Source organism: Lontra canadensis, unplaced genomic scaffold, assembly GCF_010015895.1.
Source record: "Lontra canadensis isolate GAN:19392208 unplaced genomic scaffold, GSC_riverotter_1.0 scaffold1, whole genome shotgun sequence".
Lineage (NCBI taxonomy): Eukaryota > Metazoa > Chordata > Mammalia > Carnivora > Mustelidae > Lontra > Lontra canadensis.
In genome coordinates, this window is record NW_022630995.1 from 82689895 (window position 1) to 82761983 (window position 72089).

The following is a 72089-nucleotide window of genomic DNA, read 5'->3' on the forward strand; positions in this document are numbered from 1 at the left end:
CCCCTTTCTCCGCATCCTCGCCAGCATCTGTCATTTCCTGACTTGTTAATTTTAGCCATTCTGACTGGTGTGAAGTGGTATCTCATTGAGGTTTTGATTTGTATTTCCCTGATGCCGAGTGATGTGAGCACTTTTTCATGTGTCTGTTGGCCATCTGGAAGTCTTCTTTGCAGAAATGTCTGTTCATGTCCTCTGCCCATTTCTTGATTGGGTTATTTGTTCTTTGGGTCTTGAGTTTGCTAAGCTCTTTATAGATTTTGGATATTAGCCCTTTATCTGATATGTCATTTGCAAATATCTTCCCTCATTCTGTCAGTTGTCTTTTGGTTTTGTTAACTGTTTCCTTTGCTGTGCAAAAGCTTTTGATCTCGATGAAATCCCAATAGTTCACTTTTTCCCTTGCTTCCCTTGTCTTTGGCAATGTTCCCAGGAAGAAGTTGCTACAGCCGAGGTCGAAGAGGTTGCTGCCTGTGTTCAACTCAAGGATTTTGATGGATTCTTTTCTCACATTGAGGTCCTTCATCCATTTTGAGTCTATTTTTGTGTGTGGTGTAAGGAAATGGTCTAATTTCATTTTTCTGCTTGTGGCTGTTCAATTTTCCCAACACCATTTTTGAAGAGGCTGTCTTTTTCCATTGGACATTCTTTCCTGCTTTGTCAAAGACTAGTTGACCATAGAGTTGAGGGTCTATTTCTGGGCTCTCTTCGGTTCCATTGATCTATGTGTCTGTTTTTGTGCCAATAAAATACTGTCTTGATGATGACAGCTTTGTAATAGAACATGAAGTCCAGAATTGTGATGCCACCAACTTTGGCTTTCTTATTCAATATTCCTTTGGCTATTCGAGGTCTTTTCTGGTTCTATAGGAATTTTAAGATTATTTGTTACATTTCTTTGAAAAAAAAAATGGATGGGATTTTGATAGGGATTGCATTAAATGTGTAGATTGCTTTAGGTAGCATAGACATTTTCACAATATTTGTTCTTCCAATCCAGGAGCATGGAACATTTTTCCATTTCTTTGTGTCTTCCTTAATTTCTTTCATGAGTACTTTATAATTTTCTGAGTATAGAGTCTTTGCTTCTTTGGTTAGGTTTATTCCTAGGCATCTTATTGTTTTGGGCACAACTGTAAATGGGATTGACTCCTTAATTTCTCTTTCTTCTGTCTTGTTGTTGGTGTAGAGAAATGCAGTTGATTTCTGTTCATTGATTTTATATCCTGACACTTTACTGAATTCCTGTACAAGTTTTAGCAGTTTTGGAGTGGAGCCTTTTGGGTTATCCAAATATAGTATCATATCATCTGCAAAGAATGATAGTTTGATTTCTTTGCCAATTTGCATGTCTTTAATTTCTTTTTGTTGTCTTATTGCTGAGGCTAGGAATTCTAGTACTATGTTGAATAGCAGTGGTGATAATGGACATCCCTGCCATGTTCCTGACCTTACCAGAAAAGCTCTGACTTTTTCTCCATTGAGAATATTCATGGTTGGTTTTTCATAGATGGCTTGGATGATATTGAGGTATATACCCTCTATCGCTACACTTTGAAGAGTTTTGATCAGGAAAGGATGCTGTACTTTGTCTAATGTTTTTTCAGCATCTATTGAGAGGACCATATGGTTCTTGTTCTTTCTTTTATTAATGTATTGTATCAAATTGATTGATTTGAGGATGTTGAACCAACCTTGCAGCCCTGGAATAAATCCCACTTGGTCGTGGTGAATAATCCTTTTAAAGTACTGTTGGATCCTATTGACTAGTATTTTGGTGAGAATTTTCGCATCTGTATTCATCAAGGATATTGGTCTGTAATTCTCTTTTTTGATGGGATCCTTGTCTGGTTTTGGGATCAAGGTGATGCTGGCCTCATAAAATGAGTTTGGAAGTTTTCCTTCCATTTCTATTTTTTGGAACAGTTTCAGGAGAATAGGAATTAGTTATCCTTAAATGTTTGGTAGAATTCCCCCAGGAAGCCTTCTGGCCCTGGGCTTTTGTTTGTTTGGAGATTTTTGATGACTGTTTCAATCTCCTTACTGGTTATGGGTCTGTTCAGGCTTTCTATTTCTTCCTGGTTCAGTTGTGGTAGTTTATATGTCTCTAGGAATGCATCCATTTCTTCCAGATTGTCAAATTTGTTGGCATAGAGTTGCTCATAATATGTGCTTATGATTGTCTGTATTTCTTTGGTGTTCGTTGTGATCTCTCCTCTTTCATTCATGATTTTATTTATTTGGGTCCTTTCTCTTTTCTTTTTGATAAGTCTGGCCAGGGGTTTATCAATCTTATTAATTCTTTCAAAGAACCAGCTCCTAGTTTCATTGATTTGTTCTATTGTTTCTTTGGTTTCTATTTCATTGATTTCTGCTCTGATCTTTATGATTTCTCTTCTCCTGCTGGGTTTAGGGTTTCTTTCTTGTTCTTTCTCCAGCTCCTTTAGGTGTAGGGTTAGGTTGTGTACCTGAGACCTTTCTTGTTTCTTGAGAAAGGCTTGTACCGCTATATATTTTCCTCTCAGGACTGCCTTTGTTGTGTCCCACAGATTTTGAACCATTGTGTTTTCATTATCATTTGTTTCCATGAATTTTTTCAATTCGTCTTTAATTTCCTGGTTGACCCATTCATTCTTTAGGAGTTTAGTCGCCATGTATTTGGGTTCTTTCCAAATTTCCTCTTGTGATTGAGTTCTAGCTTCAGAGCATTGTGGTCTGAAAATATGCATGGAATGATCCCAATCTTTTGATACCGGTTGAGACCTGATTTAGGATCAAGGATGTGATCTATTCTGGAGAATGTTCCATGTGCACTAGAGAAAAATGTGTATTCTGTTGCTTTGGGATGAAATGTTCTGAATAGATCTGTGATGTCCATCTGGTCCAGTGTGTCATTTAAGGCCTTTATTTCCTTGTTGATCTTTTGCTTGGATGATCTGTCCATTTCAGGTAGGGGAGTGTTAAAGTCCCCTATGATTGTTGTATTATTGTTGATGTGTTTTTTTTTTTTTATTTTGTTATTAATTGGTTTATATAGTTGGCTGCTCCCATGATAGGGGCATAGATATTTACCATTGTTAGATCTTCTTGTTGGACAGATCCTTTGAGTATGATATAGTGTCCTTCCTCATCTCTTATTATAGTCTTTGGCTTAAAATCTAATTGATCTGATATAAGGATTGCCACTCCTGCTTTCTTCTGATGTCCAGTAGCATGGTAAATTCTTATCCACCCCCTCACTTTAAATCTGAAGGTGTCTTCGGGTTTCAAATGAGTTTCTTGTAGGGAACATATAGATGGGTTTTGGTTTTTTTTTTTTTTTTATCCATTCTGATACCCTGTGTCTTTTGATTGGGGCATTTAGCCCATTAACATTCAGGGTAACTATTGAGAGATAAGAATTTAGTACCATTGTATTGCCTTTAAGGTGACTGTTACTGTGTATTGTCTCTGTTCCTTTCTGATCTACTACTTTAAGGGTCTCTCTTTGCTTAGAGTACCCCTTTCAATATTTCCTGTAGAGCTGGTTTGGTGTTTGCAAATTCTTTCAGTTTTTGCTTGTCCTGGAAGCTTTTTATCTCTTCTGCTATTTTCAGTGATAGTCTAGCTGGATATCGTATTCTTGGCTGCATGTTTTTCTCCTTTAGTGTTCTGAATATATCATGCCAGCTCTTTCTGGCCTGCCAGGTCTCTGTGGATAAGTCCACTGCCAATCTAATATTTTTACCATTGTATCTTACAGATTTCTTTTCCCAGGCTGCTTTCAGGATTTTCTTTTTGTCGCAAAGACCTGTAAATTTTATTATTAGGTGACGGGATGTGGTCCTATTCTTATCGATTTTGAGGGGGGTTCTCTGCACCTCCTGGATTTTGATGCTTGTTCCCTTTTCCATATTAGGGAAATTCTCTCCAATGATTCTCTCCAATATACCTTCTGCTCCCCTCTCTCTTTTTTCTTCTTCTGGAATCCCAATTATTCTAATGTTGTGTTGTCTTGTGGTGTCACTCATCTCTCGAATTCTCCCCTCGTGGTGCAGTATTTGTTTGTCTCTCTTTTGCTCAGCTTCTTTATTCTCTGTCATTTGGTCTTCTATATCACTAATTCTTTCTTCTGCCTCATTTATCCTAGAAGTAAGAGCCTCCATTTTTTATTGTACCTCATTAATAGCTTTTTTGATTTCAACTTGGTTAGATTTTAGTTCTTTTATTTCTCCAGAAAGTGCTTTTATATCCCCCGAGAGGGTTTCTCTTGTATCTTCCATGCCTTTTTCGAGCCCGGTTAGAACCTTGAGAATCATCATTCTGAACTCTAGATCTGATATATTACTAATGTCCGTATTGATTAGGTTCCTAGCCTTTGGTATTGCCTCATTCTTTTTTTTGTGGTAAGTTTTTCTGCCTTGTCATTTTGTCCAGATAAGAATATATGAAGGAGCAAATAAAATACTAAAAGGGTGGTAAAGACCTCAGGAAAATGCACTTTAACCAAATCAGAAGAGACTCCAAATCATGGGGGGGGGGGGACAAAGGGGATAAAAATAAGTTCAGAAAAAAAAATTAAAAAAAGAAAACAAATAAAGAAAAAATATAAAAAAGAAATATATATATATATTAGACTGGTGTCTAGAACAGGGTCACCCACTTAATTTTGGGAGTATTTTGGTCTCTTAGAAGAAACTACCTCCCAAAATTTTAAAGAATGAAAAAAATATATAAGGGTAAAAACAGTGAAGGGATGGAATATGCCTATAAAGATGAAAAAAAAATTACTAAAAAAGCAGTTGATAAAGTAAGTTGGTTGGGAGAATAAAGAAAAAGAAAGTGGAGAGATTTTGCTCAGGCTGGAGACTAGAACAAGCCCAGAGCTAGATTTATGGTATATTTTGATCTATTAGAAGAAGTTGTACCCCAATTTTTTTAGAAGGAAAATCCCCATGTATATACAAAAAAAATAAAGTTAGATACAATGAAAGATAAAATATGACTATAATAATGACAGTTCAAAAAAGATTATTTTTTTAAATGAAATTTATTTTTAAGCTAAACTAGTTAACAAACATTAAAAAAAGAAAGGGTAAAAGTTAAAAAAAATTAGAAGAAGTAAAAAAATAAAATTAGAAAAAAAATAAATTAACTGCAAGACTAAAGTATCATAAGGAGAAAGCCATGAATTCCATGCTTTGCTCTCTCCTCCCCTGGAATTCCACTGTTTTCCTTGGTAAGTGAACTTGGTCTTGGCTGGATTTCTTGTTGATCTTGGGGGAGGGGCCTGTTGTAGTGATTCTCAAGTGTCTATCCCACGTGGAATTGCACCACACTTACTAGGGCCGGACTAAGTAATCTGCTCGGGTTCGCTTTTGGGAGCTTTTGTTCCCTGAACGCTTTCCATAGAGTTCCAGAGGATGGGAATGATAATGGCAGCCTCCCAATCTCTGGCCTGGAAGAGCCAAGAGTTGGGGGCCCCACTCTTCAGTGCTCCCTCAGAGAAAAGCGCTCAATCACTCCTGTCTCCCTGGCTTCTGGCTGCGCTCCCACTTCACCAGCCTGTGACCAGTTCAAGGTAACACAGAGCTGAGAGCTCACTCCTTGGCTCTGTCTTTGTAGCTGGTTTCCCAGCTCTAATACCTGCAAGCTCTGTGACACTCAGACACCCCTGATCCTTCTGTTACCCTGCGGGACCTGGGGCCATGCTGTCCCCACGTGGGCTTCACCCTGGTTTAGCCTCTGGAGCAATGTCCCTCAGTGGAGCAGACTTTTAACAGTCTTGATTTTGTGCTCCGTTGCTCCGCCACTTGCCAGGAGCCAGCCCCTCCTCACCACAGTCTATTTTCCTGTCACTTTAGATTCACTTCTCCACCATCCTACCTTTCAGAAAGTGGTCGATTTTCTGTTTCTAGAATTGTTGCTTTTCTTCTCTTTGGTCTCCTGTTGGATTTGTAGGTGTTTGCAATGGATCGATAAGCTATCTAGCTAATCTCCTGCTACTTGATGTAGTCTCAGTCTGCTACTTCTCTGCCATCTTGACTCCTCCTCCTATCTTTATATATCTTTATTGTGAATTCTAGTTCCAATATCTTATGTCAATACTGATTGGGTCCCTAGCAGTCAGTACTGCATCTTGTTATCTTTTTTGAGGTGAGTTTTTCTGTCTTGCCATTCTGTCCAAAAAGAATAGGAGAAAAAGAGTCAAAATACTAAGATGTCAACAACAACACAAGCAAATCAGAAGAGACCCAAAACTGAAAAAAAAATTTTTTTTGAAAAAAAAAAAGAAAGGGAATATAATCAGACAGATGAACAGAATATAACAATACACAAGATCTTATGTGTATTTTGGTCTGTTTGTTAGGAAACTAGATCACAAAATTGTAAAGAAAAACATATACATATATGAAAATTAAACTAAACACCTTGAAAGGATAGAATGTAAGTGTAAAAATGAAAATTAAAAGACAAAGAGAAAAAAAAAATAAAGAAGGAGTATAAACAGACAGGAACAGAAGAAAGCAATACACTATGTCCTGAGTCCATTTTGGTCTGCTTGTTAGAAGACAGTATATCCCAAAATTGTAATGAAAGAAAAACTTATGTATATATGCAAAAATAAAATTAATTACATTGAAGGATAGAATGAAACTGTAAAGATGCAAATTTAAAAATACTTTAACCAAAAAAAAAAAAAAAGAGAGAGAGAGAATATGGTCAGACAGGTGTAGAGAACAGAGCAATACACTTGATTCTGGGAGTATTTTGGTTTGTTTGTTTGAAGAAACTGCATCCTAAAATTGTATAGAAAGAAAAACTTTATTTGAAAGGGTAGAATGTAAGTATAAAAAGAAAATTTAAAAACACTTAAAAAAAAGATTTGATAAAATAAGAAATTGATTTAAAAAGGAAAGAGAAAAAAATTAAAATTGAAATACTAAGGAATCGTGGGGGGAAAAACACACAAATACACACACACCATGAATTCTATATACTATTTTCCCCCAGAGGAGTTTTGCAGTTCTGTGTGATCTGTAAATTTGGTCTTTGGTCAGATGTTTTCACTGATCTATAGGAGAGGCCTGTTGTGCTGATTCTCTGGTGTCTTTGCCCTGGGCAGAATTGTTACACCCTTGCCAGGGGACCAGGCTAAATAATCTGCTCCAGTTTTCTCTACTAGGCTTTTGTTCCTTGAAGGCTTTCCATGCAACATTAGAGGATAAGAATGAAGATGATGGCCTCCCAATTCCCAGTCCTGGAGCCAAAAGCTTAGGGTCCCAGTCCTTGATGAGCCCTCAGAGAAAAACAGTCAATCACTCCTATCTCCCTGGTCTCTGGCCACACTCCATGTTCAACCAGGCTCTGACTGAGCATTTCTATCTCAGGCACATGACCCCATTTTAAGTCTTTAAATCCTGCAGACATCTTGGGCTCACACCCACACTGCTTCTTGGTGTAGGGGGTGGTTCTTGTGGTTCTGCCACTTGCTGGGCCCCTGCTTGGAGAATGGTCACTGGACCATGGCACAGTTCACAGTTTATGGCAACACCACATTGATAGCCAACTTCTAGACTTGCTGATTGAAACTGGCCTCCTTGGTCAGATGCCTGGAACTCTGCTGCATTCAAGCACCCCTGGTATTCTATGACCCTGGGCATCCTGAAACCACACTGTCTCACTTAGGATTCTATCCTGCTTTGTCACCTGAGCATCTTTTTGGCAAGGATATGCCTCAGCAGAGCAGACTTTTAAAAGTTCCAGTTTTGGGGACACCTGGGTGGCTCAGTTGGTTAAGCGGCTGCCTTCGGCTCAGGTCATGATCCCAGCGTCCTGGGATCGAGTCCCACATTGGGCTCCCTGCTCAGCAGGGAGCCTGCTTCTCCCTCTGCCTCTGCCTGCCACTCTGTCTGCCTGTGCTCACTCTCTCTGACAAATAAATAAATAAAATCTTTAAAAAAAATAAATAAATGTTCCAGTTTTGTAATCCACTGCTATATCACTTCCCAGTACTGACTAATGGTGGATCCCCTCCCCCCCCCACGCCAATGGTCTATCTTCCCATATATCTCCTTAGATTCACTTATACAGATGCCCTACTTTGCAGAAAGTGTTTTTTTCCTAAAGTTGTTTCCTTTTTTTTTTATTTTTTTTTTTTGTAGAGTTGCAGCTATTCTTTTTTAGATCTCAAGTTGAGTTCACAGATGTTCAGAATGATTTAATAGCTATCTCGCTGAATTCCTGGGACCAGATGAAACAAAGGTTCTTACTCCTCTGCCATCTTGGACTCAGATAATTTTTTTTTTTAATGTGCTTCATGAAAGTCCCCATAGCTCTAGGTTCTTAGCTTTGCTTCTTTACCTTCAAATCTGCCTCACTTCATAAAATATTTTCTACCATTTTAATTTTTTCCACTTTTTGAGACATCTTTCATCCTACTCACATGGATGGAAATCTCTGGAGGATCCCTACTTTTCTCAGTAACACATTTTACCAATCTTGGGTAGTTCAGTCCAGAATAACAGTAACTGCAGCCTGTATAATCTCAAACCTCTCATGCCAAATATCTCCTGCCTTTCACACCAAGTGTTTCCTGCATAAATTTTATTTTATGCTGTGTAGGTTTTGTCTGCACAGCATAAAAGGAAGCAAACAAGAATACACAACTAAAATTTTATTTTAAAACATTATAAAAGTAATTGAGAGCAGAGATTCTTAATATGAATTTTATGGGATTTTATAAGAATATATTAGAAACAGTGTAATCTAAACTTAGTTAGTTTGGAGGACTAACATTGTCATTTGTCTTAATTTCTGCAATTTCAGTTGTGATGACACATTGAATGGTTTGTGGCTATTATAGAACCATTTTATTTAGAACTTCTGCATCTTGACTGTGAGAAAATAGTGTTTGTCTTTACCCAAAACCAAGAGAAATTTTTAGAAAAATGTTATTCTTTCACTAAAATATGGTAGTGGAAGTTAGGTTTATGATTCTTGGCTTTAAGCAGTCTTTAGGGTTGAGGAGGAAGATGTTATTTTATAGTAAAAGTTAAAATGAAATTTCTCTATAGAACAATACCTTGACACTTCAGAATTCTCCTTGTTCAGAAGTATCTTATTTTATTTTCCTCAACCTTCCAAAATAATTTGAGAGAAAAGAAAAAGAAAAAATTTGACTCAGAGTTTTTGATGCATTGGGACATTCTTCATTAACTCTTTTCCACTCACTGATGAGCATTGCAATCCCTGGAAGATATTGTATCAAATTATCTTTGAAACAGTTATGAAGTATTCACTTTGCCAATAGATGGGGAATACAGAAGGTGGGGAAAGACTATCTTTGTGGGCTTCTCCACAAAGGACAACATGGTGTCATCCTTATACCAGCATTGGCTGAACATGTGGTTCTTGACATTTTGCTCAGGGATTTGCCTATATGGTGCAAAATGAAGCAGACAGGAATAAACAACAAAAATTTATTTTAAAAATTATAAAGATGATTTAGTACAGAAGTTCTCAATCTGATGTTTATGGAATTCTGACTATGTGTGGGACTTCCTGATAAACCCCTTACATTTTTCTTTGTAGAGGGTCTATATATTTTATTAGATATTCAAGTGCAATTCAAGAGTCTTAAAGTGTTAATATGTATTGATGATATGTATCACAATTTATTCATACAAAATTAAGTGGATTATTATGAAATATACATTTTACCTGCTCTGAGTAGCATATTTTCTCTCTGGTAACTGTCTTCATTTGGGATTCACAAATGGAGAACCTATGAAGATGACTTGAGTAAATGTGTATTGTCTTGAAAGGTGATCAGAGAAGTAGGTGAGGGAATTGGGAGAGTGAGACAGGAAGGACGAAAAGCCAAATGAAAAGTTTATTGTCAAGGGCACTTTATGGGTAACACATAAGTGCTTGACTCTGTAAGAACTTATAGAGAAATATAAAAAATCTTTTTCTGCATTGTTCATCTTAAGAATAGAGACTGGAACATTTGACTACTGACTTCCATCATCCCTAAAAATTGAAAATTGTCCTCAGAGGTGTTAAATTCATCTACCATACTGCCTTTCCAGGTTGTAGCCACTGGAAGGATGAAGGCTTATCGTCAGAGAAAGCCTCAACGCAGAAAAGCAGTGAGCCACAGAGCATGCTAGTGATGAGGTATTGTTCACATGTTCAGAATTGTCTGCTACCCCTGTAGTTGAAGTACAACGTGGACCAAAGAGCATGTGACATGGGAACAAAAAACATCACCTCAATAATCAAATGGATATATCTGATTATTAAAAAATATTAAATATATTAATAAAATGTGTAATAAAACATAGAAATACTGGAGATTACATATTAGAAACATCTATGGTGTGGATATGTGCACTTCAAATTAACTTTCTCCATTCATTGGAGACCACTTATGTGAGATGACCAGTTAGTCTTACAACCAACAAATTTTTTTATGAAGATTGTGGATGATAGTGCTGAAAGGTATAGGTAGGTACGTTCAACAATGGAATGAAAAATTAGAATAAAATATTTCAGTTTGCCATATTCCCAGATTTATAATATATGTTATTTATCTAATCTATCTGTATCAATATCTATCTGTCTATCTATCTATCTATCTATTGAGAGAGAGAGAGAGAGAGATAATAGATATATCCTACAAAGACAGGTGGAATTTTTTCCTGTCCAATTCAATTTGCTTATTCTTTCATCCCAAATGGAATGATGTTAGAAAAACATAAAGCAGTCTTGATTGTAAGCAGGCTCTTGGTTTAATATTGGTGAATTAAAACAATAAACTTTGGTGACTGTATCTATGATGAATGAGAGAGAATATAATCCTATAGAAATATGTGGCAGTTGTCCACATAACACAGAGGCATAAGCACATTGTTCTTTAGGCCTTTCTTCTGGCAGATGAAATGTGCTATGTACAGCATAGGAAATATGTTTTTCAGTATCTGTGCCTATTCTAACAGGAAGAAAGTCAGATTTTGTTTACCATCTTGTCTGTATGTAACGCCAGTGCAGCTGCATGTCTTGAATTTGTTTATTCTAAAGTTTGGGAGGAAGAGAGTGTCTAGACAAAAGAATGGTGTGTTAACTTCTTGCCATTGTCAGTCAAAAGCAGCATGTGCTTTGTGCCATGGTGCTGCTGTTAGCTACATCCCCCTCAGATTATAGTGACATTGTTAAAGTTGTAGATACACCTAGTTCACTCAATGAGAAAAATAGACATTCTGCCCTGTAACAAGAAAGCAAAGAACAAGAACAGTTATAGCTTTAAACATTTAAGAATGTGGATCAAATTATTTTTTTCCCCTTTCTCTTACTGGCATGGACACAAATGTGTAGATAAGTCCAAGAAAAATACAAAACATCCAAATATTATGAACATAAGTCATGTTAGTCTCAAAATCCCTATAAGATACATCATACATAACAGTTGGCTCACGTGTCCTTGAGATGAAAACTAAAATGTTGAACAGCTTTTCATATTCTATGAAAAAGATTATCCAAAGGTGTTGAGTATTATTTTAAAAAAAATAATTTAGGGGTTTTGTTCTGTTAGAATTCAATTGGAAGTTTTCCTGTACCTCCCTTCCCAGCTTTTTGATGGCTCAGGTTTTTGTTTTTATTTTTTTAAATAAATTTCAGATTATAGTTTTATATTCAGATACTCTTTTTAAGAATAACATGTGAAAACAAAACTGCTTTATAAATTCTGGGCAACAACTTTCTTCAAAAATAACTTTGTTCCATGTAACATGTACCATAGCAAATGATGAAGATTACCTGTTTTTACATTTTATCCATTTGTAAGTTTCTCCATATGATAGTGAATGTAGGCAATGTATATATAGGAGAGATATAATTTTTAATTCCACTGTTCATTGTTGTATCTATGAACTTACTTCCTTAAATGTTAGGAAACTGTTTCTCAAAATAATCTAAAAGTTAACTTGGTATATTATTGTTTGAATGTATGGTAAGAAATTCATATTCAAGAATCACTTTGGGAAAGGGGTGTGACCAAGGTATTAGGATCCAAAGGAATTAATGTATAATAGAATGGTAAATAGGCAATTCCTCTTTATGTTAATATGACTGAAAAAATATGAAAAACAGGATGGATGGTTAGAATGTCTCCCTAAGGGAAATTGTGCCACAGATGGTGAGACAGACTGCTACAAAGTCTCTGTACCTAGAGATCTTTTGGGAGCCACCTCAGAAATATACACTGAATTTATTTACTTCCTTCAATCTTGGCCTGCCTTCTTTAAAGTTCAAACTACTCTGGTTACTTCCATGAACTACTTGAAATTGTCTCATAGCTTTTACTGATGCAACCCTACAGTCCAAGCAGTCAACATGTGCTTTTAAAAATTAGATTACTTACGTGTTGAAAGAGCAGAAGTCCATAGGGTGCTGGTGAATAAAACAAATAAACAGTTTTTTTTCCCTATTCCAAACATATGTGTACGTAAGACACCTCCCGACACACACAGCACACTCCAAGATACCTGGTTCTTTTTTTTTTTTTTTAAGATTTTATTTGTTGATTTGACAGACAGAGATCACAAGTAGGCAGAGAGGTAGGCAGAGAGAGAGGAAGGGAAGCAGGCTCCTCGCCGAGCAGAGAGCCCAATGCGGGGCTCAATGTGGGGCTCCATCCCAGGACTCTGGGATCATGACCTGAGCTGAAGGCAGAGGCTTTAACCCACTGAGCCACCCAGGCACCCTGATACCTGGTTCTTCAAATTCTTATTCAACTGGATCTGTTCTATATCTTGAATCAAGTTTAGATTAGGTTTCATATTTTTTGGTCACAATTAGATGAGAGAATGTCAATTTTAATCATAAGAATTATTAAGTGTGGTTATCAAAATGGCCAGTAAAAAGTAAAAACTGTATTTTTAAATAGACTCTTTTCTCGCTCATCTTTGGTTTGCTTCATGCAACAAGCAGCAGCATAGGACATGGAAGGGATATTCTCTGTCTTGCCTTCTGTGGCTCTACTTCCTCTCCTCTCCCCACCCGGAGCTAGACTATCTTTGGATCCTCTAGGTTTATATCAAGGTAAGGAAGAAAAGCATTAAGTAGGAGAGACCTGACTTCACTGACAACATTGTAACTTATTCTAGCTACTTTCGTTGTAGGATTTAGATCTTATTCTTTAGTAGAGCACTTTGGAAGTTTCTCAGAAATGTCCTTACTGAAAAAAATCTGATTATAATTCTTCTGACATGAGTAATTATATGTTTCCTTCCATTTGTTCCTTAAGAATCATAACCTTAAGATCTGGGCAAACTGGCACTGATTTACTTTATTGGGTTCTCATCACGCCTCCAGCTTAATACTTTTTAAAACAATAGTAGACTGGCTATTCTCCCAAGAAACAGTCACACATATTTTGCTCCCCTGTCTGTGGAAGGACAGAACAATTTTCATCCACCAGGAAGCATTAGTCACTAAGCAGCAAGAACAATTACTGACAACAGAATCTAAAGAAATTATTTCTCTTTCTTATCTTTTCAACATCAATCCATTTGTTTCCCTAAATGTGTGTTGGCTTTGAGAGGTAAAACTGTTTTCTATCATTTCTTCCAAGTCCCAAAAAAGTGGAAAAACATCTAACTTTCAAAGAAAGAGTTCTCGGAGATATATCATTCTTGACTTATGGCTTCATTCAAACTATGGCATTTTACTATACTGGTAGACATAGAAATCATACACTTGAAAGAAAAATCATTTAAGAATAGGTCTGCAGGGTGCCTGGGTGGCTCCCAGTGTCCTGGGATCAGGCCCCACATCAGGCTCTCTGCTGAGCAGGGAGCCTGCTTCCCTTCCTCTCTGCCTGCCTCTCTGCCTAGTTGTGATCTGTCTGTCAAATAAATAATAAATAAAATCTTAAAAAAAAAAAAAAAGATTAGGTCTGCATTTGAGTAAAAAAGGCTCATGATATCTGTAGCCTAAATAAGAAAGAATTTTGTTTTTATCTCAGGTAATAGTAGAAAGGTAAGGTCCAAGCTAATTATGACTCTGCTCTCACAAAAACGTCTTCACCTTCCTTTGTTCTGTCTCATTATAAAGTGGATGACTTCCAAATCTCAGATCACTGTGATGAAGTTCTAGAACATAGGTGAGGTTCAGTGGGGTGAGGTCCAGAGCCAATGACCAAGATAGAATGCTTGAGACATTTTTGGTGCAAAATGGTGGTTTATTAAAGCACGGGGACAGGACCCATGGGCAGGGAGAGCTGCTGCCCCAGGTTGTGAGGGATGGCAAGTTATGTACCATGTGGTTGGGGGAAGGTAAAGGAAAGGGAGGTTTCAACAGAACTTTCAGATGCTAAAGAGGGCCTACAAGGTACTGGATACTGGAGGTCTTGGGGCATTGATCAAGGTTGTCTTTCCCTTTTAGCAAGCCATTAACATCAAAATAGTTGGGAAATTCCTAAAGAATGTCACATTTGTCCCACCCAGGAGTGGTTGGGTGAGGGGGAGATTGCGAGGTGTCAGCCTTTTGCTTTGTCCTCAGCCAGCCTTCTGCTCCCACATCAACTGCATGGTGAAAGATGGCTTCTACAGCTCTAGTTATTACATTCATGTTCCAGGAAGCAGGAGAGAAAATGAAACTGAAAAATCAAAAGGCGCAGCAGACATGAAACACTTATTTTTTTAAGGAAGTTACTTGAATGACCAGTTGATGCAGCAGTTTATAATCCCATTGGTGCAAACTTCTTTGCCAAATACAGCCAATCCCATTGGCTGTATTTAGCTGCCAGAGAGACTGATAAATCTATCCCCTTAACCTTTGGGTGGTTATGTATTCTCTCACTATGAAGTATATAAGTACACAGGTGGCATTTAGGGAGTCTCTTCCCAACTTCCTGTAGCTTCTAGAACCTGCCAACCTTTTCAAACTCGTTGGATTTTTCCCCTTTTTACTGTGCTTCAGTCATGTAGTAATTTTTTCTTTTAATGTAGCAATATTTTTGTTTCTTGAATATTCCAGGCTCATCTCTAACTCCCATTTTGGCACTTGTGCTTCTTTCAACCCAGAACTTTCTTTTCTCAGAATTTCTCTTTGATAACTATTCACTTACATCCTCAATAATGCTTTCTCCAACGAGTTTACTTTTCTCCCTACCCAATCATTCCTTTTTAATATGTCTTCTTATATGCAGAGTAGGTATGTCATTGTCTGAAATTATTTATTTGCTTATTTCTTACCTGTCTCCACATAATAGCTGCAGAGGGTGGTGTCTTCTTATCATTTAATCTTCAGTCCCTACAACTCTGCCAGGCATATAGTAGGTGCTCGATCTTTATTGAATAAATGCATGCATATGCTAATGTTTTTAATGTTTCTTTTTTCTCAAATGTAAAGCAGCTGCAAATGCAGGTGATTGTGTCTGAATGCTTTATAAAAAGGTTTCTTGGTGGTGCTTATGATTGTTTTTATTTATCCATTACCTCAAAAAGCCCTTCCTTGGGGTGCCTGGGTGGCACAGTCTGTTAAGCTCCCAACTCTTGTTTTAGGCTCAGGTCATAATCTCAGGGTCATGAGATGGAACCCCACATTGTGCTCTGCATGCATGGGGTGTGGAGTCTGCTTAAGTTTCTCTCTCCCTCTTACTCTGCCCATCCTTGCTGCACTCCCTCTCTCTAAAATAAACAAATCCTTAAAAAAAAGCCCCCTTCCTTACCAGCTTATTTTTTAACTAAGGCAATCCTAGCATTTGTTAAAATAATTCTTGAAACTAAAATAGTTTTCAAGGAATAAAAGCTACTATAGTTTACTTTCTTTAAGAAAAGGGCTATATCACCCTGGGAACATTCAGTAATTCTAATTTCCTGCCTTTTTTTTTTTTAACAGTATCTGAACCATAGAATTAATATTCCCACTTAGATAAACCACAGAGAATTGAAATGTCCTAATTTTTGTCCTTATTCAATTAAACTATAATATTTCAAACATTGGTTTAGTTTTATCCTTGTATTACCTAATAGGTAAAAATAGTTCTCTATAGATAATTGTTTAAACTATGATGTCTTATTATTCTTAAAAACATAATTTCTTTTCCCTGAAAACTCCTGAAGTCACAGAATGCATGGATATATTAGTTAACCCTAAGAGTATTACTTTCCTCCTTTTCAGTAGACCTTCACACAATCTTAGAACAAGAACTGATTATGATCTTTCAATGCCATATTTTGAAGCTTGGACAAGAACAATGCATTTTCCCATTGTGTATCATTCTCCAACTTTTATTTTCTCAAAATAATCACATAAAACTAATTCAAGACAACCTTAGATATGCAACTACTGACTCTTGGAGCTTTTAATCACCTGAACTGCATTTGCACACTGACTTGCTGAGGATGATTTCTCCAGCTTTTTCTTTTAATATGTTTATAGAAGGGACAGCATTAATTTACATTTTCTGAAATTAGATATTAGGTATTTTAATGCATGTTTTATAGACTATATATTGAGAAAATATCTCTAAACAATTTGATCATCAGATCATTTCCATGTGTGTTCATTTTTTATATGTATCTAAAATTAATGTATATGTAATGAATTTATGCAGTACATATTCTAAGCACTAACATTTGAGATCAACTTTGCTTTGCTTAATTCACATGTGCTACCATTTGATTTTTTTCTTTTTCTATCCAAAAGGTTTACATAAAACTTTCTGGACAGAAATTATAACTTTTATTTTTCTGCATCTTTAGTAATTACCTCCTGCATGTTCTCCTTATCCTTGCCTTGTTGATGCTGTGTTTCTGCCACTTAGAACTAATCTGTACATGAAGAGTTTCTTATTGTGCTTTCCAGCTCTGTACTCCCTTAGCCTTTTGTACTACTTTTAACTTTTTTTTTTTTTTAATCTTAAGTTGTGCATTTGTGAGGGTAAGTGTATATGTGTATAAAAAACTAGTGGGGCATTATTTTAAGATGCTGATCTTTTTCTACTTATGTGTCTTCATAACACTGTTAGATTACAAATATTTGTTAAATATAACCACATTTTATTTGCTTTTTATCTGGAAAAATGCCAAATAACTTCATTTGCCTTTAATAAAAATTTGGTAGTATCCATCTGAATATATGTGAAAACTATTTTCCATGAAATTCTTCAGGGTCTGAAAAAGCTATTGTGAGTTCTGTTCCAGACCATTGCAAAAAAGCAAGTCAATTGGATTTTTTGGTTTCCCAGTTCATATAAAAATTATATTTATACTATATTGTAGTCTATTAAGTGTATAACGGTTTATGTCTAAAAAAACCAGTATACCTACCTTCATTTAAAAATACCTTATTGGGGCGCCTGGGTGGCTTAGTGGGTTAATGCCTCTGCCTTCGGCTCAGGTCATGGTCTCAGGGTCCTGGTATCAAGCCCCACATCAGGGTCTCTGCTCAGCAGGGAGCCTGCTTCCCCCTCTCTCTCTCTCTGCGTGTCTCTCTGCCTAGTTGTGATTGCTTTCTGTCAAATAAATAAATAAAATCTTTAAAAAAAATAAAAATAAAAATACCTTATTGCTAAAATATGATAACCATCATTTGAGCTCTTAGTGAGTCATAATCACTGATTACAGATATAATAATAATGAATACAACAATATGTAAGATTAGTGAACTATGTAATATATACTATACTAATGAAATAAAATATAATACTAAACTTTTAAGTTTTGAAATATTGCTAGAATTACTAAAATGTGACACAGACATGAAGTGAGCAAATGCTGTTGGGAAATGGAGCTGAGAAGTGCTTGATGCAGAGATGTCACAAATCTTCAACTTATTAAGAAATATCATATTTACTTCAGAGTGCAATAAAGTAAAGCACAATAAAACAAGGTATGCCTGTATTATCCAAATCATCATTTCGATAAAGATCACCCTAGTTAAGTCAATTTCTCCTATCATCCCACTTCTTTGCTATCACATTAACCTATTTTATATTCTTCAAAATAGGTATCTATACCTACATTTTGAAATTTAATATATATATGAATAAAATAAATAAAATATATGAAAAATATATATATTGATATATATGAATAAAATAAATGAAAAAACACTTTATACTTTTAAGCATAGTATTTATTACCTGTTTTATAACTAAGAATACCAAGAAGTTCACTCAAGTGAAAAGGTAGTTGAGTGTAGGACCTTACAACTGTAGAAAATAGGGAAACCACTGCGGGTCTGGAAATTCCTCTTTGAAGAAGAATATGATACTCAAAGGGTTGTAAACTAAAGAAAACAACTGGTATTAGGAATCTCACTAGTCATATGAAGAACATTCCAACACCAGTAGAGGTATGGCATCCAAAAAAATGAAATATTTCAAAATCCACATACAGGGAGGTGATCAGTATCAGAAAATTTTGTCAGCAGTTAACAGGAACCATCAAAGTGGATTACCAGATGCTTAAAGCTATGACATTAATCAAGTAACCCAGCTCAATTATAATAAATGAAATAAAAACCAACCAACCGAACAAAAATATGCTGCTATTCTTAAGGCAAGAGGTAAGAATTGACGTTGTGGGAATCTGTTAAACATTGATTTCTTAGACTAGATTATCAGGGGAATAGTGGAAAAGTAGCTAGAGTCCAGATACAGAGATCTCAGAATTAGTCTGGAATACCTATGAATAACCCGCTGGGGATTATAATAGATCCTATTGTCCCAAATAACTCACTTAAGAAGATAAAACTGAAGGGGATGTCTGGGCGTCTCAATTGGTTAAGCATCTGCCGTTGGCTCAGGTTATGATCCCAGGGTCCTAAGATCTAATCCCACGTCTGGCTCCCAGCTCAGCAGGGAGCCTGCTTCTCTTTCTGTCTGCTTCTCCCACTACTTGTTCTCTCTCTTTCTGAGAAATAAATAGAATAAAAAAAATAAAATAAAATAAAGTAAAATAAAAAAAAAAAAGCTAAAGCTGAGGGAGAAAAAGGCAATAGATTTGAAAAACTGGCAAAGGCTAACATAATTAAAAATATATTTACTAAGATATTTTGTACATTATTTGAATCATGAACTATCTTGTAAATATATAACCAAAGAAATTAGTATAATATCTAAGTAAGCTTAAAACATGGTCCTATCTCTTTATTGATTTTTTTCTATATCTGAGAAGCTCTACTTTACTTTAAACTGAATACATTTAAAACTTTAAAGAGTTTTACCTAAAAATTTATAACAGTAAGTGAAAAATCTACAAGAAATGTGATCAATTAAATGTAGCTGTACAGTAGTTCTATTTCTAATTTTTGAGGACCCTTCATACTGTTTTCCACAGTGAATGTACCAGTTTGCATTCCCACCAACACTGCAACTCCCCTATGATCCCGCAATTATTCTACTAGGTATTTACTCAAAGAATACAAAAGTACAAATTCAAAGGGATACATCCACCTTGATGTTTATAGGAGCACTATCCACGATAGTCAAGATATGGAAGCAGCCTAAATGTCCTCTGTCGATGAATGGATAAAGAAAATGTGGTGTGTTTATATATGTGTATGTATATTCTTCAAAATAGGTATCTGTACCTACATTTTGAATTTTGATATAGTGTGAATATATATTAATAAAGTAAATAAGAAAATAGCTTATACTTTTAAGCATAGTATTTATTGCATATATATGTATAGTATTTATTGCATATATTGCATAAATGGAATACTACTCAGCCATATAAAAGAATGAAATTTTACCATTTGCAATGACATAGGTGGAGGTAGAGAGTATTATGCCAAACAAAGTAAGTCAGTTACGGAAAAAAAAAAAAATGCTATATGAGTTCACTCATGTTAGAACAAAGCAAAAGAAAAAAAGAAAGAGGCAAACCAAGAAACAGACTCAACTATAGAGAATACCCTGATGGTTACCAGAAGGGAGGTTGGGGGAGAAGGGTTAAATAGATCATGGAGATTAAGGAATGCACTTGTCATGATCACTGAGTATTATATAGAAGTGTTGAGTCAGACTGTACATATTGTATCTGAAACTAAGATTACACTGTATGCTAACTAACTGGAATTTAAATAAAAATTTAAAAAAAATGAAACAAAGCAACTGTGGAAATAAATAAAAATAAAAATATACAGTATCATTGAATTTTAAATAGGTTAATTTTCTCATCAACATTATAACTTTTGCAGCCTGCTGTTGTTCTGTTAAAAGAGTAGATTAGCACATGCTTAGAGGGATACTACTGAATTTCCCCGTTATATAATCAGAAGGATTAAAAGTAAATAATTTCATAGCTCTGTGGTTCAAAGTTATTTAAGTACAATGATTCTGCATCTCCTAAGATCTTCTCCAGAATCACCAGAACCCACTTTTGGCAGGACATCCATGGAGCAAAGATGCCTCAGTGCATGCAAATTTTAATCACTCTAGGTTCAAGGAAAAATGAACAGCCAAAGAGAGAAATCCTAACCACAAATTTTCTACTCAACAGTAAAAAAATATATATATATTAGCTAGATTCTTTCCAATAGTTGATATTCAGGATTATTATCTTTAACTATAGCATAAAAAACTCTTATGTTAGCAAATACATTTAAATACTTGGGTTTTTCAAGTTTGAGTAACGAGATTATATGTTTATAAAAATTTTTCCACCAAATCTCTTTCCTTCTCTTTTTCTCTTTTCCTCTCCCTCACTCTCTCAAACATGCATTTTTTTCCTCTTCTTAATTATAATAGTTTAAAATCTCAATTACTTACATACATTTATACTTGAAGTTAAATTTTGAAATTTAATGTAATATATATTATGCCACACATTTTAATACCTCATGTTTCCTAAATATAAATCTAGTGTCTATACATAATTACTTTATAAAATGTTGTACCAAATTAGAAGTTTGAAAGGTAAGTCATAACTTCTTATTCTGAAGATATATGGACTCAATATCATGAAAATATGTGGGAAAATAGATACCCTCTTTGAAATATAAAGTTTAGAATCACTTTTGTTGGTCCCTCATTTTCTATTAAATTTAACTTGGAGATTTCTCCAACTTTGGTCAGGAGACAAAGCTTTCACTGTTTATCAAAGGTTTTTCTTTGGAGATGTAAATAAATTATTTCCAATTGGAATGAAGCTCATTTCTTCTGTGGTAGGCACCTGTCTATGGTAACAAGACTAAGCCCACCACTTCATTATTCACATGCCACATGGCAGATGGCAGATGACAGTGACCTTTAGTCATTTTGTCCAGTGAGAGATTAAATTTAGCTCGTAAATTGCCAATCTGCTGAGCCATCTGGTCTTTCACGGTGGATTTTCTTTAAGTCATTCACTAAGCTTAGGAAAATAATTTATTGACCACCTATGGTCTATATATTAAGGACTGTCTTACAATTATAACCTGTAAACATTCTGGGATAAATAGTGTTCTATAAATGCTTCATGTGAAATATGTACAGTATAACTTGTACATGTGTATTTTTAGAATATTTAAATTCCTTTCACATCAGATGTTTGACATCTGATATGTTTTCTGCTATGGGAGTGAGATAGGGTAGAGTGTAAATATGCTCAGTGTGAACTCAAATAGTGAAGAACTTTCACTTAGAACTATCCATAAAATTTATAGATAAGTAGATGGGTTATATTTTTGTGACACTTATTTTGACATTATCCTTGTTTTAAGTGAAATTGGAAGAATTTACAATGAATTTAAGATCCAGTGCTTAACCTTGTAATGTAACAAAAGATTCCAATGAATTGTCAGTCTAACCTTGATCTCAAGCAGGTAGTTTCCAACTTCTCATATTCTGAATATGAGGAGCTCTGAAAAGAACAGATCACCCATATAGTATCGGTAATTATGAAAGCTTGGGACATTTTATGGTTGTGAACATCCAAAATGGATGTTAACATTTTTGGAATTTAGAGATTATTTCAGTTAACAACTTTACAATGAAAACTAACTTATATGTCAATTATCCTTAATATAAATGTGGTGCTTTGAGACATATACTACTATAATCCTTGGTAAATCCTAAAATTAATAACAAAGCAATTATTTTCTCAAAGTACAAGTGAAAGTAATTATTACAGGAAGGGAAAGCCAACACTTTAACTGAGCCAACTGTTTCCTTGGCAAGTGAATGATAGCAATTCTTAATTTTTTTAAATGGATGATTACTATTAAAATCAATGTTACTTAATAAAATAGTCATCATAGGAATAATCACATTTTTCTCTCCCTTTTTTCCTCCTAATTCCATGACTGCTAAATTGGTGATGGTCTCTGACTTCAGGGAGCTTGCCAAATTAGAGAAGTATATGCATGGTCCTCAACTACTGTATTTCCTGGCATTCCTTCTGGAGACCACTATTCATGATGAGTATAACAATCCAAGAAGATTCTATCCAATCCATCTCTTGGCCCCAGCCAGGGTAGATGTTGCATTTGTCATTGTTAAAGAGGGAAGACAATGGGAAACACTAAAGATAAGTATACAAAATCTAGGGTAGAGGGTTAAATAAAACTATAAGATGATATTTGACAGAAAATGTGAATGTTTGGTAATTCTTTAAGGCCCTTTACTGATCGTTACTTTCCCCCTTGCACTGTGTGTAAGGCAGCCTGTTAGCCTGACTTAAAGTCAGGTGACTGCTTCATTTCCACTCCTTTCACATGTGCATGTACAACTTTGCTACCACTTACTAGTTGCCTTTAAGTTGACTTGCTTGAGATCTGGTAATTGCATGCTTTCCTAGCAAAAAGAAGACTAATATCAAACCCACAAATATAGCTAAAAATAAATATGATAAAAGTGAAATAAATATAAAAGTTCTTATAGATACTGTTGCCTACCCAAAGCTCTAGCATGAGGTCTTCTATTTCTTTCCCAGAAAGAAGAATTATCAAGTATTAGAGAGATATCTAAAGCAAGGTATTTTCATACTACAGCTCCTTCCTTGACTAATACAGAAGAATATAAAAAGATGTAAAAAGCAAATCATTTTCAGGTTCTGAGTCAATGTCATTAGAGTATGTGTCTATGTACCACCTAAAATCATTTCTCCATATCACATTTTGGTAACCCTGGAATAGGTGTTATTCTTTAAAGTCAGAACTTCTAAATTTTAATTTGATTTCTGCCATTTTCCAACTTTGTGTCTTTAGGGATTCAAAATGACCTGGCACACACACAACCCTGTTTCTTATTTTATAAACCTTGGGACAGTACTTATTTTAGAAGGAAGCAGTGAAGACTGGGTGAGGATATATGTAACAATTTATCCTGTAGCTAAAATGTACAGTTTCTGCAACAATTAGTAGTTGTCATAATTTTTGAAGGGGGAACATCAAATGAAAATATAAAATAACTAGTCAAGGCATGCGAATGCCCAGGAAGTCTGTTGGTATTCTTGACTTTTGAAACATAAATTTCATCATAACATGTTTGTGGTTCTTTGACATATTCTTTTTTCTACTTGTTTTTTTTTTTAATTCTTCTTGGATTACTTTTAGATCAAAGTAAAATATTTTATAAATTGACTTCGGTTTTTAATGAAACAGAAAAAAACAATTTTTAATAAAGTCGGATTTTCCAAAGGTAACTTGCCATCCGACATGCTCTTCTTATAATGTGAGGTTGACAATCAGAACTCAGTGGGTTTTTGTGACTATTTCCACCACTACAGTATAGAGGGAATGATGTGAGATGAATTCTGAATGCAAGTCATAAAAGAATATGCATCTACCACATTGTTCATCAGCATACTTGCATTAGAGCCCTGTGTTTCCATGTGAAGAGTGTGATGGTCCTGAGGGTTGTGATATGAAAATGTCCAAACCAACCCCCACAGAAAAAGACTGCATGGAGAAGTTCTGAGATCTCTGGATGAGAAAGAGGGTCCTGTGAAGATCCTTTTCCTCCACATCCCCCTTTACTGTCCCAGCTCCAGCTGCCATCTGACAGATACCATATGAGAGAACCTAAGCCAGAGATTGCAGCCAAGCCCATTCAACAGAAACCATGAGAGAAAATAAAAAGAACATTCATTGTTTTAAGTCTCAAAATTTTGGAATCATTCATTGTATAACAATAACTAACCAGAACAATATCCAACATGATATAATTCTTCATGTTTTTATACATACTGCCATATATTACAAGTGCTTTTCCTGTCTTTCCTCTTTTCCAAACGGCAGTAGGCTACTGTTCTGTCTGGAAAACATTATTTTCCTAAATGTTACCTTCTGGTAATCCCAGGAACTGTTCTATTTTGCTGAATTTTTTTTTCTAGCAGTGTTATTTTTTATATGTTTTATTTTCCTTCTGTGATAAGATATCAGAAAATATTGGGCAATTTTAAGTAGATAATTTATAATAATTATAAATCATTATCTATGTTTTTAAATTGGGATGGATTTGAGGGGGATTAAAGTTTCTCATTAAGAAAAGAAATGTCAGAAAATGTTGATGTTAAGAGAAGACCATAAAGACAATGCATACCATATTGAAGAAAGACTTTCCCAGTCTCTAGTTAGAGGATATTTGGATTACTCAAATTTTTCTTTTCTTTTTTCTGAAGACCAGAGGAAACAAAAGATGGCAATAATTAATTATACAGTTTTTAAAGAAAAAATATTTTAGGAAAAATGATTAGTTGAATAATTTTTGGTATTTATAAATAGCTAAGAAAATGCCCCATAATATGACAGAATGATCAACAGTAAAAGAAAGAAAAAGAATGACTCATAAAAAAAAAATTGTCATTATCTTGGAGGAAAAAAAAAAGTGGTTAAATTATTTTTGGTGAAGTGTCTAGAGCTATAACAAAAGTTCAGCTTTCTTGAGGTCTAGTTTCTCCAGTCAACCTCTCTCTCTAAACGGCTACCAATTTTATAACCAGTAGAAACAATATCACAAGGTTACCTGGTCTTTTTGCTCTGAAATTTTTCAACCAATGTATTAATGTAAGAAGCAATTTTATTGGCAAAAGTTTTATGTGCTTCTATTTAATACTGATAACAGCAACAACAACAAAAGCAACAACAAATAGCATTTTGGTTCTTTGTTTGTCTTAGTTTGTTTTGAATGATAGACCCTATTGTCAACAAAGACTGAAGATTCATCTTTTGAGAATAATAGTCAAATCCAATATGAATCCATTTTGGTATCTTCTGACTACCAAAGGAGTAATGAATTCTACTTTCATTGTTTTTGTCTGCTTTCTTAATTTTACAAGTGATGTTCAGAATAGGTTATCACCCAGTTTAAGCCTAGCATCAACTCCTTCTGATTTTGTGTATTATATTTTGCTTTACTACTGTAGTGGCATGTATACCTTACTATTTTTCCCCACAGAACTTCAGAAGTTTTGCCCTTTAATAAATACCTTTAGAATGGGGCCCTTCCTTCTTTTGCTAAAACTCTCTTTGCCTTCAAGTTACAAGCTTGTATGTGTCTATATAGCACATACATACACTGACTCAGATGTATACAAGAGAGGGAGATAAAAAGGGAAACAGGAAGAGAGGGAGTGTAGATTGTTTTCTTTGTTTCAAATCACTTATACTATCTCTGTCAATTAGGACATCAGGGTCAGGATGTTAAGATTTTGTAAATATTACTTTAGATAATTACAGTAATATTTTATCTGAAACTGAGTAAAGACTATAATGACAGATCTATTCATTTAAAAAGGAATATATAATAATGTCATGTAAATGTTAATTTAAAAATGATCTTTTCTTGGGGCGCCTGGGTGGCTCAGTGGGTTAAGCCTCTGCCTTCGGCTCAGGTCATGATCCCAGGGTCCTGGGATCGAGCCCCACATCGGGCTCTCTGCTCAGCTGGGAGCCTGCTTCCCTTCCTCTCTGTCTCTGCCTGCCTCTCTGCCTACTTGTGATCTCTGTCTGTCAAATAAATAAATAAAATCTTAAAAAAAAAAAAAAGATCTTTTCTTGTTAGGGGGAGATATGCCAAACATATTGCTTTTCTGAGTTGCAGGATTGAGCAATTACACACACATGTATTTAATGGCACTGATCTTTGTCATTCTTGTTTCACATCTCACTTATACTTGAAACAGAAAAGAAAGCACATTTCTAATTCTAGAAGGAAGATGATTATAATACTCACTACATATTTTCTTTTTCCCCTCCTTGAAACACCATTGTATACACTTGTGGCTCAGCAAGGTCTACAGAAATATCTTCCAAGAGAAGTTACTAGAAGGAAAATGTTGTATACTGTTTGGACAGACTTTGATGGTCCACTTTAAGAAGCTAAATTTCTTCACCAGATTTATTATGAGGTCCATCATGACTACTGTCACTATTTGCTTTTATTTGTTTCCCCTCCAAATCACCTGAAATTCTCAGGAAAAGCTATTTATAAGAGTACTGCATAATGACATTGCCATGAAACTTTTAAAAAATGAGTATTCATAAATTTCCCCAAATTAGTCCTTCTGAGTTAAATTCAGTTTGAATTTGAAAATTCAGTTTGACTCTGCCTTGTGGTATACACATTTTGTCTAAAGTTCTAAAGCGTTTATTTTTTTAAGTGTCAAAAATGACATATTAAAGTAATCTTTAGTTGAAGACAGGTTTAAAGTAATCACGACAGTTCTTTATAAAGCTCACAAAAATAAAGAGTTTTAATTGCTGAGCGGAGTACTCAGTGAGTGCTAATAAAGTGCTCTGTAAAGAACACAAAGGTTTGCTTCACTAGAAAATATTTTGAAGTAATTTGCCTTTTTATATTATGCTATGATGGGATGGGGCATTGCCTACTCTCAGGATTCAAATAAAACACATAATTTCAAATTAACCTAAATTTGAGCCATATAAACATTTAATTAAGAATGAATGAAATATTGTACTTAAGCAAAATATAAATAAAAAGCATCTGTTGGGCAATTTCTGAAAGGCAAGTGGTATTTTACTCTGTTATAGGCATTCTTAAAAGAAATGTATACATAATTTAAAATGGCAGACATTTTTCCTTATAAATACTTCCAACTAGTTTTATAGATAGTGTTATTTGAGAATACTACCCACATCCTGCCAAAGTACATACCAAATAATCTTTTTTTCCCCTGAAAAAAAAAAGACTGACTCTGCCCATCCTGCAGAATTTGATGTTGTTAGGAGGTTGGGGCACATGATATGACATTACCTACACTGATTAATTGTGTAGGTAATTAATTAATTAGGTAATTGATTAATTTCACTTCCTGCAACTACTTTTATTTTACTGTTTTTATCTAAAAATGATACTTTTAAATAGTATACTTAAAAATGATGAAAACACAGTTACACCTAAATGGAGAATATATTTTGTTAAATTACTTTATGAAATTTATGGACAACACTTTAAAAGTCCCTAAGAATTTAATTAAAAAAATCTTTTTATTTTAATTGGCTAGTTCACACTGGAATCTTTTCTTGTTCTTTTCTATGTGAAATTTGAGAACAACTCTTTAAAGTTCATTTTTGTTTTTAAATTCACCTTTTTTGAGGTACCATCTACATACAATAAAATTTGCTATTTTAAATGTATATGACTCGAAGAGTTTTGACAGGGGTATGCAGCTATGTAACTACTACAGAACCAATATATGGGACATTTTTATCACTCTATGATAGTTCTATCGTGTCCCCCTAGAGTAAGTCTATTCTCCTAAACCTCCGTGGCAACCACTTTTCTGATTTCTAATTATAGTCTTGCCTTTTCCACAATGCCATATAAATGAAATCATACAGTATGTAATCTTTTGTGTCTTACTTATTTCTCTGAATATAATGTGTTTGAGATTCATCAAGACTGTTGCATGTATTCACAAAATATTCCTTTTAATTGCTGTGTAGTAACTCACTGCAATTTTTTATTCATTCACTTGTTGATTGCTTCCAGTTTTTAGCTAATTTAAATAATGTGGCTTTGAATATTGGAATACACATCTTGTGTATTGGTCAGGGTTCTTCAGAGAAACAAAAAAGAAAAGATTATATCTATATCTATATCTATATCTATATCTATATCTCAATAACTTGGTGGCTCATGTTTAAACATTTAGTCTACCAAGGGTTAGTATAAGGCCAAAGGCTGTTTTCAAGAGGAGAATAGTTATCAGCAGAGGATAGCAGGGCTTTGCTCCAAAATCCTAGGGTCCTATACTTTAATGCACCTACAGGGGCCTTCCAAAGACTCCAAACAGTGTTCCTAACAGGAAATGACACTTGAAGTCCCATTGGATCTGCTGGATCATGTGGTCCAAGAAGCAGGGCAGCTTGCATAGCAGACTGGACCTGTTGTTCAACCTTCTCTTGTGAGCATCACTCAAAACTAGCATCTTTTTTGGGTCACTCAGTAGACGGGCCTGGCTGATACATCCAAATGAGAGTGTTCCCCAAATTCAAAGAAGACTGCTAGGTGTTGTGCCTCTTTCTTGGTGGTAAGAAGAGCCAGATGTAAAAATTTATCCTTTACCTTAGAAGGTGTATCTCGAAATGTCCCATGCTACTGGATTCCAGTGAGGTAGAAGGTCCCTGAAGTTTTGTCAAATGTATTGCTTATTCTCTGACACACAGATGTCTTATCCGTAAGTCTGGAGTAGGTGCTACTTGTTCTCTAGGTTCAGTTGGCATAATGCCATCAATGAAATGGGTCTGTGGGATATCTTGTGGAAATGAAAGGCAATTAAGATTTCAGCAAATTAAAAAAAAAAATTTCAGCAAATTAAATTATGATGGATGTCCCTGCTGAAATACTATGAAGGTATATTGCTGACCAGATCAATAGCTACATACTAGGAACTAGATGATGTGTTAATTTGGCCAAGCAATAAAATCACACCTGACACATAGTTACCATTGGTGTCACCAGCTGGTTAGGCTTATGATAATTCGTGCTGATTCTCTAAGATCCACCTGTCTTCTACAAAGCCATATAGGTAAGGTTATTAGAGATACAGTGGAAATCACCATCCCTGTATCTTTAAATCCTTGTTGGTGGAATTAATTTCTGTAATCCCTCCTGCACTGGATATTTTTTTCAGTTTACTATTTTCCTAGGTAGAGGGAGTTCTAATGGCTTCTACTTGGCCTTTCCCGCCATGATAGCCCTCACTCCAGAGCCTGGGGAAATAATATAGGGATTCTGCCAGCTGACTATATCTATTCCAATTATGCATTCTGAAAGTGGGAAAATAATCACAGAATGGGTTCAGGAACTCACTGGGCCCACTGTGAGGTGGACCTAAACTAAAATTTCATGCATCATCTGGAATTCATTAGCCCCTACTCTGTCTGGTGGCCCATAGTGACATTTTTGGTTTCATACAGTTAGTGTCAGTTCAGAGCTGGTGCCCACTAGTCCCCTAAAATTATGATTTTTTTCCTCTCATACAATTATCCTGATAAAAGAGTACAGGCTCCTTTAGGTAAAGCTAGAAGAAAGACTAGCCATATACACCATATACATTTTTAGCAGTGTACCAGGGCCTTTTCTCAAAGAGGTACAGACTCTCCTTAATTCAAGAGGTTTGGGTCAGTAAAACTGGCTCAAATCTGGTAACTGATGAAAGATACATGACTCTCTGTCATTATGATTTAGGTTAGACTTTTATTTATTTGACCTAGAACTTTTCTACTTGTACAGATCAAGGAAGAATTTAGTAGACTTCCTATGTATTTTGCTTCTAAGAACACCATGACCAATCACCCAGTGCCATAAGTTTGTGTGAATCAGACTATTTTTATTGATGCTTTGACTCTGCTGTCTATTACAGAAACCATGTCCATTTGTCTTTAGTCTTTATTCCATTGTATATAGGTTTCCCAATTCAGTAACTGCAATTCTCACTGTAAGGTCTGGACTATAGAGAAAAGCAATCAAAGACCAATTCAAGGATTCTATGGCTCCCCTTACAAATTTGTTTATTAGAATATTGGTAAAAGGCGTATCTTCTAGACCCTCTCAATCTAAAATGACAAATAAACTCTAACATTTTACTTTTCCTAAGCCATTGAATCCCTTCTTCTACATTAAACCAAGGCAGGTCCAGCATTTACAATTTGCTTTTTTTTTGGGCTTTCTTTTGGTGAGTGTTCCAACCAACCAAATATTCTGTTACGTCCTCTCTTTCTCCGCAGGGTGAAGCATTCAATACAAAATCTCTACTTATTAAAACTATATCAATAAATTTAGCCTTGTTCACTTTATTTTCTTTCACCATTATCCCATATGGTTGATTTGCATTTTCAGACATATTCCCCAGATTTCTGTCTGTTTCAATTTCTCACGTCTTTTGGAGTATAGTGTACCTCTGATGGATCACATTTTGTGCCTTATCTTTAGGGGCTGTTGAGACTTGAGGCTCGTTATAGGTCTAGAGTGATAGCGGGGGTGTTTCCTAAGGAAACTCAACATTACTTTGAATAGCACTGTCTCATGGGAGGCCTTTATGATTTTCTTAGGCAATCCAGAGTTAATAACATCAGATAGGGGTGGTGAGGTCACTCCTACTGGGAGCAGGAAGGCCTCTTCCCCTGCCAAAACTGACTCACCAGAATTTAGGGGCTCAGTAGCCCTAGCTTCATCAGGATCTCTCCATATGTCCCTGTTCCAACTTTAAGGACCTTATATTTTCCCAGTCAGTGCCCTCACATTAACACTAGATTCTCTATGAGATTGGGAGTTCAATTTAGGCTGCTTTTTGGATAATCACAGAATGGGATTGAGTTTGACTTTTAGCAATCTCAGCTCTGTGGTTACAGGTGACAGAAGTCTCTTTCAGAGCACATACAGAGCTTTTAGATCATTTATGCTGCACTTGAGCTGGAAATTTGAGCCCACGAATTAAACTTTTTCTCACTTTGCAGTGACATTAGGAACAACCAGGTAATTTTGTTTTAGTCATTAGGTTTTCAAAAATGTTTGTTCTAGTGACGGCTGGGTAGCTTAGTCAGTTAAGCATCTGCCTTCACCTCAGGTCATGATCCAGAGTCCTGGGATCAAGTCCCACATTGGGCTCCCTGCTCAGTAGGGAACCTGCTTCTCCCTCTCCCTCTGGCTGCTGCTCCCCTGCTTATGCTTGTTCACTCACTCTCTCTGACAATAAATAAATAAAATATTTTTTTAAATGTTTGTTTGAAGGTTTTATATATATCATCATCCAGCTCCTTGCTTCTTCTAAGTATTTGGTTAGGTGTATTGAGGTAATATTTTGTGTATCTTTATTGCCAGATCATGCCATGTACTATCACTGTTCTCATTACTACTCTAAGTAGAGTCATCAGTGCCTTTAAATCTAATCAGAACCAATTATAGAAACTCCCAGAACTAATTCAGTAGACTCATTCTTGAAATTCCATTCTTCTAAAACCACTCTTTGGCACCAAATCTATATTGGTCAAGATTCTCTAAAAGAATAACACCTGTAGGATATATATGAAAATACACACACACACACACACACACACACACACACACACACACAGGAGATAATGAGAGAAAGAAAGAGAAAGAGAGGTTGTAAAGAATTGGCTCACATAAAGAATTGGGAGACTGAGAAATCCCAAAATGTGAGGCCAAAAAAGCTGGACACTGAGGAAAGCCAGCAGTGTAAGTCAAAGTCTGAGTCCAAAGGCCTTAGAACCAGGAGAGTCAATAGTATAATTTCCAGTCCTAGAATGAAAGCTTGAAAACCAAAAGTAATGAGGTCAGTTTCAATCAAGAACAAAAGACCAATGTCCCAGCTCAGCAGTTAAGCCATATAATTTCCGTCTTAGTCTTTTTATTCTATTTAGACCTTCAATTGATTGAATGAATGCTACCCACATTAGAGAAGGCATCTGCTTAGTCTACTGATTCAAAAGGTAATCTCATTCAAAAAACACCCTTAGAGACCCACATGGAATGATGTTTGACCAAATATCTGGTTCAATTAAGTTGACACATGAGATAAGCTATCAGATGTTTCATTTCTCTTGTGTAAAAAACTTAGGAGTGAAATCGCTTGATACTATAGTAAGTGTATGTTTATATTTCTAAAAAACTACCAAACTGTTTTACAGAATGTTTGTACCATGCAAGATTTCAACCAGCAATATATAAGTGTTCTATTTGCTCTGATCCTCACCAACACTTGGGATTGTCAATATATGTAATTTAAATAATTCTTCTTATTGTGTGGTGGTATTTCTTTGATGATGCTTAAAACAGTTTTTTTGAGGTAAAATTCACATATAATAAACTTCACATATTTAAAGTGTATAGTTTGATAAGCTTTGACATTATGTATATGGCCATAAAACCACCACTACAAACATGAAAATGAAGTTCACTCAGTTTTTTCCTTGTCATACACTCACCATATATATCATTTTTGCCCAAGTTTTTTCACTTGGGAGAATTATTTTGAGATTTATTCATGTTGTTGTATATATCAATGGTCCATTCTCTTTTTTTTACTAGGTAGTATTTGATTATATGGTAAACCACAGTTTGTGTACTTATTCACCCGTTTATGGATATTTGGGTTATTTCCCCTTGTGAACTAAAGCAAATAAATTTGCTCTAAGTTTTTATGTATAAATTTTTGTATAGACACACACTTCCTTTTGTCTTGAGTAAATACTGAGTGTTGAGTGGTTGTATCCCATAGAATATATGTATTTAACATCTTAAGAGATTTTAGAAAAACTAATGATATTGATTTTAGAAAACATAAACCATTATTTTAGTTTATTAGCCAATTTTACAATTAATTGAATATAATCAATACATGTTACGTGGAAATGTGGGAATTTACAGAGTATAATTTAAATTTACATTAAAAATATTATTTACAGTATCACACAAGTGTTGTCCCTTGTATATGTGAAGGGTATGTAGCTCTATGTGCAGGCAATGTTCTGGGAAGCTATAAAACAAAGTAAACAATGGGTTTACTTATTTATTTCTGGAAAAGGGGAATAGAACTAGGTGATGGAGGTTGAGTGGGATTTCCAACTTCAAAGTTTATGTAAATTTTTTTTTTTTAGTACATAGAGTGTTATTTGAATATTTGATCTAAGAATGGAGTCATTTATTGCTTGAAAATGAAAAGTAGGATTTGATACATGATTGAATACTATATGTATTTACTATCCCATTTTTAATTTTTTTATCTTTTAGTTTTTGCCTGCACATTTTAAAGCAAAATAAAAATTAAATTAAATTATACAATAAACCCAGCCATTTCTGCAAGGTTCAATTGCTGGAACTCCCTACTGGGTATCTGTTCTTACCCTAGGACCTAAGTTTAACCATTATGAAATAACAATAATAAAAGCAGCACAGGAAATCTTTCCCCCAAAGAAAATTTAATTATCATTGATAATGTCAATACACTTATTGAAAACATCTGTGCATGGGTTAAATATTTATACTTTCTTTTCATTTTTCTAACCAAACATTCCAGTGAACTTCAAAATCAAATATGGACAACTCCATACTTGCCCACATTTGAGGGAAAATTTTGAAAAAGTAAACATCGCACATTTATTTTTAGGAACAATTAAATTTGTGCTAGTATGGGTGAACATTGAAGATATAGTTTTGCATTTGTGACAGTTCTTATAATCTAATTTTTTAAAAATAGTTTTATTTTAGATGAGACACTCCTAGGGTAATTTTCTAGGAAATTATAAATTCTTAAGATTTAAATTTATGTTTGGATAAAGACAGTTGAAAATTTCAGAAATGAAACTTGCCCCTTCTAAACATACTTAACTGTTATCCATTATTCTTTATTTGCCATTTTATTTCTGGTGTACCAGATAATCTTACGAAAAAATCTAACTCTGGAAAAGGAGATATTAGAGAGGAAATAATAATTTAAATCAAATTATATGACTTATTTTACTGAATCTTCTTCAATGGTTAATATCTCCTATAAGCTTCCAATTCTAATTCTGCTAACCATATTTGCATATTTTCAAATTTGTCATTTTTCAATAGTATTGATTATTATTGCTTATAGAACTGAATCCAATAATATTGAAATAGATGAATCTTTCCTCAATAGCAAGAGAGAATATCATAACTTTCTAGACTAACCAGAAAATATTTGTTTGAATTATTAATTATCTAAATCTTATTTGAAAAAAACAAATGATGTGATTCTTTGGGGAAATAACTTTATTTTTTTTTTAATTTCTTAAAAAGATTTACTCATTTTGTAGAAGGGTGGGTAAAGGATAGAGGGAGAAGAAGAATCTCAAGCAGACTCCCTGCTGAACATGAAACCCTATGTAGGGCTTGATCCCATGACCCTGAGATCATGACCTGAGCCAAAACCAAAAGCCAGATCCCCAACTGAATGAGCCACCCAGGAACCCCTTGGGGAAATCACTTTAAGAATGTTCACTTTGCTACATTTTTACTGTATATTCTGCACTTATATTCAGCTAAGTGTCATAAAAATGAATAATATTACTAAGTCACCTTAACTCAGTGACTCTCAAGCTCTCTAGAGCAAAATCTTCATTTTCACATCAACTATTTTATAACAAACACCTTACTGAAATTAGTAGATAGTGTAACTTTACTCTCACATAAAACTTCAAAAAAACAGGGGCACCTGAGTGGCTCAGTGGGTTAAAGCCTCTGCCTTCAGCTCGGGTCATGATCCCAGGGTCCTGGGATCGAGCCCCGTATCAGGCTTTCTGCTCAGCAGGGAGCCTTCTTCCCCCTCTCTCTCTGCCTCTCTGCCTACTTGTGATTTCTCTCTCTCTCTTTGTCAAAAACAAACAAAAAACAAACAAACAAAAAAAACTTCAAAAAACAAACAAACCTATATAAATGCTAATATAAAGGATAAATACAAAAGAGTGATTCATAATAAATTAATACTTTTCAGTGTGAATATGTGTAGGCATGATTACACTGGGAGGTTTAGTGAAGAAGACACATACTTGTACCTTCCCCCAGAACCAGAAACTAGGGCAAATGGGACAGACACCGAAACAGACTAATTCAAATTTGAGTTTGGTGATTCAGATACCTTTGAATTGGTGATGTGATTTTCCCAAAATATAAAAATAATTCTTGATACATTTTCAAACCAAATGAAATTTTCTACTGATTTAATAGTTACCATTTGTGCAGAGTAAATTGTGAAAAATACTTTGCATTTTTATGTGAAACAGAGTTAGCATCTAAGCTAAATGTATCAATAAATGCATTTCCCATCTAGGTGAATGTCCAGCAGCATAGTTATAACTCAGATAGCTTTTGTTTTGCAAGACTGTTGTGTGCATTTGAGCATGTCAACTGTCCCTAGCCTCTTTCTATGAAACACCAGTAAATGTCTCCCTCCCCTCTACAGATTTAAAAATACCCCAGTGAGAATGACTTCTATGGCAATAACTAACTTCATCTTTTAGTAATTCCCGGAATAATCTTTTTTTACTGTGCTGTAAGTTGGCCTTTGAAGATCTCTAAAATAAAACGATGTTCAGTTCATTCTTCCAGCTGCTCTGAGGCTACTGCTGTTCAGTTAGTGCCCTCCTATGTGGGGCCCCATATAATTGTATTTTGTATTGGTTGCCAAGAAACTCAGAATTGAATATAAAATAGAACTATAACACTCATGTGAGGCCCTTCATCTACAACTTTAAAAATAAATCTGACTTTATTTCAAAACTACTATTTTGATATTTGGTCTGAGATTTTTGTTTCTTTCTGTTTTGTTTCTTTCCGTTTATGTGTGTGTGTTGTAAGCTGCCTAGATTCCTCTTTAAAACAAGGTTAGATACAGTGAAGTACTGAGATAGAAAATATGGTATACACAACATGTATCAAATTCTTATTGTCATGGGTTTTACCTGTATTGAATTACCTACAAAGTTGAAGTGTTCCACAGAGATTTTAGAATCTGGGAAAAAAAGTATTGAGTAATATTTGGAACTTAAGATGATAAACTGAATGAATGATTTATATAATTTATAATAAATTTAATGAAAAAGGATTGATATAAAATTATTTTGTTACATAAATTTGTTATCTCTATGTCATACTTCATTTCAGTATTTGTCTCAACAATAAAGAACTATGACACAAATATTCAAAAGCATGTTTTCTTAGAATGATAGAAGACTAAGGTAAGCAGAATATACATGATATAGAAACATATAAGGCATGGATAAATTTCGCTGGCTTATTCTGTCAATTTTTGGTAAAACCATTTTCTCATAAGTAGAGGCAAATCATGTAAGTAGACTTACTGGCCAATTTAACAATTGACATCAGAGGTTTCAAAGCAAGAACTTTGAAAAAAAAAAGCATAGTTTTATATGTGATAGATTATGAAAAGATATTGTTGGAGAATGATAGGCTATACATAAGGCATAATAATGCACACAGAGATAGGCGCATTTTCCTATAACTTATGTAAGATGATCATTGTGAAAATATATAAGGATTATATTTTGTCAGAGCTAGCTAGTTGTCTTAGAACACTATGATGTATGACTTAAAATGATAGGCACATGCTCTAACAAAATTCAGTTTTCCCTATGAATATTACTGAATACTTGTTTTTGTCATAGAGACAGAATTCTTTACTTATGTGATAAAATATGTTATATATAACAATAATTAATAAGGTAAAACAGGCATTAAAGATTTTTCATAGAAATCTTTTTATTGTATTCATATAAATATAAAACACCTTGGAAAATCTATAAAAAAACCCTTATCATATTAGATTAAATCGTTTATGTTTTTTTTTCCTGGTTTTTATCACTTTCTACTTCATTGTAAAACTCTGGCTTATTACAAGCATTTGTGGGAAATATGTGTGCATGTGTGCACACACACAGACACACACAGAACCAGACTGAAATGTCTACAGTTGAACTAGGACCAAAAGACTCGTTAGCTTATTGCTATAAAGTTAGCTTAAATAAATAATTTTATTCTTAATTTTTTTATCAATAAAAACAAATTGAATGATACTTGCTTTTTATATTTGATAATATCTTTTTAGGATATAAAAAGACAGTATAGTGTAGTAGACAAGAGCATGGGCTCTGGGATTAGATTGCATAGATTCAAACCAAATCCCTCAGTTTGGCAGCTTGATGACCTTGGTACTGCTCATATGTTGTTTACAAGAATTTAAACAAAATTAAAATGTTTAGGAAAAGTTTTTGGTTTAAAGTGTGAAACAATATTAAACTTATTAGTGTATATATGACTTACTGTTTGACAGAATAAAAGGCAAAAGAGAGTCTCTTACCTCTTTTAAAACAACACTATAAAAAAAATAAATAATAAAACAACACTATCTCCCAGAATAATGGAGAATAGACATGCAAAATAATCACTGTGCTCTTTTTGATGACTGGTTGAATTAAAGCCTTAGATTTCCATTCACTTTCTGCATGAACACTACTGATTATATATCACTGGTTTTCTCTTTCTCTCTCTCTCATGCACACACACACACACATACATACAATGACAAATCATAATTTAAACATAATAATGCTTGCTATATTTTGGACTCTGTTAAATGTTTATTTCTTTGGAAGAAAAAGGCAAACAATTATATCTATGTTAGCATTTTAAGATATATATTTTCCCAGCAAGTTCATTGATATTTGGAAAATAATCAAAGCAACTGGAGACAAACAGCAAAGAATATTTAAATTCTAACATCAAGAGTGTTTGATGTACCATACCATATTATATGCTGTCCTTTATGACAATGCTTCATTTCATAGTTCTCTCTACCCTCCACACCCAGAACAGACAACAACAGCAGTTCATAAAAAGAGGATAATTTAATCATCCATTAAGAATTCCTAAGTTCATGGGGTACCTGGGTGGCTCAGTGGGTTAAGCCTCTGCCTTCGACTCAGGTCATGATCTCAGGGTCCTGGAATGGAGCCCCACATCAGGTTCTCTGCTTAGTGGGGACCCTGCTTCCCCTGCTCTCTGCCTGCTGCTCTGCCTACTTGTGATCTCTCTCTGCCAAATAAATAAATAAAATCTTTAAAAAAAAAGAATTCCTAAGTTCATTCAATCAATATTGAACACCAAAAGGCCAGCACTAATCTTTAAGAGATAATGCGCTTTCCAATAAAGAAGGAAGGAAGGACATTTAAGAGCCGTGCCCAAGTCTTCAATGAGAGACCTGTGTCTATGAGACGACTATGAGATTTACATGAAGAAAATTTTTAAAAATTACTATAACTTAACTTTTACCATTAGGACTAGTGAAAATCCTTTCATCAATTTATTTATTACACAGATTACTTATTATATCTGATTTTGTACTAAGTAAAAGACATCGTACTAAGCCCTGAGAATTTAATAGTAAATAAAAGTTTATATTACCACAGAAGGGCATAAAAATATCCAAAATAAATTAATAACAATATTTCCTAAATTATAAGTACTGTAAGAAAAATATAAAAGCAAAGGTTAATAAGGAAGGTCAGAGGTCATATAAGTATATTTAAAATTTTAAATGGGTGGACAGGAAAGACCTCACTGAGAAGGTGATAGTTGAACAAATACTTATAGGACCTCTGGGCCTTGTGACTATCTAAAATGTTAGGGATTCCAGTCAGAGGAGAGAATGCTACAAAATGTTGTAAAGTAGAAGGCTACCTCCCATGGTTAACGAGTAAAATTGCAAAAAAAAAATTTTTTAAGGAGAAAAACATAGAAATGTCTTTGGAATCTTTGGCTAGGGATGATTCTTTGACTTCACACTAAAAGCATGATTTACAAAAGGAAAAGTTGATAAGTTGGGCTTTATCAAAATTAAAATCTTTTGATCTGTGATGAACAATGAAAAAATGAGCTTTTTCTGGGAGCTCTGGGAGAAAATATTTGTGAATCACATATCTGACAAAGGACTATTATCTAGAATATATAAAACAGCTCTCAAAACTGAAATGCATTAAAACAACCAAACACTCCGATTAGAAAATAGACAAAGCATGACGAAAACTTTCACAGCAGAGGATATACATATGGGAAATAAGCACATGTTAAATTGATCAACATCATTAGCTATTAGAGAAAGTAAAACCACCATAAGTTTCTCACTATTGTACTGTATAAACCTAATAGAATGGATGAGTTTAAAAATAGTGACAACTCCAAATTCTGGTGAGGATGCAGAGAAAATTGCTTGTAAAAATATAAAACATTGCAAGCATTCTGGAAAACTATTTGATAGTTTCTTTAAGGAACCTAACCATGCATCCATCATATGACCCAATATTTGAAATCTGAGGCATTCATTCCTAAGAAATGAAAACTTATATTCATACAAAACTTATACATGAATATTTATAACACTTTTATTCATAATATCCCCAAACTGTAAATAGCCTAAATGTCCTTTAATGGACTGAGTGAAAGTTTCTGATAAAAAAAAAATGAAATTTAATTTTAAAGAAATCCAGAAAAAAAAATGAGAAAACTGGCCAAGATAATCTTATAAGAGAATATTGAAGAGATACTTCTATCATTAAATATTAAAATATATAAATATAACTGGCAAATTATGTATTACTATCACAAATATTAAAAGGTACACCAATAAAACAGAACAAAATGGCCCCCAGAAAATAAATACTGTGTTGTGTGAGTTATACATGTGCGTATTATATTGGATATTGTGTAAAAAGATACAAATACTTATAAATGAGGACTTGACAATACCCATGAAAAGAAATGAAAGGAGTCAAGACTATCCAACCTCACAAATATTCATAGTAATGAGAATTATATCAATAAATATTTTCTCTATAATTTTGTAGAAATTTAAAACAATTATGCTTGGAATAATGGTATAAATATTTTATATATTACTATTAGAAATTTATTAACATTTTTAAAAATCATACCAAACATTAATTTATTCATTTCTAGTGTCCTACTTTAAGGATATAATTGAAAAAGTGGTCAAAATATTTTTCAAAATATGACTCTTCTGCAAAAGTTTATCTGATAAAATATTACAGTATTTAATAACTGGGAAAGAAAAAATGGTTAAGTAAAATATTGAACATATGGGTTTGTAGGCATTAAAAATTATTTTTTAAATAGTACAATGATAGTATAATGTATTCCATATATTTCATATGAAAAAGTTACAATAGTTGTTCCATACATATTTATGCCTTTTATTTAAATGTAATATATTTATAGACAAGCATATAAATATATGTATTGTATCATATATATGCATATTTACACAGATTAAAATCTAAAAGATATTTTACAAACATATTAATGGAGTTTATCTCTGGAGTACCATAATGATTATTTTCCCAAATGTAGTGCCCAGGATTTCTAAACTAATTAAAGGAAACTAGAAATGAAGTAGCACTCCTGATTATCACCAAGTGTAGGGGTTGAGTTACATAAAGGAATCTATTGATCAAAAGGAATGGACCTCATGAGAGGCAATTGACCTGGACAATTCCTTCAATAATCTGGTCTAGCAGGCTTCATTTCTCCACATTCCCTCTTATCCACTCCCATTAGATCACTCTAAAGATGTTAAATAACAGACATCCCAACCCAGATGCCAAAAAGCATTTGGTGATGGGTTCGATCTGCCAAGCAATCGCTGCTATTTATCAGTAAAATTAGATGTCCATATGAATGTACATATAGAAGGAAATGTTAGTGTGTACTGTAACTGTATGTGGCTCTCTGTTGCCATATAACGCTCACTTCCCTGATATTTACTGTCAGACATCATTCACAGATATTTCACAAACAGATGGTTTCTTTCACTGGGTGAGGAGCCACTTCAAAGTGTTTTGATTCCTGACCAAGTTGCATATCATACTTCTTTAGGAAGATTTTCTTCCCAGATGCAGCCTTGCAAATAAAATCAAGAATAATCAGAAAGCTACACAATGCTTTCAACTTAACTACCTTCAAAGAGCAAACAGCAAAGGACTCCTCACCATAGCAACATATTAGAAATTAACTAATACTTGACATTTCTTCAAAGGCAAAGTTAACATTATAGGAGATGCTTTTATTAAGACAACTGACAGAAAATGTGATGTGAAAATTCACAGAGATTTATGTTTGTCATTAACATTACTTTCAAGCTAAAATCAAAGGTGTTGAATATACTGATTTTCTTCTTAATTTGTATTCATCCAGCCTATACAGCCCTAAATTCTTTCAGCAGTAGAAACTTTTACTCTGCTTGATCAGAATCTAGGAGTTTTAAGATATATTAAATTTTTTTATAATCAGAGTTTAAGGTTGGGAATAATTTTTCTAGACAAAACCATTTTCACTGATTAAAAAGTTTAAGTTTACAGGAACATAAATATTTGTAACAACAAAACTCAGTATAAGATAAATGTTAATGGAAATCATTGAAACAATAAACACAAAACAATAATTTCAAATTTTCAATTCTCGTAGCATCTTCTATCTCACTTCCTTTAGCATTCCTGTTTATTCAGATGAGATTATATCTATTACATATATTTAGGGACTAACTCTCACATCTAGATCTAGGGAGGCTTACTTTGAAAGCATCTTTTCTGTGCACATTGTAGGCAATTCTGATAAATTTTAGATATCAGAGACCTCAAAGAGGCAATTTTTATATTTGGTGAATATAGTAGAAACTCAAATAATATTTCAATAATGTAATAATTAAAATATCAGAGCTAAGGGAAACAAAAAATCAAGTTATGATTAGAACATTAAAATAATTTCACATCTTATTTAAATTTCATCATGATAAGAAGAAAATATTGGCCTAAAATCTTTGTTCATTAAAAAATTAAAATTTTAAATCATTTTACTTATCTAATTTTTTCCAAGTGGGAAATGAGGTGAGACCAATGGAAGAGACAAATTTTTTAATGGAATAGCATTTGTTCATCCTATTTTTGTCTGCTTGGTATACTCTTTCAATACCCACCACCAAGACTTGAATTAAACATCCTTTGACCATTGTTTAATTCTTATGAACACCTTCAGTCATGTCAATAACTTTAATTTAGCCAACTCTGAAAATTATATTGTTTCAATTTTTACCACTTTCTCTCCTTTCATGAACTCATTCTTATATCCCCAATATCTACAATTAACCACCCTGAAAATCAAATATTTTCACAATCTAATAGCTACTCTCAAATTTTCCCTTCTTTGCTTTCTAATCAATAACTAATAGGCTCTTATGCCACAGTTTATAATAATTATAAAGAAAAATCACACACATATGGAAAGATCTGGTTTCTCACTCCTGACTGGTGATATATCTGAGTCTCTAGGCATTTTTATTCCAATATGGTGTCACACCATTATTATTTTTTTCTTTTTGTTCTCCCCCTACATTTAATGACTAGGAATAGTTATCTATTTCTCTCAGTATTTCCTCAATATCTTCTTCTGTTATTCACAAAGTGATTCTTTCTTTTCTCTCTTTTGTGTGACAATTGTCTAGTGCTTCCAGAAGTGTTGGTTTAGATTCTTTGCTCCCTTCTCCATTACTTGTCTCATTAGTTATTTGGAATGAAAATAAAAATTTAAAGGCTAATACTATAAACATAGTATTTGTAAAAATACTAAAATAACTTGGAATTCTATGATACTTTTTAAACAATCAAGTTTCAGCCTCTTGGCCTCTTCATACAACAATAATCTTAAATTTCTTTAAGAATAGAAAAATAATTTCTTTTAAAATTGTTATCATTGGCATTTTGAAAATTTTCTTCTTTAAAATTTGTTGTTGATAATGTCATGTAAATTTTTATGATCCAAGTTTGGGAAAACTTTTATTAAATTTAAGTTGCTAAAATTCAGGATATATATGGTACAATGTATATTCCTGATTTTTATAACAAGATGATGGGTGAATTGGCACAGTGAAGTACATTCTTTGCAGTCATTATTGTTGCATAATAGTTATTGTTGCAGGAATAGAACTATGCATTGAATTAACTGTGAACCACAAAAGTGTATCCCACTTAACTAAAATTAAATGTATTTCCAACCCAACTTCCTATTACCAGATTCCCCCAAAATGTCTGTGGCCACTGCCATGCTACCTTAGATAAAAGGATGTGTGTCTGAGGGAAGTCTGAGTGGGAAAAGACAGTGGTCTTTACATTTGTGGTAAAGTATCTTACTTCTGCACATTTTACAAAAACATATGACCATGCAAATAGATTTCTAGAACCCCTTTCAGGGCTTTGGAATGGACCTATGTAATGAGAAGTCCTTTAGCTTGAGCTTGATTAGCTTCATTGTAAGTATCCTTATGAATATTCTTACTATATTTTCACATATATTTCCACACTTTTCTCACTTATTCTCCTTGTCATCTCATACACTAATCCTTGATTTCTTTATGATCCTGTGGATAGGGAAGGTGTACCACCTCATCATGTATCTGCAGTATCTGTTAAAGTAACTATCACAGAGATAATTGAAACATAAAGAAAAAAAATACTATTTATTTAATTTAAAAAGAATGGTATATTGTTAAATTAAAAATCTGTATATAAGGCTGCCTAGGTGGCTCAGTGGGTTAAAGCCTCTGCCTTCGGCTCGGGTCATGATCCCAGGGTCCTGGGATTGAGCCCCGCGTCGGGCTCTCTGCTGGGCGGGGAGCCTGCTTCCCTTCCTCTCTCTCTGCCTCTCTCTCTGCCTACTTGTGATCTCTCTCTCTCTCTCTGTCAAATAAATAAACAAAATCTTTAAAAAAAATCTGTATATAAAATAACTAAAATAAATTGGAAATATAGTTAAGAACCACCATAGAAGATCAGGTGAGAAATGGCAGCTTGGACAATGCCAGGAATTTGGGAGGCAGAGGATGCTTCAAGATTTATGGTTTACTAGAGTTGGCAAAACTTGTTGATGGCTTGGAACTAATGAAGTGAGAGTGAGCAGTAGGAGAACATTGAGTGTTTGGCTTGACCAAGTATATAGAATAGAACTAAAATGGGAAAGAATGAATAAACATCAAGTTCCAGTTGGAAACTGAGGACTTAACATTTGACATATTAAGTTTTGGTGCTTATGAGATATTCAGGATAAGATGTCAAGTAGGAAATTCAAAGTGGTTTACAGCAGAAAAGACCAAAGAGCCTCATGATATCAGGGAGTAGAGGCAATGGCTTTGTCAAGCAGCCTTTAATAATCTGCTATAGTCATGGGGGTCAGAGACAAGGAGAAGCAAGTGGTTAGTACTAGAGAATGAGAATTGGATGAAGCAGTGATGTAATAGAGGAGTTTATTGTGGGAAGGAACTACATGACTTAGTAGTGATTGCCTAAGTTAGAAGCATTCATGTGCTTGATGACAACTCATAATCTGAGGGAACTACTAATGTCAAAGACCCACCAGGCACAAGCTTGTACTCTGACAAACTCAGATTTATTGACTCTGTGCAAAGAAGGAAGGCATTCCAAGGGAACCATGGAATAGCACTCAACTAAAGGAAGGAGGAAAACATCTTTTGTACTATTTGGATTCCTTCTGAGAGATTCCAGAGAGGACAATAAAAGAGTGTAGGTTAGTTGTTTCTGTGACAGGATTTGAAGAAGAGGGGTGAAATAGAAATGGCTGCTGCCATGAGGGGAGGGTAGATTAACAATTGGATATCTCCAGTGACAGATGGGTATAACAAGTGGGTCTTGGAGCATTACTGGTAATAAAGCAGTTAGTTACTCAAAGGCAGTTGTTTTGCCATTTTATAGCTGCTACATGACCTTGGGAGAAACAATGTCTCCTATCAACTCTGCAGCTGACATTGAAAATGTCTGCTCTCCCAGCATAGTTAATAGTAATATTACTTTTAAAATTTTCAGTCTCAGCTGATTTTTAGTTTTTCAGCCACAACTAGGCTTTAACTCTTTTAGTAGCAGTGGACTGGCCACGTTAAAGATATGGCTGCTCTAGGAATCAAGCCAGCAAAGGTGGTCCAGTGACAGATACCAGAAAGTACAATGGTGAGGAGAACCTAGAAGCAAGTGTCTGACAGGTATCTTTATTTCTTTAACAACAAGATGACTTATGATCATAATGCCATTCATTTCTCTATACTCTCTTCTCTATACTCTATACTCATTTCTATACCAGAAATTCTACTTTTAGAAATCTACCCTAGGAAATCATACACAGATGCACATATAGTTTTATGCAAAGATGCTCATCACTACATTGTTTATGATACCCAGATGCCAGTTAAATTCATTATATATTTTGAGATTCAAAAGAGATTAACTCAATCTCCTTCATTTGGGGGTCCCTATATTTCAATATAATTGGTTTGCCTCAACCAATTTTTTGTTTTCCTTTTTTTTTTAACTTACTTTCCATGTGGAACTGAGTTTCTTTCTCTAATAGAGTTTTAATTTCAAGTGTATATAATGTCCCAAGTCTTTCCCCTCTGAATAAAACATCTCATTTTATTTCATTTCTGTCTCCTAAAATACAGTTGGCCCTTCAACAATGTGGGGATTATGGACACCAAGTCATAGTTGAAAATCCACCTATGATTTTTTACTTCCCTGAAACTTACCTACTAATAGCCTACTGTTGACTGGAATAGTTATCAATAACATAAACAGTCAATTAACACATATTTTGTATGTGCATGTATTATGTACTGTATTCTTACAATAAAGTAAGCTAGAAAAAAGGAAATTTTATCAAGAAAATCATAAGCAAGAGAAAATACATTTATAGTACCATAATGTATATATTGATACTGTAAATTTATTTTGAAAAACAAATTCATATTTATTTACAGGTATAACAATTCATGTATTGATAGTGGAAAAGCAGTAACATGATTGCTTTATAGTAGCCTAGTGTAATTGATAAGATTGCTTCATGGAAACCTAGACTATACACTAATGAATAAGTCGTTATAAAATTTTTTTGACATAGGGTACTACAATAATATTATTAATATATGATTAGAAACACTGTTGCATATTTTAAAAAGCCACTCACCTGTGATGGTAGGCTGATATACAATTTTTCCATTTATGAAAGAGAGGGGCATAATGTACGGTGATGTCATTCCTTGAAAGCAAAGTTATAAGACAGTAAGAAAATTAATACATTATTAATTTTATATTAAATATCACTGACCTTATGCCTATGTAAGGATAGACTATCTCCTTCCACACAAAACTTGCATATGAAGCTCTACATGATGAATACTTAGTTGATGATGATGATGATGCCTTAATTCTTGTTGTACAGTTATTAAATTTTCACACACATACATGAGATTACTTTTTTAATTGTATGTCACAATGATTATTTTCTATTCATTATGTGAAAGTGGATCATCATAAAGGTCTTAATTCTCATCATCTTCACACTGAATGGGCTGAGGAGGATGGGGGGGCTGGTCTTGCTGTTTGAAGAGTAGCAGAGGTGGAAGATAAAGAGGTGGTTGAAGGTGAGGCAGAAGAGGTAGGCACACTCTGTGTAACTATGGAAATACATCAATTTTTTTCCTGAGTTTTCTGCTTAGTCATTGTCCCAAAACTGTGCCTATACAGAACCAATCCTTCTTCCACCATTTGCTTTAGAATCAGTGCCAAATTATAGAAGATCCATGCCATAAAGAAGTCAAAAGCAGTCTTGAATAATCAGAACACTTCTGTCACGTTGTCTCATCTCAGTTTGTTTTCTGGCAAGACTTCTTCTCTACCTATTTCCTCATTGTCTGGCACTGGTTGAGAAGCACTCATCTCCATCAAACTGTCTTCTGTTAATTCCTCTGGTGTGGTGTTTATTAACTCTTGAATTTCTTCTGATTCATATAGTGAAATTCTTCACCCTCCAACTTTTCTTTTTTTTGACCATATCCACACACTCTTTCATGCCTTTGATTGGCTCTGTCATAAGTCCTGTGAAGTCATGCACAACATCTGGACATTTTTGTCCAGCAAGAATTTATTGTTTTGGGCTTGATGGCTTTCACAGTGTGTGTATGTGCGTGTGCATGCATATGTTTAACAACAGTGGCATCTGCAAAGCCAGGCTTTCATGATGTTCTATCAGGGTTCTCTTCCATACAATCCTTTCTGTAGAGTAGCATATGTAATGAATCTTAAAGGTCATTGTGAATCCTGATGTAGAGGATAAATTAGAAATATTGGGTTTCAGGGAAAGTAGGCCACTTTGACACTTTCAGTGTTGAACTCCTAGTGTGGCCAGGAGCATTGTCCAATATCAACACAACTTTAAAAGGCAGTTCCTTACTAGAAGGGTATTTTCTGACTTCAGCTACAATGCATCAATAGAACCAATCCAGAGAAAATGTCATTGCCGAGACCTTTGTTGTATAACCAGAAAACTGGCACCAGCTGTTTACCTTTTCCCTTCAAAGTTCAGTGGTTAGTGGCTTATAGATCAGGGCAGTCCTGATCCTAAACTAGACTGCATTTGCACAAAACAGTAGAGTTAGCCTATCCCTTCCTGTCTTAATACCTCTTTCTTCTCTTCCTAATAATTGTCCTGTGTGACATTTTTCTCCAGAAAAGAATACTTTCATCTGCATTAAAAACCTGTTCAGGCAGATATTCTTTCTCCTCACTGATACCTGTACTGGCATTTGGGAAGTTGTATGCTGCTTCTCGATGGGAAGAAACTGCTTTTTTCTGTTATCTTGACGCTTTACAAGCTAAACCTATTTCTAAAATTATCAAACTATCTTTTGCTCTAGTTTTGGGTTCTTCATCTTCCTTTTGCATTAAGTTATCATATAATCATTCCAGTTTTTTTTCTCAAATCATATTAAAGTATTTAAGTATCGCTTTCTTATAGCAATCCTGCACCCACATAAAAACTACATTTTCAAGATAAAAGGGTATTTTGCAAAAATGTAAGGTTTTCTTACCTGTTAGAGTAGTTATGGGGTTGGCTTCATGAATTTCCTTTTTTTTTTTTTTTACAATTATCCTTACACTGGTTTCATTTATCTTAAAATGGCAAGAAACCACTGCTGCAGACCTTAATCTATGGTACATACCAAGCAGTTCTTTTTCTTGTATTGTTATGACATTTTTCTGTTTCTTGGGAGTACTTTCAACATCCTTATATGGGTCCCATGGTGTTATTCAACATGTGTGGAATTGTATTAAGCAAAATGAAAAATATGCAAGAATCACAAGATATCACTTTTTACTGTAATACATAATTTACTAGAGAGATGAATTGTTCACATGGAGCTGATTAGTGTCACATGGTGTTTTAAGCTGACACTTGCAACATTTGAGTTTCCTGCAATAGCAACTGAAGGTAGCTATGAAATTATTCCAATAAAGTGTGTACTATAGTTAATTTTATGTAATTATGATTTAATACCAAATCTTTAATTTACATTTCTCTCAACTGTAAATGGCACCATGTACAGTCTGTGTCTGCATGTGTAAGTTTTAATAAATTTTAACTTTTATAATAGATTTGTGTATATTTTATTTTAGTAAATTATAAAATAGACTAGAATCTACATATATTTTATGCATTCATGACATACCTTTTTCTTAGTTTTTGACATTTCTAGACTATGTGATTCATGTGCAAGCTTTTTCAAATTGCTACAAATCTCCAAACAACGTATCAATATATATATATATATATATTGAAAAAAATATGTGCATAAGTGGACCCATGCTGTTCAAATCCATGTTGTTCAAAGGTGAACTATACATTTATGTACCCTCCACCAATCCGCAGTTTGTTCTTTATAGTTGAGAGTCTCTTATGGTTTGCTTCTGTCTCATTTTAAATTTCCTTCCCCTATGTTCTGTTTTGTTTCTTTAATTCCACATATGAGTGACATCATACAGTATTTGTCTTTCTCTGACTGACTTGGTCACTTAACATAATACATTCTAGCTCCATCCATGATACTGCAAATGGTAAAATTTCATTCTTTTTGATTACTGAGTGATATTCTATTGTGTATGTATATACCACATCTTTATCCATTCATCTGTAGATTGAGATCTGGGTTCTTTCCATAGTTTGGCTATTGTGGACATTGTTCCTATAAACATTGGGGTGCATGTGCTCCTTTGAATCAGTATTTTTGTATCCTTTGGGTAAATCCTAGTAGTGCAATTGCTGCATCATAGAGTAGTTCTATTTTTAACTTTTTGAGGAAAATCCATACTGTTTCTCAGAGTGGCTGTACCAGCTTGCATGCACACAACAGTGTAAGAGGATTCCCCTTTCTCCACATCCTTGCCAACATCTGTTGTTTCCTGAATTAATTTTAGCCATTCTGACTGGTATGAAGTGGTAGCTCATTGTAATTTTGATTTGTATTTCCATGGAGTATCTTTCCATATGTCAGTTAGCCATCTATATATCTTCTTTGGAGAAATGTCTGTTCATGTCTTCTCCCCATTTCTTGACAGGACTTTTGTTTTTGTTTTATGAGTGTTAAATTGGATAAGTTCTTTATAGATTTTGAATACTAACCCTTTTTCTGATGTGTCTTTTGTGAATATCTTCTTCCATTCTGTAGGTTGCCTTTTAGTTTTGTTGATCATTTCCTTTGCTGTGCAAAAGCTTTTTATTCTGAGGAAGCCCCAAATATTCATTTTTACTTTTGCTTCCCTTGCCTTTGGAGATGTGTCTAGCAAGATGTTGTAGTGGCCAAACTTAAAAAGGTTGCTGCCGGGGCGCCTGGGTGGCTCAGTGGGTTAAGGCCTCTGCCTTCGGCTCAGTTCATGATCCCAGAGTCCTGGGATCGAGCCCCGCATTGGGCTATCTGCTGGGTGGGGAGCCTGCTTCCCTTCCTCTCTCTGCCTCTCTCTGCCTACTTGTGATCTCTCTCTCTGTCAAATAAATAAATGAGATCCTTAAAAAAAAAAAAAAAAGTTGCTGCCTGTGTTCTAGGATTTTGGTTGATCCCTATCTCGCATTTAGATCTTTCATGCATTTTGAGTTTATTTTTGTGTATGGTGTAAGAAAGTGGTCAAGTTTCATTCTTCTGCATGTTGTTGTCCACTTTTCCAAACACCATTTGTTGAAGAGACTGTCTTTGATTCCATTAGATATTCTTTCCTGCTTTGTTGAAGATTAGTTGACCATAGAGTTAAAGTTCTATTTCTGGGTTTTCTATTCTGTTCCATTGATATGTTCCAGTACCAAAGTGTCTTGATGATTATGGCTTTGTAATACGGCCTCAAGTCCAGAATTACGATGGCTCCAACTTTGGTTTTCTTTTTCAAGATTGCCTTGGCTATTAGGATCTTTTTTTATTCCATACAAATTTTGGGAATGTTTCTTCCAGATCTGTGAAAAATACTAATGGTATTTTGATAGGGATTTCTTTGAATGTGTAGATTGCTTTGCGTAACATAGACATTTTAACAATATTTTTTTTCTGATCCATGAGCATGGAATGTTTTTACATTTCTTTGTGTCTTCCCCAATTTCTTTCATGAGTCTTCTATAGTTTTCTGAGTACAGATCTTTTACCTCTTTGGTTAGGTTTATTCCTAGGTATATCATGATTTTTGGTTTAATTATAAATGGGGTCAATTACTTGATTTTTTTTTTTTCTGCTGCTTCGTTGTTAGTTTGTAGAAATGCAACAGACTTCTGATTTTGCCCTGATTTTACATCCTGTGACTTTGCTGAATTCTTATATCAGTTCTAGTAATATTTTGGTGTAGTCTTTTGGGTTTTCTACATAAAGTATCATGTTGTCTGCAAAGAGTGAAAGCTTGATTTCTTCTTTGCCACTTCAGATGTCATTTATTTCTTTTTTGTTGTCGGATTGTTGAGGTTAGGACTTCTAGTACTACATTGAAAATAGTGGTGAGAGTGGGCACCACTGTCCTATTTCTGACTTTAGGGGAAATACTATCAAATTTTCCCCTGTTGAGGATGATATTCACTGTGGGTCTTTTGTGTGTCTTCTGTGATGTTAAAGTATGTTCCCTCTATCCCTACAAGGTGGAGGATTTTCATCAAGAAAGGATAAGGTATTTTGTCAAATGCTTTTTCTGCATCTATAGAGGGGATCATACGGCTCTTATACTTTCTTTTATTAATGTGGTGTATCACATTGATTGATTTGCAGATGTTGAACCCAGCCCAGGAATAAATCTCACATAGTCGTGATGAGTAATCATTTCAATGTACTATTGGATCCTATTAGCTAGTATCTTAGTGAGAATTTTTGGGTCCATGTTCATCAGGGATACTGGTCAACAGAATAATTATCCTTTTTAATGGGGTCAAGGTAATGCTGACCTCATGAATGATTTTGGAAGTTTTCCTTCCATTTCTATTTTTTGGAGCAGTTTCAGAAGAATAGGTATTAATTCTTCTTTAAATGTTTGGTAGAATTCCATAAGAAGCCATCCAGCCCTGGAATCCTCTTTGTTTGGAGATTTTTGATTACTGATTCAGTTTTTTTGCTGGTTGTGGTCTGTTCAGGTTTTCTATTTCTTCCTGTTTCATTTGGTAGTTTGTATTTTCTAGGAGTTTATCCATTTCTTACATATTGCCTAATTTATTGGCATATAAGAGCTTATAATATTCTCTTATAATTTTTATGTTTCTTTTGTGTTGGTTGTTATCTCTTCTCTTTGATTCATGATTTTATTTGTTTGGGTCATTTTTCTTTTTGATAAGTCTGACTAGGAGTTTAGCAATCTTATTAATTCTTACAAAGAACCAGCTCCTAGTTTTGTTGATCTGTTCTACTCTTTGTTTGTTTATTTATTTATTTATTTATTTATTTATTTATTTATTATTTCTATATCATTGATTTCTTCTCTAACCTTTATTATTTTTCTCGTCCTGCTGGATTTAGGCTTTATTTGCCATTCTTTTTCCAGCTCCTTTAGGTGAAAAGGTAGGTTGTATATTTGAGAAGTTTCTTGCTTCTTGAGGAAGGCCTGTATTGCTAGATATATTTCATTTTCATTGTTTCCATGTATTTTTTAAAATTCTTCTGTAGTTTCTGGTTTACCCATTTATTCTTTAGTAGAATGTTTTTTAACCACCATGTATTTGTGTGCCTTCCAAATTTCTTCTCTTGTTTGATTTCAAGTTTCACAACATTGCAGGCTGAAAATGTGTATGGTATGATTAAATTTTTTGTACCAGTCGAGACCTGATTTGTGACCCAGTATATGATTTATTCTGGAGAAAGTTCTATGTGTACTCAAAAAGAATGTGTATTCTGCTGCCATAGAATGAAATGCTTTGAATGTATCCATTAAGTCCATCTAGTCCAGTATGCCATTCAAAGCTCTTATTTCCTTGTTGAGCTTAAGTTTAGATGATCTGTCTAATACTGTGAGTGGGGTGTTAAAGTCACCTACTATTATTATATTATAATCATTGAGTTTCCATAGTTTTGTTGTTAATTGGTTCATATATTTGGCTGCTCCCAAGTTAGAGGCATAAATATTTACAATTGTTAGATGTTTTTGTTAGATAGACCCTTTTATTATGATATAGTGTCCTTTTTCATCTCTTTTTAGAGTATTTGGTTTAAAATCTAGTTTGGCTCATGTAAGGATGGCTACTCCAATTTCCTTTTGATGTCCCTTAGCATGATAAATGATTTTCCACCCCCTCACTTTAAATCTGGAGGAGACGTTGGGTCTAAAAATAGTCTCTTACAGAAAGCATATCAATGGGTCTTTTTCTTTTCTTTCTTTCTTTCTTTCTTTTTTTTTTTTTTGGTCTTGTTTTTTAATCCATTCTGACATCCTATTTCCTTTGATTGGAGCATTTAACCCATTTACATTCAGAGTGACTACTGAAAGATATGAATTTGGTGCCATTGTATTATTTGTAAAGTTGGCTTTTCTGTAGATTGTTTCTGTTACTTTCTGGTTTTTGTTACTTTTTGGCTCTCTCTCCACTCAAAGGATACCCTTTAATATTTCCTGCAGGGCTGGTTCAATGTTCACAAATTCCTTTAGATTTTGTTTGTCCTAGAAACTCTTTATCTCTCCTTCTATTTTGAGTGACATCTTTGTTGGATAAAGTATTCTTGGCTGCATATTTTTCCCATTTAGCAAATTGAATATATCATGCCAATCCTTTCTTGCCTGCCAGGTCTCTCTGGACAGGTCTGCTGCCAGCCTTACATGCCTATCCTTGTAGGTTAAGTACCTCTTATCCTGAGCTGCTTTCAGAATTTTCTCTTCATTTTTGTAATTTATAAGCTTCACCATGATTTGTTGATGTGTTGACCTATTTTGTTGATTTTGAGGGGAGTTCTGTGAACCTCTTGGACTTGAATATCTGGTTCCTTCCCCAGATTAGGGAAGTTCTCAGCTATAATTTGTTTAAATAGAACTTCTACCCCTTACCTGTTCCTCATCTGCTGGGACTCCTATAAAATGGATGTTATTTTGCTTTACAGATTCAGTGATTTCCCTAAGTCTACCTTCATGATCTAATAGTTTTCTTTCCTTCTTATTTTCAACTTCCTTATTTTCTATCATTTTAACTTCTATATCACTGGTTTGCTGTCCTACTTCGTTCTTCATCATTTTTATGTCCTCCACTTGGGACTACATCTCAGAAATAGCATTTTAGGTCTTTTGTCTCTACAGTAAGGGATTCTCTAGTGTCTTCTCTGCTTTTTTCAAGCCCAGCTAGTATGTTTATAGTCATTGTTGTAAATTCTAATTCAGACATCTTACTTATATCTGTATTGATTAAATCCCTTGCAGTGGATACTACCTTCTGTTCTTCCTTTTGGTTGCATTTCTCCATCTCATCATTTTGTTTCAAAGGGAAAAGAAGAGATAAAGAGAAAAAAAAATCAATAGTAACAACAGAAAAAGCAAACAAACAGCTAGATCCTTGGTGTGTTTTGCTCTGCTTATTAAAAGAAACTAGACCCTAAAGTAAGAACAAAATTTTAAAAAAAATACATAATACAATGAAAGGAAATAAAAATAAATATATATATAAATAAAAAAATAAAGAATTGAAAAAAATAATACTAAAAACTAAAGAATAAAAATATACAAAGAATGCTGTATACTGTTTTCCCCAAGAGCTTTGCAGCCCTCTGTAATCAGTAAACTTGGTGAGAGTGAGCTGTTTGTGCTGGTCTTCTGGAGGAAGGGCCTGTTGCATTGATTCTCCATTGTGCTTGCCCCAGTGAAAATGCACCTCCAGTGCACAGAGGTAGGGCTTGGTGTAAGCAGCTCTGGGCACCACTAGGTGGTGCTATTTTGCTCCTTGAAGTCATTCAGCACCAATACGTGGGATGAATATGGCTGTGCCCCACTTTCTAGCCCTGGAGATGAAAATTCACTCCCCCACTTTTCAGTAAACCTTCGTAGTAAAGCAATCAATCAATCTTGTCTCCCCAGTTTCCATCAGAATTCTATGTTCACTCAGCCTGTGACCAAGCTTTTTTAACTCAGGCACACTACTAAGTTTCAAAACTCCAAATTTTATGGACTCCCACAGCTGGACCTATGCTGTTCATCCTGGGGTGGGGGGTCTTTCCAGGCTTCTGCCTTTTGCTGGACCTCTCCCAGGAAAGCAGTTGCACAACCTGCAGTAGTTTGCAGTTTATGGCAACAAAGAGCAGAGAGCAGGCACTAGACTCACTGTTCTCAGCCAGCTTATCTGCTCCCATGCCTAAGAACTCTGCTGCACTCAGGTACCCCCCATTCTTCTTGCAACCCTGGGGATCCTGAGAACTTGCCATCACACCTGGAAATCTGCTTCACTTCACCACCTGATCGTCTGTAAGCCAGGCATGTCCCCCACTCTAGCAGATTTCTTAAGGTTCCAATTTTGCATTCTGCTGTTTCTAATACTCTGTGGTTAAGTGGCATCCCTCTCCTCTGCCATATTCTCAGCTATATCATACTGGATTTAAGTCTCCATACCTTCCACCTTCCAAATGGTGGTCACTTTTCTACTCGTAGACTTGCAGTATTTGCGACTCAGCTCTCAGATTGATCTCTTGGGTGTTCAGAATGATTTGGTACCTATCTAGTTGTGTTCGAGGGATACGACAAACTTAGGGTCCCCCTACTCACCTTAACTCCTCCCTCAAAATTGTGGTTTTAATTGGACCCATCACCATATTTATTTATTTAAAGCATAAAGTATAAAGTCCATCTATTTCAACATGATTGATTTTTCTTATACTCCTGTCTATCTTATTGTATTAATGTAAATGCAGTATTATGAGATCTATGTATGATAACTATGAGATTCTTTGGTTTAGGTATTGGGCAGGTAATATACCTATAGGTAGAATTTGGGGTTTCCCAAACAGAAAGTGGACTTTCATAAAGCCTCTCATTATGGGAAGAAATTGATCATAGTAAAGAAAATATAAATTGTAGAGATAAGATAACATCTTTTTTTAAAAGAGTTTACCCATTTATTTGACAGACAGAAATCACAAGTAGTAGGCAGAGAGGCAGGCAGAGAGAGAGGAGTAAGCAGGCTCCCTGCTGAACAGAGAGCCCAATGCGGGGCTCAGTCCCAGGACCCTTTGATCATGACCTGAGCTGGAGGCAGAGGCGAACCCACTGAGCCACCCATGTGCCCCCTAAGATAACATCTTTTTCTCAATACTTCTATGAATTATTGAACCCAGATTCTGAGAAATATGATTATTAGAAAAATCCTGGTAATAAGAAGTAATATGACCTTGCTTTGTGGAGAAAAACCTCTTTGTGGCCTAGGCTGAGATGCAGCAGCCCAAGGATTCTTTTTTTTTTTTTTTTTAAGATTTTATTTATTTATTCGACAGACAGAGATCACAAGTAGGCAGAGAGGCAGACAGAGAGAGAGGAGGAAGCAGGCTCCCTGCTGAGCAGAGAGCCCGATGTGGGGCTCCATTCCAGGACCCTGGGATTATGACCTGAGCCAAAGGCAGAGGCTTTAACCCACTGAGACACCCAGGCGCCCCAGCCCAAGATCTTAAGTTAGATTTCAGCCAGCAGGTTATTGGAGGAGTGCTAACCACCAGTCTCTATAAATTGCACGTTATTTGTGTATCTCTGTAGTAATCCGCATTTCCTGAATGACCAGAGGCTATCAGAAACCACTATGCCTAATCTCTCTTAAATTTAGATAATTAAAAGAAGATTTTAAAAAATTTATATTTTTATGATATAGCATGTAATCCATATATAATCAAAATGTAATTTAAAGAAAATAATCTAGAGTTTTCAGATATTAACTATTAAATTTAATATGAACTATGAAATAATGTTAAATATAAATAAATATATAATTCATTCTAGTGGGAGCAAAGTTTTTCTTCCAAGAGAAACTAGACAAATTATTTTCTCCTATCCCCCAAGATGTATCCAAATTTATAACATCACTTCAAACTTATTTATTTACCTAGTGTTGACCTTGAGGAATTATTTAGCATCTCTAATCTCCAGTTTATCCCTATGTAACATTTGGATAATGTGATGGTTAATTTCTTATATCAACATGACTGGCCTAAGAGATACCAATAAAGTTGGTAAAATAGTATGTTAGGATGTGTCTGTGAGCATGTCTCCAGAAGATATTAGCCTTTGGAATCAGTAGATTGAGTAAAGATGTCCTTTACGAATACAAGATGCAAGTGAGCATCATCCAATGGGCTGAGAGTCTGAATAGAACAAATAAGCATAGGAATGGTTAATTTGTTCTCTCTGCTTGAGGTGAGATATCCATTGTCTACTGTTGTCTACTACTACTCTTGAACTTCATTGCTCCTACTTCTTGGGCTTTCAGACTCACACCAGGACTTAAAACATCTACCCTTTTTTTCCCCATTCTCAAGCCTTTGAACCTGGACTGAATTAGACAACAGGCTTTTCTGGTTTTCCAGCTTGTGGAAAGCAAATCACAGGACTTCTCATTGTCCATAAGCACAAGCCCATTTTTGTAACAAGTCTCCTATTATATGCATATATATTCTATAAATATTCTATTGGTTCTGTTTCTTGAAGGACCCTAAGTAATAAGGAAAATAACAAGACAGCTTCTAGAGCTCTGGTGATGATAGATGTATTAATACAGGTAAAGAATACAAAACAGTACCTGGCATACATATGATAAACACTCAACATTTTAGTTGCTCTTACAATTGTTGTTGCTGCTGTCATTGTTATTACTCAGCCTTTTGAAAGTCTGTGGTACATACATAAGAGTTCACATTTTGGCTTTCCTCTCCTGGCACATTTGTTGATCTTACGTGGCACAAAGAACATGTGATTCCTGGCACCCATATTTAAAGGTAATTATGAATTCCACACTAGATTTAGCTACATAATGAACCAAATTTCAACAAAAATTCCCTGTTTCTTGTTAAACACTGCTGAATTCCTGATATATAACACAATACATAGGAGAAAAGTAGTTATGAACCATTTCAGCTTACTCTCAGTTTATTGCCTGCAGTCATGAGGTCTTTAATATATGCTCAAATTTTAATTTTCCCTAATGGTATCCTGAATACTTAAACTGAAACTGAGCTGTCTCATTCTGTATTAAACCTAGCTGTTGATGTGAATTGACAGTGTGTAAGACTTTCACTGATAATTCAAACTTTGTGAAGAGCTGTTTAGGTCCCTCACCAGCCAAAGTTGCCACAGTGTGGCTCTATTTAGGGACTTAGGACTTTGAAAGCAAAAGCAAGTTTGGAATGCTTAATGTGCCAGGACTTTTAAAATCTTTCTTTTGTGACCCACAAGAGAACTGGAATATGTTGTGTCTTCTTCAATGTAAGATCAAATTCTGTAATACCCTTAGGTTTGTTTGTTATTATTAACAATTCCATTTATTGAATGTCTGAAAAATGCCAGGTAAACAGTGAGATACTTTACATAAATTTATTTTAAATATTTAAAAAATTAAAAAACAAAAGGGCCTTAAAATTTATACATGTTCACTATATCATACAGCTAGAACGTGTCAGAGTTGGATTCAGAATTAGTTTTTTCTGACTATGAACGTATATATTCAACTCATTTGAATATTATATTCCTGTATATAAAAATGCCAAAAAGTAATTAAGGAGTAGTAGACACTAAGCTATATAGTACAAATGCAGAAATAAGTTAGAAGCCATCTGACCCCATATAGAAACTGAAATCCATAGACCTATCCAAAACGTCTATGGATTAAAAAAAAAACTAAAGCCTCCCAAGCCATTATACCAGAAAAAAATGTGACATCTTGGGCTCTTCAAAGAAGGGATTTATGTAATATCGGAGAGAGTAATTAAATGATAGTAAATGTTAACAAATTTGTTGAATAGACATTGATCTATTTACCACATATGAGCCCTATACATACATGTTAAAGAACTATGTAGGGACTTACTTGCTTTTTGGTATTGCCACTGCTTATTTCATAATGCGATCTCTGGTCGACATAATATATATATACATTTTTAATGTAAGTACTCTTCCTTTAAATGTCTGTCTTTTATTCATTCTCCATTTTTCTTTTTCTATTTCTTCTGAAGGATTGGAACTCAGTTCTTTGCATCTACTGCCATGTCCTGAAATTATAATTCTTGGTTCTTTCAACCTGCCACTTCCAATAACCACAGGGGAAAAAAAGTGCTATGCAAGCCAGTTGGCTCTATTTAGTATCATAAGGAAAAACTACATCTGCTTTTTGGATTAAACTATGCTTATAAAACCATGCCTATTTAGTTGACAGGGAGAAAAAAAGTATAAATTACATGTTTTAGTTATTCTTGTTTTAGTACACTTCAGAGCTTTAATTTACCCTAGGTTTGCCCTTGGAAAAAAAAATACTGAGAATTTCAATTTGTTGGTTCTTGGCCAGCTGTTTTCTTTTAGACTGGCAGCATGATATTTGCCAGAGTTACAATCACTTATGCCAATGCCTATTAGAGACTAAATACTGTTAGCCCCACGTACTTATTCTTCTGACGTAAAATTAGTTGCAATAAACACTCAGCAAAACTATAAGTTAATTCACAAAGTATTTTTTAATTACTTGTTCTGTGCGTTGTTAAGTGCTGGTGCTGTGACAAAGTATGACGAAATTTACCACACGGCCTATGGCCTTTAGGAGCTTCCAATTTCATAGTCGAAGGAAAATAGGGTGACAAAGCACATAAAGTTTTTGCACAATAGTTATGGAATAAGTTCAGGGGAATCTGTAAATCAAAAGACATGAGGATTTTATTGTGAAATGAGTTAAGGTTGAGGAGAAAAATTGTGTGTGGTTTGTGTTCATGATCAAATAAGGTTTCATGGAGAAGGTACAAAATGAGTAGAAAATACATAGATGCAAAGGAGACCTCTTCTCTTATAAAAATGATAATAAAATTGTTTATTTAAAGTCAAAAATAGTTCACTGCTATGAAGACATAAAGTATATAATATGAGAAAAATATTTCATTACTTTTACTCCCTGGAATAGTAAATTCCTTAATTATTTAGCAAGTATTCAACATTTACCTAAAAAAAAAAAATGCTTCTTTAGATAGAAAAATTGAATGAATTGCTACCTCATATAGAATCCAGTAAAAAACTTGTATTTACATGATTGATATTTAAAGTCATATCTCAAAAAAATTTATATAGATTTCACTCTGAGTGCTACATGTCTCAAAGTTCAGAAGGTGTAAATAAATTCTAATATTTTTTATCTTCATTTTATTTACATTGTGACTTTGAGAATAATTTAGAAGAATAAAGAATAGCATATACTGAAACAGACTCATGTCTAAGCCAATATTGCTCTTACATAGGTTTTAGAAGATTTTTCAATGGTCCAACAAATTTTCAGTGCTAAAATGCACTTGGGACAAGAATTTAGTACATGCCTTCCAATGACTTTTTGTATATCACTGTCATTTGATGTTTCATTATATCAAGAAAGATAGTAAATCTAGGAGGATAAAAATGAAGGAAAACATTGTAATTTTGTTTTTTAAATGTGGAACACCACTTTTTTATTTTGTTTTTTAAATGTGGAACACCACTTTTTTAGTTTTGAGTGAGCAGTTATCAATAGTTATTAAAGGATTTGTTATCTTAAAAAACTAAATTATCTGGTGGGCTCAATATACTTAAACCTTGGAGAAACTAATGTTGGATATAGAGGAATTTTTAAACTTTGATTGGAGAACACTTAGTTTTGTTTCTTTGTTGTTTGTTTTAGGGTAAAGTTAAATATTGATTTTTAAAAAATAATCAATTAAATTGTTCTGAGTTTATCAAATTAATTATTTAGATAGTTACTTTAGTATTGCTCATAGCCTTGGCATGGAAAAAATTCTTAAAAATTATAATATCTCTACTAAAAGTTAAAAATTTAAGATGAAACTTTGTCACTAGAACATTTTTCAGCTCAAGATAACTGATGATAACATTCTCTTGTTTATTCTATTAACACTTGATAGCAGTATCTTAAATGAGTTGAATCTAATGAAACAACTTTGCTAAAAATAGATACAAAATTGAAATGACTTATTCTGAAACAAGTGCCAACAAATAGCAGTTAAAGTTTTTATCAACAGATGGCTCTTAAAAATCCAAATTTTTTACCATCTGTAAATGCTATGATGAAATTTTTAAAAACGTCAGTTTTCTAGGCTATTAAGAAAATCATTATTTCTTTGTGGACATTTCCAGAGGAGAAGTTTTCTATATTACTAATTTGTGATTTTGGCCTAGAAATAAAACAAATATATTTGCTAAAAAACTAATTTATTAGACTTAATAATTTGAGCTGAGGGAAAGGTTTCTAAATAAAACCTTATTTTTTGTGTTATTATAGATAAAAAGTTTTCTGTGTTTTAGAATATGTTTTGACTATTATTTGTGTCTGTACTCATAGGATTATAGCATTATTCAAATGTTCCTTTAAAATAATTTTGTGGTTCACATTAAAAGAAAAAAATGCTCATATTTTACAGGGTGAATATGTATATTACAGAGGAAAGTTGTAGATGCTGTTTATCTCTTGGGCCATCATTTTAAATAAACAATGGAAAGTTTTGTGACTGGAAATTTTGCTACAAAGTATATTAATTTACAAGTGAAACACCAGATCTTGGACTTTTAAATTAGAATCCCCAATCCAGTCATTTGCTGTTATGTTTATTTAATAAACACTCGAGACATAAAAATGAATCTGGTTTTCTCTATACATAAGACCCCCAGGTCCCATTAGAGAGACAGCCAAATAAACAGATAATGTAAAATAATAGGATTAAGACAGATGTGTACTTTTCAAAAAATAATTTAGAGGTGAAAATATGACAGTTAGATGCTTAATTTTATTAAAGGGGCCAGGAAAAGAAAGTCATCAAAATACTAGGAAGTTTAATGGAAACAGGACATAAAAATTCCAATTAAAGCTAACAATAGGTTTCCAAATTAAAATGTAAAGAAGAAACATATTTCCTGACTGTATAACACTGACTGTATAAATTCTGATTGTATAACACTACTTTGGATTCAGAACAACACATTTGCAAATAACACTGATAAGCCAAATCATGTAAGACAATAATGATAATAGAAACCATGTTACATGAGAAATGTTTGAGAAAATGGGATAAATAAACTTGATATATGACACTTTTTTAAAGGTATCTAAAATAGGATTATTGCAAGGGGAGTGTGTTTCCATAAAGAGGAAAAAAATTTTAAAAATAGATAAAAATTAATGGGGGACAGATTTTAGTTTAATACTATGAAGAAAAATATTACAAAACCCCTGAGCCATTTAACATCACATATTTTGGTGTAGATAAATTAAACCCATGATTTTTGATGTTCAAACAGGTGTCCAGTGCAAGTAGCAGTGCCAATGGTGGTAAAATTAGTAATACTAATAATAGAATAGTAATACTATATTAGTAGACTATATAAGTGTATTAATAATACTATATTTAGTAGAATAGTAATACTATTAACATATTAAGCAATATAAATGAAGGCAATTCTTTGTCTGAAAGATTGTTATGGACCTCACTATTTTCACACATTTTTCTGGTTAGACATTAATTATTTATCTCCAAGAGTGGGGCAAATAAAGCAAAAATATTAAGCAATGACTAAAGCTCCATATCTGGTAAGTGCTATGTGGGTTCAAAATGTGAGTTCAGGGGTGCCTGAGTGCTTCAGTCAGTTAAGTGTCTGACTCTGGATTTTGGCACACACATCATTGTATACATAAAAGGATTGGGAGTACTCCAGGTAAATATGCTGTTAAGATATACTAAGTTTGAGTTTGTTTCATGTTGTTTTATTTTATTTTCAATGTAAATTACAACTCAAGATAATATGCAATATGTAACATGAAACATTTTGTTGAGTATCAGGCTCTTGAGCTTTGATCATGCTACTGTTTTGTATTCTGATGGTAACATTGACATGTCTGATTTAGAAGTTATAAAATGTTTTAGAGACCTCACTGGCAAGGATAAAAATTAAAAGGGCTATCTGTGCTCATGCTTCAGAGCTTCAGCTGGTTTCCAGATGGTTTTGAGAAAAATTTGTCCCATAGTGTAGTAGTATAGTTTTTTGTAGAGTAGTATTAGGTACATTAGCTAGGTTTTAAGCCTTTTTCTTAGATGCTTGGCAATGGCAATTTTAAAATAAATACTCATATAACCCTCAATGTTTTGTGCTTTGCCAATTCTAAGAGAAAATTTGCGGTTTGTATAACAATAGAATTTAATTATAATTAATGTTTCTGTAACTTTTCTAAAGCATATGAAATTTTTGCTATTGTGTGATGTATTGAACAATATTTCCTTTTCCAATACCATTTTAACAGGTAATTATCGTGATTATTTATAAAATTTCATGTGATAATAATTGTTCACCCTTTTATTTTAAGCATTGATGTATTCTGTTAAGTACAAAAGTGCAAAAATTTAAAGTTGTAGCTTTTGCAGTATTGCTTAGACTTCAATGACCACATTTTATTCAGAATTAGTACACCAGGAAACCAAAGTCTTTTAAGTTAAAATTGAGTACAAAGATGAGTCTCACTTTGGCATGCATCATAATCACCTGAAACTTCTTTTTTTTTTCACCTGAAAGTTTCTTAAAAATGGGACACCTGGGTTTTTCCCAGATCCTGGAATCATTAATATTTACTGTAAGATTAAGCTTTTAATCCTCCACATTGTTATAAGTAACTGTGACTTGAATTTGCACAATACTCCAACAATATAAATACTGTTTGTATTAAATTTTGTATTATAGAACACTAAGTTTTTTGAGTTAAAAGTTTATCACAGTTTAGATTGTATTGTATCTTTAGATAAATTTAAAGAGAATTAACATTTTAATGGTACTAATTGCATAATAGATGAATATTATATATTTTGCAACATAGTTAAGTCTTCTAGTTTCTCTCAGAAGTTTTATAGTTTAGCAGTGTAGTTTTCTCCACGTCTTATAATTCTTAAGCATTGTATATTTTAAGTAATTTTATTTTTTTAAGATTTATGTGTTTATTTCAGAAAAGTGCTCAAGAGAGAAAGAACACTAGTGGGGGTGGGGGGGAAGCAGTAGAGATGGAGAAGCAGAATCCCCACTGAGCAGGGAGCCTGATGCAGGGCTCCATCCAAGGACCCTAGGATCATGATCTGAGCCAAAAACAGAGGCTTAACTGACTGAGCCACCCATGTACACCTTAAGTTATTTTAAATGTGTTTTTTTTTAATTTTTAAAATCATTCTTGTCTCTCAGTTAAGTGTCTGCCTTTGGCTCAGGTCATGATCTCAGGGTCCTGGGATGGAGCCCCATGTCAGGCTTCCTACTCAGTGGTTAGCCTTCTACTCCGTTTCCTCCCCAGTCATGCTCTCTCTTGCTATCTCTGTCTCTCTCTTGCTATCTCTCTCTCTCAAATAAATAAATAAAATTTTTAAAAAAATTTTTAAAAATAAGATCATTGTTGATAGTAAATAGAAATATAATTGGTTTAGCTTACTTCAGAGTAAATCTTGGAAATGTATACCAGCCAGTATTTATGAGAATTTTTTTAATGATACTCTTCACAATATCTTCAAATATGTGAAATGACAATGTGTGTTAAAGTGACTAAGTAAAACATGAATTCACTTATTGAAAATAAACCAAAACTAAAAGAAAAAAAAATCCACAACTACATTTAATATCTTAAATTAAAAAAAATGAGAATAAAAAAAGTTCTTGAGAACTACATAAGGTATGATGAAAAAAGGTATGAGAAAGAACTGGGTTGGTACTATTTTAGTTCTTAAAATGCAGATTTTTGTATGAGCTGATTTTATTATGATGACTTATGATTATATATTACATATATTGCACTAAAATTATGGAATATCGCATATGTTAAATAATTAAAGAAGTAAATTTGTTTCAAAACTATTCATATCATTTATTCAAAACTAATTCAATAAAATTTGTTGATATTTATTATTAGTATTAATGTGTCAGAACTATTCTAGATTATTTTTCATACAGCAGAAGGGACAAAACTGAAAAAAAACCTCTCCTTTTATGGAAGAGAGATTTAGGAGAAATTAGACTTTACATTACTGAATAAATTGGTGAGAGGGATTATAAAGAGACATAGTATAAATGACAAGAGATACAGTAACAGAGATCAAAGTGCAGAGAAGATAAAGCCAGTTCTATATTCATAGACACATTATTGTCAGGAAAATTTGAATGAATGTGATGCATAGAGATTACAAGATAGTAGTGTAATAGACAATGTTTACTGAATATGTGGTGTAAATATTTAAACTCTCAGTTGTGCATTACTCTATATGAGGTGGGAAGATCACACAAATCGCTCTTGGGAGGCTATAGGAACAAGCTCCAGAACATCATGATTGAAGATGTAGGCAGGAAAGAACTTTTTTTATTATTACTTTTAAAAAGATTTTATTTATTCATTTATTTTAGAGAAAGAGTGTGAGTAGGGGCAGGGAGAGGGATAAACAAACTCCATCCTGAGCACAGAGCCTCACATGGGGCTCAATCTCATGACCCTGAGATCATGACCTGAGCCAAAATCAAGAGTCCACTGCTTAACTGGCTGAGCCATCCAGGTGCCCCAAGAAGTACTTCTAAAAATCACATAAGAAAAGAGTGAGCTGAAATTTGAGGGTGAAGAATGAAAATATTTAATAAGTTTCAGGTCCCATTATATTTGAAAATATATTATTTTAATTTATAATATAATATAATATAATATAATATTTATATTATAAATTTGAAAAGTTATGAGAATTGGGATATTAGATATATGGTTGTGGTACAGAGAGGAGTGTTTAAATAGAGATAATGGTGGGGATGCACTACCTAGAAATATGTTTTTCATATTTCATCATAAAATTGAACAGCTGAGATGAAATATAAGAAAAGAAGTCAAAGTAAAAGAAGACTAGGATACTACAAGGATCTGGTATGTCGATATTGAAATCATAACAAATTATTTCACAAAATGTGGTGGGGGCACCTGGGTGGCTCAGTGGGTTAAACCTCTGCCTTTGGCTCAAGTCATGATCTCAGGGTCTTGGGATTGAGCCCCGTGTTGGGCTCTCTGCTTAGCAGGTAGCCTGCTTCCTCCTCTCTCTCTGCCTGCCTCCCTGCCTACTTGTGATCTCTCTCTCTGTCAAATCAATAAATAAAATCTTAAAAAAAAGAAAAGGTGGTGAATTTAGATGATAAAATGTTTAATTAGTATAAGGAAGTGGCCTATAATTCCAGAAAGTTGGAGACTTTAAAGGATATGGAGAACAAAATGTATGCAAGTGGCATTGAGGAGCCTGGAGAGTATATTCTCTTACCTCTAGGTTTATGGTGATAGATTTGGGGAAAAACACCTACCCCATACACACAAGCTCCCACACATATACACTTGAAAGAGTTGCAATTTATGGATCCTAATCTTTGTACAGTGGGGTCATGTTCATCAATCAGCCTACTTTGGGTAAGGAGGTGGAGAGAATACTCAGAGTGGAGATTATTAAATAGGGAATTTTTCTGATCATTAGTGGTGAGTTCTCAAGAGCACAGTAAAAGTGTTCCTGAGGTTGGAGAGGGATGTGAGATTGTGAAAGAATTAGGGATGAGAGATAGCCTGTGAGTCTTGACTTATTATGGCTGAGATAAATAGAGATGCAGGTCTTAATTAGATGATTTCTGCTTTAATCTTGTGAAGAGATGATTTAAAGTTTCTAATTGTAAACATTCTTTCAGGGATTAGTCTCCTAGACAGAATATGATGAAGCAGGGAATGGTGAGGAAAAATAAGTAGAACTTACTAGGACCATATGGAAATATGGTAGATGAAATCATAGAGGTCAAGGAAATACAGTTTTACAAAAAACATGGCCATACAAAATTGTTCTAGTCATCCATCAAAATAACATATATGGTAATTCTTTTTAGATTTATACTTATTTTAATGAAGAAATAGAAGAGCACCTCATTGGGTCAGTTGAATAAGTGTCTAACTCTTGATTTCTGTTCAGGTTATGATCTTTGAGTTGTGAGGTCAAGCCCAGAGTGGGGCTCCCCCCACAGTGTAGAGTCTGCTTACAATTCTCTTGCTTGGGCACCTGGGTGGCTCAGTGGGTTAAGCTGCTGCCTTCGGCTCAGGTCATAATCTCAGGGTCCTGGGATTGAGTCCCACATCAGGAGCTCTGCTCAGCAGGGAGCCTGCTTCCCTCTCTCTCTCTCTCTGCCTGCCTCTCTGCCTACTTGTGATCTGTCCCTGTCAAAATAAATAAATAAAATCTTAAAAAAAAAAATTCTCTTGCTCTCCCTTTGCCCCTTCCCCTCCCTTACACATTCTCTCTTTCTAAAAAGAAAAAAAAAAAAAGAAAAGAAAGAAAGAAAAAGAAGATAAAATTTATCAATGTATTTAGCCATTTAGCTTAGCAAAGACATTTGAATTCTTACACTGAGACAAGGATTCTTCCAGGGATTGGATTTAATTTTAACATTTAATTTTTAAATTATTACAGATTCATATACAACTGAGAGAATAATACAGAGATATTCTGTGTACCCTTCACTTAATTAATCCCAATAGTAACATTTTAAATAACTCTACTATAATATCCCTAGCATAAAATTGAATTGATAAAATCCATAGACATTATGTAGATTCCTCCAATTTTACTATAGTCATTTTTTTTGTGTTGGGGGGACACATGTATGTATATGTAGTTAGTCCTATGCAATATTATCACAGCTCTAAATTTGTGCGACTACCACCACAGTCAAGATACAACATACTGCCACCACAGAGATCCCTTGTGCCCTCCTTTATACCCACAGCAACTTTCCTCTGTGTCACCTACAAAACCTGGAAACCACTAACCTGTTCTCCTTTTGTATAATTTTGTCATTTCAAGGATTTTACATACATGAAATAAAACAGTTTGTGACCTTTGGCCTTGGTTTTACCCTTGGTACAATTCTATTGAGATTCATCTAATTTGTTGCATCCATCAGTATGCACTTGTTCCTTTCTATTATTGAGTAGTATTCTCTTGCTGAGTATTGCAACTGTGGTTATGCCACTGTCCAACCATTAGCTAATGGTTGCCTATTACGGAAGCCATTTGAATTGTTTCAAGTTTGGGGTTATTATGAAAGCAGTTTCTATGAACATTTGTGTACAGCTCTTTTATGAATATAAATTTTCATGTTTATGGGATAACGTCCCAGAGTGCAGTTGTTTGTCCATATGTGAGTACAACTTAATTTTGTAAGAAACTGCCAGCAGATGTGTTGCATTACCACCAGCAATGTATGAGATATCCATCCATTTTCTGCATCTTCACTAGCATTTGGGTTTTCACTATTTTTTATTTTAGGCATTCTGATAGCTGTATGGTAATATTTCCTTGTGGTTTTAATTTGTTTTAATTTGTTTTCTCTATGGTTAAATATAGTGAACATCTTTTCATGTACAATCATGTACAAATATATACAATCTGTATATATTTTTCAGTGAAATATCTGTTTTTTATCCATTTTATCCATATAAAAATATCATGATTTTTATCCATTTCAAAATAGGATTTTTTTTAAGTTGAGCTTGATGAATTATTTATATATTCCAGATACAAGTTCTTAGTTGGCTATGGGGTTTACAGTTTCTCCCAGACTATAGCTTATCTTTTCATCTTCTTCAATGGGTTTTTGTAGAGTAAAAGTTTTTAAATTTCTTGAGGTTCAATGTATCAGTATTTATATTTATGGGACATGATTTTGGTATCACATCTAAGAACATTGTTTAGCTCTAATCTCAATTTTCTCCAATGTCTTTTTTCTACAAGTTTTTATACTTTGACATTTTTATATGTCTGTGATCCAAGTTGAGATAATGTTTTTATAGGGTGTGAAACTTAGGTTGATAGTTGATGTTCTTGTTTTTGTTGTTGTTGTGCCTATGAATTTCTAGTAGTTCTAGTTCTAGCACCATTTGTTAAAAATACTTTCCTTCATTAAGTTAATTTTGCACCTTCATAAAAAATTAATTAGGAATATTGTATGGTCTATTTGGGGGTTCTCTATTCTGTTCCACTGAGCCATGTGTCTATTGTTATACCAAAATCATTGATTAATATAGCTAATATAACTATAGCTACATTGTAGGACTTAATATCAGGCAGAGTAATTCCTTCCTCCTTCTTCTTTTCCAAGATTGTTTTAGTGGTTCTATGACTGTGATTTTTTATGTAAATTTTAGAAATATCTTATATGTGTCTACAAAAATCTTTCCTTGTTTTTTTTTTTTTTTTAGTAGAAATTACAGGGACGCCTGGGTGGCTCAGTTGGTTAAACGGCTGCCTTCAGCTCCAGTCGTGATCCCAGCATCCTGGGATCAAGTCCCGCATCGAGCTCCTGGCTCGGCAGGGAGTCTGCTTCTCCCTCTGCCTCTGCCTGCCCCTCTGTCTGCCTGTGCTCACCCTCTCTGACAAATACATAAATAAAATCTTAAAAAAAAAAGAAATTACATTAATTCTGTGTATTAATTTGAGAAAAATTGGCATTTTCACTATGTTGAGTCTTCTAATATTTGAACATGACATGATTTTCAATTTACTGGGTCTTTTAAAATTTATTTTATTGGGACCTGGGGGGCTCAGTGGGTTAAAGTCTCTGCCTTTGGCTCAGGTCATGATCCCAGGGTCCAAGGATTGAGCCCTGTATTGGGCTCTCTGCTTAGTGGGGGGCCTTCTTCCTCCTCTCTCTCTCTCTGCCTGCCTCTCCCTACTTGTGATCTCTGTCTGTCAAATAAATAAATAAAATCTTTAAAAAATTATTTTATGACCATTCATTATTGCTTTAGAATTTTTGTTTTGAGTATGGTTGACATGCAATGTTACATTAGTTTCAGATGTACAACTTAGTGATTTGACAAGTTTATACATTGAATATGTCCACCACAAGCATACCTGCCGTCTGTGCCATTACATCATTGTCATTACAGTATCATCAACTGTATTCCTTATGCTCTGCTTTTTATTCTTATGACTTTCTCATTCCATACTTGAGGTCTGTAACTTCCTCTTCTCTTCATTCCTTTTACCAAACTCTCCACCACTCTACTCTCTGGCAACCATCAGTTCTCTGTATTTATAGCTTTGGTTGTTCTTCTTTTTGTTGTTTATTCATTTTTTAGATTCCATTTATGAATGGAATCATATGGTATTTATCTTTCAAAGTCTGATATATTTCACTTAGCATAATGTCTTCTAGGTCCCTCTGTGTTTTCTCAAATGGCACCATCTCATCATTTTTAATGACTATATGGTATCCCATGTGTGTACACACACATACTCTTACATACATACCACATTTTTTATCCATTTGTCTATTGGTGGACACTTCAGTTTACTTCAATGTCTTGACTATTGTAAATAATGCTGCATTAAATATAGGAGTGCATATATCATTTCGAGTTAAGTGTTTTCCCTGGATAAATATCTAAAAGTGTAATTATTGGATCATATGGAACTTTAATTTTAATTTTTTGAAGAACCATATTTTTTTCCATGGTGGCTGCACCAATTTACATTCCTGCCAACAGTGTGCAAGGGTTCCTTTTTCTCTACATCCATGTCAACACTTATTTCTTGCCTTTTTGATTTTAGCTATAACAGGTGTGATGTTATCTCACCTTTTTTTTTTAAGATTTGTTTATTTATTTGAGAAAGAGAGAATGCAAGCAGGGGGAGGGGCAGAGGGAAAGAGAATCCCAAGCAGACTCCCTACTGAGTACAGAGCCTGATATGGGGCTCGATCCCACAATCCCAAGACTGTGACCCCAGCTAAAACCAAGAATAGGATGCACAATCAACTGGGCCATAAGGCACCCCTCACCGTGGTTTTGATTTGCATTTCCCTGACAATTAGTGATGTTGGACATCTTTTCATGTATCTGTTGGCCACTTCTATGTCTTTGGAAAAATGTTTATTTAGGTCCTCTGTCCATTTTTTAAATTGTAATTTTTTGGTACTGCATTGTATGAGTTCTTTATTTATTTTGGATATTAAGCCCTTATCAGATATATCATTTGTAATGTCTTCTCCTGTTCAGTAGGTTGTCTTTTTGTTTTGTTGATGTTTTTTCTTGCCATTCAAAAGCTTTCTTCACAACAAAGGAAATAATCAGCAAAACTAAAAAGTAGTTTACAGGATGAGAGAAGATATAGCAAATGACATATTTGATAAAGGGTTAGCATCCAAAATATATAAATAACTTATAAAATTCAACACAAACACACATACACACACACACATATGCAAACACACACACAAATGGATAATCTAATTTTTAAATGGGCAGAAGACATGAATAGACAGCTTTCCAAAGAATACATACAGATGCCCAACAAACATATGAAAAGAAGCTCAATATCTCTCATCCTCAAGGAAATGCAAATCAAAACTACACTAAAATAGCACCTCACAGTTATCAAAATAGCTAAAATCAACATCACAATAAATAAAAGTGATGGCAAGGATGTGAGGGAAAAGGAACCCTCATACTGTTGATGGGAATGCAAACTGGTGCAACCACCATGGAAAATAGTATGGAGGTCCTCAAAAAATTAAAAAAAGAACAACTCTACAATTCAGCAATTTCAGTACTTGGTATTTCCCCAAAGAACATAAAAATATGAATTCAAAGTGATACATGCATCATGAAACACAATGAAAACACAACAGTCCAAAATCTCTAGGATGCACCAGAAGCAGTTGTAAAGGAAAGTATATAACAATACTGGTTTACATCTAGAAATAAGAAAAGCTCATATAAACAATCTAATCTTATGGCTAAAGGAATTAGGAAAAGAACAAACAAAGTCAAGGTGAGTAGAAGAAAGGAAATAATAAAGATAAAAGCAGAAATAAATAATGTAGTAACTAAAAAAGAATAGATAAAAAAATGAAACCAAGAACATGTTCTTTGAAAATATAAACAAAATTGAAACCTTTAGCTAGATTCATCAAGAAAAAAAAAAAGAGAGAAAGTACTCAAGTAAAATACTAAATGAGAGAGGATAGAAACCTACACCACAGAAGTACAAAGGATTAAAAGAAAATGCTGTGAAAAATTATATGCCAACAAAGTGGACAACCTAGAAGAAATGGACGAATTCCTACAAATATACAATCTTCCAAAACTGAACTAAGAAGAAATAGAAAATCTGAGCAGATCAATTACAAGTAACAAAATTGAATCAGTAATCTCAAACTACCAATATAAAAATCCAGGACCAGATAGATTCATAGATTCACAAGAAAATTCTACCAGATATTTAATGAAGAGGTAATACCTCTTCTCCTCAAACTATTAAAAAAAAAAAAAGGAAAGAAAGAAAAAGAAAAGGAAGAAAAACTTCCAAATACATTCTATGAGACCAACATTACACTGATATCAAAACCCAGACAAAGGCACAACAAATAAAGAAAACTACAGGCCCATATTACTGATGAACATACATATAAAAATCCTCAACAAAATATTAGCAAACCACATACAACAATATATTAAAAAG